At 39.1% G+C, this 60948-nt stretch overlaps 1 protein-coding gene across 8 annotated transcripts; it reads right to left on the bottom strand.

Moving 5' to 3' along the window:
- Nucleotides 1-375: 375 nt before the first annotated feature.
- LOC148398133 (multivesicular body subunit 12B-like) lies at nucleotides 376-27819 on the bottom strand. 8 transcript variants are annotated; one of them, XR_015858575.1, is made up of 12 exons: nucleotides 27702-27819; nucleotides 26477-26572; nucleotides 23353-23448; nucleotides 21905-21995; nucleotides 20849-20978; nucleotides 20062-20172; nucleotides 16317-16358; nucleotides 15115-15176; nucleotides 5370-5425; nucleotides 4755-4980; nucleotides 4566-4625; nucleotides 376-964 (listed from the first exon to the last, which is right to left on the bottom strand). XR_015858575.1 is itself a non-coding variant. In XM_088375958.1 (11 exons), exons 2-11 carry the CDS (start codon nucleotides 26561-26563, stop codon nucleotides 923-925), a joined length of 777 nt encoding a protein of 258 aa, XP_088232084.1. In that variant the 5' UTR covers nucleotides 26564-26572; nucleotides 27702-27819; the 3' UTR covers nucleotides 376-922. The 8 variants fall into 8 exon arrangements, 4 of the variants coding, with proteins under 4 accessions (XP_088232084.1, XP_088232085.1, XP_088232086.1 ...); XR_015858576.1 differs by having other exon boundaries at nucleotides 15115-15173; XR_015858577.1 differs by lacking the exon at nucleotides 16317-16358.
- Nucleotides 27820-60948: the final 33129 nt, after the last annotated feature.

Below are 60948 nucleotides of genomic sequence, written 5' to 3'. Positions count from 1 at the left end.
AGAGGTTTTTTAGAGTCAAAGTTGCAGTACTGTAACAAAAAATCATCAAAAGTATTTCCACAATACCCCCCTGACCATTTGTTTTGTGTGAACCTTTTGCTTTGCTCTTGAATGTCATTCTGTGACGCTTGTGCAGCTTCAGGTAGAAGCTCCAAAATATTTTAGCCACATAAAATTAAACCAGAGAGAGGTATTACTGTACATATAATATACTCAGTTTACAGTAATAACATGGATGAGACACAGTGAGCTGGTTAAAAAAAAATCAAAACTATGTTATTCCCATTTGTTTGTGAAACAAAGCTTTTTACATGGCACTGGATGTCTCAGTGTCAGTGTACTGTAGCCCGTAAATTACTGAATATTTGGTCACTGTTACTGCTAGTCTTTTTATTCACAATTTTGTCTGTGAGACTGTAGGAAAAGGCATGCCGTGCATCAGAGCTGACATGTTATAATATTTGAATGATTTTCTTTAAGAGCTGACTCAGTTGATGTGTCACTGCATTGAAGTATGGGCGTCTGGGGTAAAGGCTCAGCGCCTCAGAGCTCTGCTTGCTCGTTCTGCACACTGCATGATGAACTTTGTGATGGAAATATATTTCTGCTAGAACATGCAGACCCCTGAGAGCTGTCTGTTTGTTGTGCGCTTTGGTCCCTCGGAGGCAACCAAATGTCAAAATCTCAGCCAACTTAAAAATACCCACATTAATTAAATATTAATTGGATTCATATTTTTTTTAACATTTCACTATATTCACGTTTTACAAAAAGGCGTTATTGTCAAATACATTTGAATCTAAACATTGTACATGGCCAGCTTTTAAAACAGTAATGCATCTTATGTTTTCTCTTTTATCACTTAATGACGATCCTTTTGTCCACAGTATGGTCCCATCATGTTGAAGGAAACCAGAGGATGTTATAGCACAATGCTTCGCTCTGTGCTGAAGTTGTAGTGGAACTGCATGAGGAGGAAATATACGATATTAGTGAACACATATTGCTCCAGAGAACAAGTGGTTCAATGCACTTTGACACTCAAATCCGATTAGCAGACAATTATTTCGACTATTTTGAGTTAATAGCATGAGCATTTCATTCAGATGAAACACGACAGTAAGGAGTGTGCATATATACACATGTTTTTGTTCATTTCAACAGTACAATATTCAGAAGCGAGAACGGGAGGGGGAAAAAAGTTTTACTGCCCTCTTCTGGTATATATATATATATATATATATATATATATATATATATATATATATATATATATATATATATATATATATATATATATATATAAAATCATTTAATTTAATTATTTTTTTAGTGGGTAGATCTTTGTGACTTGGTCATTTTCAAAAGTAGCTCGCGAGCTGAAAATGTTTGGGCACCTCTGCTCTACTACATGTCTCCCAACATTTTACTGAGCCATGCTGTATTTCCACTACAGACAACCTAATAAAAATGTCACAAAAATAGGCCTATACAACATGAATGATCTCGATTCCTACAAATTTACCTATAAAATGGGCCTGAAAGTTGATGATACACTTGCCGGGGGAGTCATTCAAATGTATGTAATTGAATAGTAAAAGTAATACAATTGTAAGTGCATTTACATGTTCTGCCTTTATGTATATGTCAATGTCAATAAATGATCAATTTCAGGCCAGTTAAGTAAAATTGGATATTTTCCCGCGGCACAGTAGAATTTATCTCATGCTACAGCACAGTGATTGAGAATCACTGCCCTTTAAAGGTCATGATATTAAGTACTATAGCTCTTTAGGTCAGAGTGGGGCTTTGCATTGAATGTCAAAATGATTCTATACTTTATTGCCCAACTCTAAACGACTGATTAAAAAAATACACATAACACAAAACACACAAACTCCTATTTAATATGTAAAATATAAAAACTAAAATGTCAATCTGAAACATGCTGCAAGGTGTTTGAACGTGTCTCTGAACAATGTGACCTTTCCCCAAATTGTTGTACTACTGTAACAAAACACAAGAGAGCGCTGTAAGATCACTAGACTAAATGCTCCAAGCCTAACAAAAGCAAACGCACGCATTTTATCAATTGAATTGCAGGTTCTCCCTGTCTAAATACCTCCGATTTTGATTTTCATCCACTTGACGGATCCCCCAAAACCTGTCACATATCACAACCCGGTTAGCGGCGTCATTCAGGCCTCCACCGCGCGAGAATTCAGTTTCAACTGCTGGCACATCAAATAAATAATTCCAGTAGAAATGTATGTAGGCTATGTATGTATCCCATGTATTCAGATGTGGGTGAGTCTGTGTGGATGATGGATGGGGGAATGGGGTGTTATCGGGGCGAGCATGTATCAATGTCTGCCAGTTTTACACATGGGCTGACAGGACAGTGACACACTAGAACATGGGCGGCAGTCGCCCAGACGAGCCCAGCTTCATTTCCTGTTCCTGCTCCACTGCCAAAAATATGTGACATGTTGTCTTCATTAATTCCACCTCTATTTGGAGCGCACCCTCTCACACCACGCGCACACTGTCTACCTCAGTGCTTTTGCACTCTTCTATGCTAGCACACATAGGAAGAAACTACACGTTCCCAAAGCAACGCTGAAAGGCCATCATGCATAGGTGCTAATGAAAATCCTGTCATGTGTGCACACACATTTCTGCATCTTCACACACTCCCTCCCTAAACTAAAATCATTAAGCCGGCCACCGCCGACATTTTTCAGTGGAGCATACTACATAAAGACGTCACTTTAAATTGTGTACTAATTAACACTTAAAAAGACACAAATTAGATATGCGTGGCTAAGAGCAATTATAATATCCGCAAGTTTTGCCAGTTAATTGGGAACCGAAAAGAACGCCTAATTGCTGGAACCAACATCATTTTAGACGTATAGCTTGAGTGATGCCTGTTAGGAAATGGACCTATCTACATTTGCGGCTGCAGCATTCCAAAGTAAGAGAGCACATTACTCTCGAGCATCAATATTTTCGTAGGGGTTACAATCAGAGGCAATTAGAGGCAAAGTGCCACTTGTTTCAAAGGATGTCATACGTACAAGGAGTAACAACTTTTGGATGAGAAAAGAAGACAGTTGCAGTGTTTTTTTTCTTTCCAATCAAATACCGTATAATCTTCTCAAAAGCCTAAGAACACGCCAACAGTTAAATGAGCCAACTTCTCTGATGCCAGAAAACAAGTGCAGAGTTTAAGTTGGTTGAAATGAAGCAAATGCACATTAATGTTTGATAATCATCACAACTACCTATTCGGGCATTAAAAATATTAATTAATTTTATGGCGCATAATGGATTTTAGTAAAACATTAAGAGTGAAAACGGTTTGGATTTTTAAGGCAATGATTCAAAGAAGTATTGTTTGGCCTTGTTGAAGGTCTGTGTTCCTCTGATGCTATTCTAGTTTCCTATGAAAAGCACAGCTTGTGTTATGTTTTGTAAAAAGTCTCGCTAATTATATTTCTCTCCTGCTTCTGTAGATATCATCCTGGGATAATAACAAGGGGAAGCTAGAAGTAAAAATAACACAATTGTGAGGGATGCTTCCACTTGCAAACTAATTATCAAGCTAAGCTGCGACTTCATCCTCATCAGCTAGGCCACGCCATTAATCTTGTGCTGTCGTCCACTTCACTAAATCCAGCGTGTTACACTATCTCACATTTACTTCATCAGCTCCAGTGCGGCTGTAATTAATGATTTCTCATGCCCTTCCCTTCCCCAGCTCAGCTCACCATGTGTCCGCCTGCTAATCACACCCGCTGAACAGAAAAGAAGGAGGCGAGGGAGCGACGAGTAGTGGAAGAAGAGGAGAAAACGGATAGGATGAGCAACCTGGTTGGGCTCACACGCTCACAGCGCGCATACATACGCACGCACACGCTTAATGCCTACTTTGACAGTGAGCTTCAATCAGATGACCGTATGACAGCATGGCGACTGTGATTTGGATAGTTTGTGACAGAAGACAGAGGCAGAGTGCAGAACAGACACCTGGTTTGATGAGGGAGTGTTTGCTCCGTATCACATCTCAAACCCAACAGCACCTGTTCTTTTACAGTGGTCTGTCACTTCCTGGCACTTCACATACCACAGCACCGTGCTAATGAGAGAGAAGGGAGTGGGGGGGCTCTCCCTCCATTTAAAGCACACCCATGTACTGCACTATACAACACACACAGGCTACAGTGTGGAGAGGAAATGGAGCATGTTCTCCACACAAGCTCATGTTTTCCGGAGCCCTGCAAGAAGATCAAAACCTCAAGAACCTACAGCTTTCCGAGAGAAGCTTGATTGAACTGTTTGGGAGAAGAATTGGGGAATAAAAGTCAAGGGCTTTGGAACAGTAGACAAAGCTTTTAAGAGGGAATGGCTGCCTAGCCAGGGCATGCTTTTATTCAATTGGGGCTTAGTGGAGCCAACAGGGTCTCGCTGTCTCAGACACTTAATTACAAGCCCAAGACTGTTTGCTTTGCATTCTGGGCCAGCGGCGGCAGCTGCAGCCGAGCGTTGCAGCCTCTACTCACTTCCTCCTCGATCTCTGCCAGGGATTTGATCGTAATGCCCATTAAATTGACTTGCTGCATCTGAAATCAAAAGCATGGAGAGGAGGGAGAAGAGAAGAGGGGGGGAACACAAGGAACATGGCGGTTAGGCTCATGGCTAAGTAAGCATGCTTAAAATCTTTAATCCTCTCCCTCTGTGTCAATACGAACCGGCTATGGTGACAACCGCCGCCAGCCAGCCAAATGGACTGCATTGAGCCAGCGCTGCCTGAGTGCATGCATTCATCACTCAGGGTAAGGGGAAGGTAAGCAGATGAAGCAGATGAAGGGATAAGAGAAGAAAGAAACAGGAAAGAGAGCGGTATGGATTAAAAGAATTGAAAAGACAGTGGTAGAATGGCGGGAGAGTAGAAATAAGAGAAAAATAAAAGATAATCTAGAAATTAAGAAAGTAGGAGGTTGCAGGAATGGAAATTGCAGAGGAGAGGGATGATGGGGAGAGGAGAAAGAGAGGGAATGAGTCAGAAAATCAGATGAAACAAATGTTTGCATTTGCGTGTATATGTCTGTATGAATTGAAAGAGAGTTGCTTGATGCAAAAACAAATTTAGTCATGTGAAGAATAAGTTCAGCCTGTGTCAATGTGACCGACATGGCAAGGGTTACACCAAATGAATGGATGGATTTGAAGGTAAAATTGTAATAAAATGGGTGGTTACAAAATAAAACTGTCACGACGGTAGTCTTCCTCTGGACTTCAAACTGTGCCTTGGCTATGGCTGTGGTTACAATGATTTTTACGAGAAAAAATTAGCATGATATTACCTCTTTTGATGTTTCATAGAATCGCTGAGCAACCCCAAAGGGCACACCGTCCATGGCTGTAAAAAAGTAAAGAAAAAAGTACTTTTAAAATGTGACTTTATAGACCAAAATTGACCATTTTTTTCCCTTTATTTTGAAAGTTTGAACAAAAGTACATGTGGCATAATGAAGCAACAAAGCTATCAACATCTCCAGGCCCCCCGACACCTCCCCTCCTACCCATCTATGGAGACAAGATGAAAGCCTTTTCTTATTCTTTGCTTCTCTCCTCCAACCCAGCCCTTCCCAACCCTCTTCCACTTTAATTACTCTTGATTATTCCTGATTTTGTCTTGTCAGAGAGATGTTCACCTCACAAACAAAGACACACTTACACCCGGCACAGAAAATTTGAAAGAAGAAAGACAAAACGCTGGATATGAAATTTGCATGAAAATGAGCCTCAGCGTTCAGCCCACAAAAAAAGGTAGATTGAAATGAGGACTTGCCAAAAGCACGGTGGTATAATTAGCATTTGACCAAACAAACGAGCTTCAACAGAGCTATAATTAAGCAGGCCTGTAATTAAGTGTATGCCCTTTATCATAATGATCGTGGTTAAAATGGTGTGATGGCTGCCAGTTGATTATTAATGGTGTAACCCAATACTGCCTGTATCCTGCACTGGAATCAAGGTGTCACCACTGTCAGGCTAGAGTGCAGGTCTTTGTTTATAAGAAAAACATTAGGGCACAAATTAACACGAGGTGACAAGAGATACAAAGCCTCTCGGTTCAGACTGAAGAAAAAACTGCAGCTGCTTGGCCTCATTAAAATGAATAAATAAATAAAATAAAAATAAGACAACTAAAAATCTAGAGCTACGACACTTGATGCAAAGTGCTTTGACAGGGGCCCCAAATATCAGCAGGCGAAGTGTCCAACTGGTGTTTTAAAGGCGCTCGGCACAGATTAATTAATTTTCAAGTGTAAAGTGAAGCTGCTCCTGATTAAGGGTTTTGCGGTTCTTTATAGGAAATTCCAAAATGTTGCCTCCCTTTGGCGGGCTCGACTGGGGAAATTTCAATCCTTCTTGGAGCAAAATAAAAAAACTCACAATTTAGGACTAGCAAAATAAAATATATTGAGAAAAAGCAAGCGCATTGGATAAGAATAGTGTACAAAAAGAAAAAAGTAAATAAACAAAATAAAATAATATAAGCACATACCTCAAAAACTGAACCGTGACATAACGGAGGTTTGCTGTAATAGCTGTAGTCTGCTACGTAATGGTTTTAGCAACGTTTAGTGAATATTTTGCAAGTCGAGTCAAATCTATTTATATAGCCCTTCATCACAGAAACATTTCAGAGGGCTTCAAATAATTTATTTTTTGTTTGTTTTGTCTTATTACAATATTTAAAGTATTTGGAATTATTGGCCAGAAATTTTTTACAGTAAAAAAATACCATTACTAATATCAGTATTGGTGTAGATGAAATTGCAAGAAAAAGTGTCGATACTGTATGGGATACAAAAAGTGCGTTATCACCAACCCCTTGTAGATATGATTACTTGTTTAAGTTAATAAAAAGAAAGATAAAAAAACAGAGAAAACACATTCACTACTGCTGTCACTGAGAGAGGAGAGAGGGAGGGAATACATTTGAATCAATAGGCGGCCATGGAGTACTGAGATTGCAGCGGCTGATGGATCTGTGTGGCGTGGACAGATGGCTGCACGGCACTGAAGGCCAGGGACTTTCCTTATTACATTTAAACTGGGTCTCACTTTGTATTCCACCACCATCCATACTAGTAGGGCTATCTTACATCCAGATGAATGAAAAGGTGCTGAAGATGACTTGGTGTTAAGAAATGGATATCTGCGCCACGGCAGAATCCAACACAAAGGGCAAAAGTAATGTAAATACAATCTTCTGGTCAGGAACTCCATTATAAAGCATGTTGGAGCTGCTCAAAATGCTATGGTCCATTACCTTATGCGTGTCACAGTATGGAGGGATTGGGTAGTTACTTGGCATGTGGAGTATGTGAGAGCAGTCAATAGGAAAATGTCACCTCAGATTTTTGGTGCGGTGACTGTGATGATGGTGATGATCATGGCAGTGAGCAGAGAGGTGGCGTTAAGTAAGGAGGACCCCATGGCTTGAGTGATTGTAGTGTAAAGAACGGAGTCAGCACAGGCCCCGTGTGGATCATTGCCTTATTAATGGCTCCGTCAGGTGCGATGAGCAATGGCTGCATTGTCATCTCCAATCCCTGGGCACAGATGAATGGCTGTTTCAGGGCGGGAAGGGCTCCCTCCAACGCCAGGTTGAGCACTAATCCCTCACCCCTCCGTTGTAGGATGCACTGTCGCCCAGGACTTTCGCAACGCACCATTGGCTTTCCAGGGCTCCGGTAGACACATATACGCACACACACTTTGTAGTGTTGCACCCAGAGACTGACTGATGGGAAAATATGCGTGCTTGATTGTGCATGACCCATATTACCCTGACCACATCTTACGGGTAAAGCTCCAGGAATGTTGATGAACTTTTATTTTACACTTCACTAATCCAACACAACTGCATTGATCTCTGTCTCGTAGCGTTTCCAGGGGGATTCTGATTTGACCCTGAATTGGATGAAAAAGGATCTGTTTTTTTGGGTGGGGGGTTGATTTTTGTTCTTATGATCCAAGACCAGAATAAAAAAAGACTCAAAATGTTACGGTAGGGGTTTCATATGTTCTGCGACCACCCTTAAAACTCAAAACATTTGTATCTCAAATCATCTTTCCCCATTGATATGTATAGAAAAGCCATTAATCAGTTCCAGCTCTTCAAAAAGCAACCCAGAAATTTGGCGTTTTAGTCAGAAAAAAAGACATTATATTATGCTGGCTAAAGACATACAATCATGACATTGAATAGAATTACAAATATTTCGTCACATTTTCTTCTTCATTGTGCTACTCCTTCTGGTGTGCACACCTTGGCCACCTGGAGGACATATGGCTTTACCACGATGCAGAGTTTCTTAAATAGGAAATGTACATATAACATTGTCCTAGTTGTACCAAAGTACTGTGAGCAGCCTATAGGCTGCATATAAGTTTTGGCGAAAGTAAAAAAAAAACCTTTCAATGTAATACAATGAGTGTCCTATGAAGTGTTAGCTTGACATGCGTGTTATATGAGACAAATTTACAAGTAAAGCTGCTCAGAAATTCTATATTTATTTTATTCAAACAATGTGACGCACCCTGCTTTCCATGTGTAGCCTGGCTAGACAATGCACTACCTCTCATGTCACTGTGACTCTCAAATTGAGGGGGATTCTTTATGCAGACCACAGAAATGCTATTCTAGTTGCAGAGTATACGGCTCTCTGTCACCTCTGCAGATAATGGTGAGTAGAAGCCAAGTAAGCTGGAGGAGGACCCCCCTATGCCCACTCACAGCCCTTAGCCGCATTCTGACATGAGAAATAGTGCCCAGGCCTGACAGCATCTCGGAGACATATTGTAGTTTATTTTGTCGCCCGGGCATGCCATCTGTGCCATTCCAATGGAGGGTGTGGGCTCAGGCTGCTGAGAGAGCGAGAGGGTGCCAGGCTGCGGGTCCCTCAGTAGCTCCGTAGCCACGGCAGGTCATTAGTCAAATTGCCTAATGAGAGAGAATACAAATGGCCTTCTACCCTGACAGGAGGAATTTTGGAGGTGTCAGAGCTCCTGACCCATGCTACGAGAACAGATGATAGCTAGTTGCTATTTTCAGATTCTTTTAATGACTCCATGGCTCAATCAAATCCATTATTTTTATTGTATCGCTCCACTGTTTTCCTCTTGTCAGTATAGAAGGGCATTTTAGAGGCGGAAAAGTCTCTAAAATGGGAACTATATCTTCTGAGTGAATTATTCATTTCATTTAATATTATTTATATGTTCACTGGGGCATCAGCTCACATATGAGAATGCATATGGTTACTGTCTAATTAATCAATTCCTTTCTTTTCTTTTGTTTTTAAGTTTGTGGGGCTTTTCGGACATATTTTAAAGAATAGTAATCGACAAAAGCCTTTTGTCTATTAGGATGATTACACACAATGTTGCACTTTAAGGTTTAATAAAGAGAAAACTTTTTTGGCAATTATTTTGAACATTTTATTATTGTAATTATAATAAAATACCTCAGTAAATATGCAGTCATCCTCAGCACTTTAGTTACAAATTCAATATGCTATATTAGAAATCAATTTTCTACTTGAGAGGTGTAAGAAACTTAGTGTAGAATGGCCCACTTACCGCTCCATCTTAGACACACATTTCTAAAAAACGGGATGTAGGAAGGGAGCCAGGAGGCAGTCCCAGATGGACTCTGGCCCATCAATCTTCCAGAAAGTGGGCAGAGCCTATGTTGAGTTTAATGCTCAGAGGATGAGGTAAGTTTGGAAACTCGAAAACCGCAGCACTAATGGTGTTTGAATTTAAAAAGAGTGAAATACGCTAATTTTCATGGAACAAAAGTAGAACAAAACCCTTTTAATCATTTTTCAATCTGGGTGATCTCTTGTCCCTGGCTCGCTGTTGTGAAACTAAACGGACTACCAGACTTTAATCAGCAATCAGCAACACTGTGTCTTTTCCGACACTGCCAAGGCACCGCACCGATCCCCAGCTGTGGCCGCTGGTAAATGTGCAGCTGAATGTCTGTATAAATGGGCAGCGCCTCTCTGGACAAGTGTTAAAGCTGGCAGAGGGCTGACACTAAATTGCATGTGCCGGATGGGACACAGCAGACGGCACAATTACACAAATCCCCTCTTAATTAGCACTTCTGCGGGCAAACTAACCAGTAATGATGCAAGGAATGTGTCGGGCTCCAGAAAGCCTAACAAGAAAGGCCTACCTTTGGTGAACACTCATGTGGTTATGGTTCCCCTGAATGAGTGACTGATGTGTGAGTCCTTTTGATCAGTGCAGCTACTTGGGTTAGCCTGCTCTCCACAACCCTGAGCCCTCAGTGAGCAACTTGCCCTCTGTACTGTGGAACAGCGGGACCCACATGCTTGTGGTTGGCGTTATTAAGTTCTCCATGCTCACAGTACCAGGCAATGTAAAGTGGCATCTCATGCAGTGAGTAATGAACGGTGCCAGAGTGGAAGCAGGAGGGATGACAGCCAAAGAGGCCTCCTTGGCAGCCACTAACCTGGGCACGCACCAATTTATCATTTCTCAACGCCGATCCACAAATGTAGTTCTGCCATTTGTCATTAATTATGCTAATAACAACAGGATTTTTCTCCAGTATAAAACGGCAACACAAATTATTAATATCGAAACACAATTGGGTTTACTTATTGCTCTGTTCACTGAAAATGGTAAAACCGAGAACAGAAAACTCCGACAGGTATTGCCGTGCCTTTACGGTACGAATAAAATTGTAAAATTGTTTGAACTTCTTAACAGCAAACTTTTACACCTGCCGGAGAGGTTTTCAGCATAACTTCTGAGATTCTCAGTTGCCTTTTTTCCAGAGCGATTTCATCCCTATGTTCTCGTTGTGCTTCCAAAATCGCATCAATGTATTAGAAAATCATTCATTACAAACTTAACAAGTCAGCAGAGCCATTAAAAGATTTAATGGCATATTTGATCATAAATCTTCTTAAACTATATTTAATGACTGGACTTTGTGAAATATTTTTATCAAGTTCTAATTAGATGTGTGATAACAAACCCCGCTGTACATGAGGCAAATGAGGCAGCCATGACAGGCCCATCCATTGAGGCTGTCCACGTCTGGACACCGGAACTAATGGAGCTCTGCTTCTATCTCAGGCATAGATAGAAAGCAATGAGGGATGAGCCTCGGGACTCCAGTAAGGTCCGCAAACCTTACAGGCATTTAACAGTTAAAGGGGACCAAAATGTTTGAGCCCCTGGTCCCTTACTCATAAATGAGCAACTTAAAAAAAAAAATAATAATAATAAGATTCACACATGATTGGTGCACAAATTCTTATTGGTGAGATCAGATTAAAATCATTTGGGTTTTTTTGTCATTAAATGTAGTTAGCCTAAATGTTCATAATTTTTCAAGATTAAAATGGGGATGGATTAATTAAAAAAAAATACTGAACTACGATTTTACATTTTACAATACATTTTAAACATTAAAAAACATTAAACAGACAAACAGAGAGCAAAGTACTGTGTCTTTTTTTCTTCTGACGACTGTCGTAAGGTACTTAAAAAATCACGTATATTAGACCTCACAAAACGAGATGCTTAGTGATGACAATATGAAGAATATATAAAGTAAATTAGATGCTAAACTCCATTTTAACAAAAGCTTCGGACAACACATTATCATTTTATTGTGTAAAATCTCATCCATGATTTTAACTATAGTGTTGTGCGCAAATAATTATTAGATGCAAGTGCTATTGTCCTACAGAATGACTCTCTGCTTTGCCTTTTGCTGACCAGGAAAATTAAGAGGCAAAACTTGGATTTTAAGAGCACTCTTTTCATGTCTTGATGTAAGCTCTGGCATTACTTCAAACACCAAGATTGATTTCATAGAAATCCTATTCCATCGAAACGAAAAGCGCAGCAGTAAATCTGCCCATACCTCCCCCATAACACTTCCATAAATGATTCATTCAGTTCAGTTTAACTGACGCAAAACAGAATGTCAGTGAGCTGTGGCTGCCCGTGTCGTGTTGCAAGTGGAATACAATCCCGTGCAGAAAAAAAGGCGACAAAAGACACAGAAGAGAATGACATTCACTAATAAGAGCTTTTCTGGCACGAGCTAGAGGTTGTATTTTATTTAATTCCTCAATTTAGATAACTGTGTTATTCTAAAATATTGGCCCGGCAGTATATGCAATCTATCGCCGTGTGAGAGAAGGACTCAAATGATCGCCTCCCCCTCACAGCCTGGCTCAGACCCACACAGCAAAAATAAGATGGAACTTTTGTTTGAAACCTGATGAGAAACCTCTTAGTGAAAGAGCTACGCCAAAATAATCTTTTTTCTCCAAGTTAGTCAATCAAGCAATGGTGTAGTTTGGGGGGGAAAGAAAAGAAAGGAAGTAATTTTGCTTAATCAGTGAGCACCATCTGGAACAATTAACCAAATTCCACAGAACTCAGAGGATCAGTCATATTGACTTATTAAAGATCCAGAATTATACAAGTTATAAATCCTTGGAAAAACGAAGCCTACGCCTGCCTGTCATGACTATTTTAACTTCAAATACAGTGGAATATTTGATAAAGCTGAAAAGAGGAGATTAATATATGCAAATTATGTTGAGCATTTAAAAGCCCCCACCACCACCACCCCAACAACTGTCTTGCTTTTTTCCTGTCTCTTATTACAGGCCTTTATGTTTTATTCATACACCAACTTACCTGTCATTCCATAAGCTGTAATATTACGAGGGTATTATTAAACAGCATAAAGTGGAGCTTTAATTGGAAAGCGCCATTGCATTTTTCCAATTATTTGCGGCAAATTAAATGAAGATGCGCACACTTTAATAAGAATTCTAATATTGTTTCCTGAGACTCAGAAATCACTGACACGCTGTCAAGATATTTTGCAAACCCAAGTTAATTTTGAGCTTTCTATTTTTTCTCTTCCTCTTCCTCTGAAGGATGAATTGTCTTATGTCTGTTAATTGAACTTCCTCTAATGGATCGGGAAATAATTGCACTCCATATTACTCTAGATGAGGGCCAATGTCAGGATTTATTTTTGATTAATAAGACAGATATGCAAATTTATGACTTTCCATGAGATTCACTTTTTTTTGTAAACGCGGTGGATGTTTGCTGAACACTGCAGCAGACGTACTTTCTCTACGTTGTCTAAGTTTTATACACTTCATTTTTGGTTGAATTTATTATTCTTTGACAGTTGGATTGTTTCGTTACATACAATTTTCCATCATAACAGACCTAATTGGGAAGGTAAGGATCAAAGTGATGTGAGCACAGGAAAGCACACAGTTGCTATGAAAACTTGATAACTCCTCAAATTAACTTGATCTGTCAAGTGAAAGGGGGTAAAGAAGTGAATGCGAAGAGGTTTTAATATTCTGGTAATAAATGTCAAGGCACCTGCACATCACATCTGTACATAATGTGACTGCTGATGACACATTTCCCAGACATGTTACCTCTCCTCCCCTCAACTTGCTTTTCTTTCGTGTGTTGGGGTTTTTGTTTAGTTGGGAAGTGACGGAGGGTTTAATCAAGAAAGCAGGCAATTCATCAATCCTAAAGAAGGCGCCTGTACGAGGCTGACAGAGCGCACATGGTTTTAGAGCAACTCGAACCTGGCCAGCTGTCAGCCTGCACATACAGACTCCCACGCGCCTACACACACACGCACACACGCACGCACGCACACACACATAGAAGAGCTACCATCACACTAACAGTTAAGAATTAAATAGGTTGTTGTCTAGAAGGTCACACAAGGTCTGAAGGCAATCTCATTGTTAATGAAGCTAATTTTTTTTAGTCACATTTTGATGCTGTGAGACAAACAAAAGATGTGCTGCTTCTTTTTGTCCAAAGATAAATGACGGTTGTGGTGAAGCGTATGCACAGTTTGTGCTAGTTCTTCACTGTCATTCACATCCATTTGAAACTTGCTCTATTTCTTCTCATTCTGAAGCCACACAATTTAGAGCTTATTCGGCTTAACTTGCATTCACATCATGACTTATTCCAATATTCATTTTATGATCAATTAAACTGGATTGTAGGTTTGCTTTGTCACCTGGGATGGGTGCATAGCTTCCCCATGAACCATGATGATCGAAATAATTTGGGTCAAAAATTGACAGATGATTTATTTTGAATTTATGAGAATAAATATTTCTTGTTGCAATTTATATTTTATGAAAATATCCGAATGAGGTTTGGTAAAAGTAACAAAAGCTCGGGTGTGCCTGTGCATGAATAGCAGGAGGAATCCTCACCACATGGTGTCTCTCTCCAGCTAGATAAAAACCTGCCTGCTTCATTCACCTCGTCTTCACACACTTTTCAGGCTGGAGCGCAGATTCCAGTCGGAGGTTCCTGTATCGCTTCGACTCTGCCTCTAAAATGTAATAGTCTCACCCGGGTTGAATTCCTAATGTCTCTTTGTCAAATATTGGAATGCAGGGTAAATAATATTTATGTAATGGATTTTTTTTTATATAATAATTATTTTTTTCAATTGAATCATTATTATTTTTTACATATGTTAAAGTTTCTTAGTTGCAGATCAACAATGTAAAAAAGAAGACAGCCTTATCGCGTAAATGCAGCGTTGTTTTTATGCCATTGGTGTTGCTGACTTAACAATAATGGGTTTCTGGTTTGGTTTATCTTAATAAATCCTAAATGACACAGCTACTGTACAAAGAAACTGGGAACGGGGGCAGGAGTGGGCTTATTGTTATAGTGGTACTCTCCGTTACTCCACATTCAATTATTGCTACTACGACTGTAGTTGTGCATTGACCTTATGAAAATATTAGAAAGTTTGCACATAGCATTTGTGCAAAAATATTTTCACACAGTACATATGTATAACAACGTTCCTTTTTCACTTTATATATCACTATATTTTTTTATAAATTGATTCTCTTGTTAGCTGCTGGTCTGAGTTTCCATATCAAAGTGTCTTTGTGGCGGGGACTACAGTGACAGTAGAATGGTTTATGTAAGTTTGAGAGGCTTTACCTGTCATGGTGACGCTGCCACAGTTTTGGGGCTCATAGGTTGGCCTGCTGATGGTCGTCCTGCTGTCAGAGAGAAAGAAAGAATACCATTCTTCAGCTTTGGCGAATGCCATAATAAAATATATTCCTATAGCCTTTATTGGTTTGTAGGTTTATATGGAGCAGAAATATTAAAGTGTCTCAGTCTAAAAGACAGACCCAAGCTGCAAAATCAAAGTTTGAGTCTAAATGGGGAAACTAAGGCAAAAGTTTAACCCACATCAGTTGCCTGCGGGCTTGCACAGACCTTCAATAGGGCTTTAGAGCAGGATCTTGTTAAGTCTGGAGGAGCCAGGGGATTCCATTATTCAAGGGAAGTCTGCTTTTACCGTTTCATGGCCTTGTATTACAGAAAACAGCACTGAATGCACTTTGTGGGCAGTTGAAGTTAACAAACCATATAAGATTGAAATCCTCATCAATCAAGCTATCACAAATTACACCCCCTGCTTCACCCCTACGGATCAATAAATCCACAGCTAGTGAGGAGGAGAAAAAAAAAACTGCTTCAAGAGAGCTGCAAAACATGACGTGCCTCCGAGGTAGCTAAAGAATACGGCAGCTATAAAACAAACAATCTCATAATGATGACGCAAAGTAGTCAGTTATATCATTAAAGTGGGAATTGCTATGATTAGAATGCACACACATTGGACGTGATGCAAGATCAGGTTAGTAAGATTCTGTAGAAGTCACTGTTGTGCTATAAAAATAAGGAGAATGTGGAGACATATGATACAGAGTTGTTTGTTTGTTAATTTACTTTATACATTCTTTGTACATAAAACACATGATCTATTTGTGGATAGCAGCATTCTTATGCTAGTTGGGTGGGGTATCACATTTAAATTCTTCAGGTGAAAGGCGGAGCTGTACACATATTGCTCCTCTGGAAGACTTATCTTCACCAAAGAGAAAAATAAATTGAATAATTTCTATCAAGGGCAATAAAACAAGACTTCTGACTGCCTTTAAGTGGCATTCATGAGTTGAAACTCACAACTCAGATTTCTTTGCAATGAAGGGGTCAACCACCCCTCCACCACCACCACCTTCATTTACATTAGCATTTGGCCATGTTGAATGCAGAGCAATGGTGAATTTTTAAAAGGTTGGCATCAATCTTGTGGGGACAATTGCCATATTCGTTGCAGATGTCTTTACCTTGCAAAGGTTGATTCCGTTGCTGAAAGGAAAGCTGCACATCTGTCAAATCACACAGAGATTCAGCACACCGATGAGGTGGTGGTGAAAGGTTTAAATGTGTTTTTTTTTTTGTTTAGGAGTCGGTGTTTGATTTAGTCAGTCAATACCCAGCGACATCATGAGAAACTAAAAGAGAAGTGGGAAATGGGGGCAGTTAGCTTTACATTTGAAAATGAAGACATTGCACTCGCCATGGAAAAATTCACGTGTTCACACGGAGATTTTCTAAAACAAATCTCGAGGGTTGCCTTTGCCATCTGCTTGCATCGCAAGGCCGTCTCAATCCAAATTGGAATATTCTAAATACAATTTTAGGTGCACTGGAGAGACCGGCATATGGCAAATCAATTAGACAACTAATGGCCAAAACAAAAACATGGCAAGTACATTTAGTAATCAACAACAGAGTCGGGACTTGTATTATGGTAGCCACTAGAGTTTTGACAACGATTAATCCTCATTTCAGTCAAAGAGAGCCATATTGACATATATTCCTAATTAATTAGAAAATTCAATTATAGTGTAGTTCCTCATCAAATTATAGTAAAACCGGGAACACAGCCTGGAAGATTTACCCAATTACAACACCGATCGGGAGACTTCTGCTCCCACGAAATATGTCCGAGCGAGAATCATTTTAGCGCTACCGCAGCTGTTAAGTGCACTTCAGTATTTTTGCAGTTGCCATTTAAATATTTTGTACAATGTTCTTCATGTTGCTGTATTGTCAATGTCAGATAAATAAGGGAGGAGAAAAGAGTGGCCACAGAGGTGGTGTAGTCGGCAGAAAGGCAAGATGATGAAGGAAGTGGCATCAGACACAAAGCAGAAAGCGCTTGTTTTGACACACATCCAGCCTCTCCTGTGAAAACATTTCCACACCTTCCTCTATGACGTGACAGTGCTGCTTCATAGGTGCTGCTGTCTCAGCCGTCATTATCCTCCTTTAAGCTCAGTGTTAGAGGCTGCAAAGAGGCGCTCTCAAAATCTGGTGGCTGAGCGATCTTCACCAATCATTCAATCAATTATCCCTGGCACTGTTCAGAAACCATTGCATTGATCTGAGTCACTTCTCTCAACTTTTCAGAAAGTAACAAAGTAATGCCAAAAATTAAATGGGAATGAATTTCAACAGCTTTGATACATTTCGGTCAAGAAACACAGACACACAGTCATGGTGTCGTTTTCTCTCAACGGTATGGTGTATTAGGTAGTCTTGACTAATCAGCATGCAACACAAGCTGATAGAATATCCTGCTGAAGTGCTACAATGTGAGTGTCACAGGCAGAAGGCAGCCAGATCCAGATGTATTGAGATGCCAATTCTGACAGGGATGGTTCTTAAAGTGTCATGTTTTGCTATGGAAAGAAAGGGGATATTCTGCCTTGACATTTATATCACACTAGAATTTGATTTAAAAGGTGTCTGTGTACACAGGGCTAAAATTGTAACAGAAACGTCCAAAAATGTAATCCAAGTGAAATAGAATCAATTGTAATATCCGGACAAGGCTAATTTGCGCAATCAGTGACTACCGGGGTCAGATATAAGCCTTACCAATGGCAGTTTTATCAGGAGAACAAATGGAAATGTGATCATAAGAATGATGAGTGAAAGAGGATGGAGGGCATCTTTACTGGGTACATTTCAAGGTTGCTTGCATAGTGAGGCCAGTGGCTGGCACTTGTGATTTTCACACAAACTGCAAAATTTGTGGGAAGGAAAAAAAATACAAGTGGTAGAGGATATTTCAAATGCTCATCGTATTACCGTCACACTTAAGGTGGATAATGGGGCAATATGAGAATCATTATTAGTCTAATAAAAAGGCAAAAAAGGACTGGATTTCTTTTTCTGCTCTCTGTTCAAACAATTCTTATTTAGGTATTTACTTTTTTAATAAAATGAGTCAAATGATTTTCTTATTGTATGAATTAGTTTTCATATTAGAGAGCTTATATCCACAAAATGTTCAGGGGAAACAAATATATATTTTTTTATTTTTTACTAACTTGATCCAAACTTCCAAAAAGTGCAATGTATCCAGATTATCAGTACTAGCGCTACTCATGAAAAAAATGCCTTTTGAAATGTAGCCACAGTTGTGAATACATTACTCGCAATAAACAAATTGCTCCTGCATTTGTACAGCGGTAAGCTCAACAGCTTTGCATCCTAAACATTTTAGTGGCTCAATATGGTGTAACAGCCTGAGCCAATAAGAACTAACTGTTGCAGTTCATCCTTCATTTCACTTCAGCTTCCTGTACTAATTGGTGAGATATAAAATATCAGTAAAAAATGGAACAACCCAGCATTGATGCATATAAAGGCCTGGCGAAGCTTAACACCATTAAAACATAATTGATAGCTTGAGGCTGATTAACATTTGAGAGGAATGATCACAAGCCTACAAAATGATCCTGAAAATAAAAAATGATGGTTCACCATTTAAAAGGTTTTGTGCTCATTGTTGAGAGCCCTAATTGAAGAGGCACTATGAAATTTTGTAAGCAGGCAGTAAACCTGTTGCTGAATATCAATAAAGTAGAGAATACTTTATGGAACAATGCTGTCGAGTCACACTGTCTTCGACAATCAATGACTCGAGTAGTAGTTATGAATAAATCTCTGTCAGTACTCATAATCTGTGATTTTCAAATGACTGCAAACATATTTGTAATTGCATGTTAGGATGTTTTCTCTACATGCTATTGCACATATGCCTGATAAATAGTCAAAGGAGTTTGGCGACAGTCCTGTTCTCATGTGTCAGTGAATTATGGATGGAATTACTCACAAAAGAAAACTGAGCGTGCAGAATGAATTTGAATGTTAATCCAAAAGCGGCAGCCTCTGATCTCAGCAGGCATCGGAGGGGGTGTGAGTTGCTTGAAGGGGCAATTCATCCCAACCTCTGATCCTCACCAATTTGAAAGTGGGCTTCAAAAGAGCAGAGAATGACAAGGTAAGCGTTGTAAAGGCACACAGACGCCTGCTCAGTGACTCTGAATTTGTGGCCTTTTATTCACTTTACTTATTTCTTCTCATTTAAATATATGGCCATGTGAACAGTCTCTGACACTGTGAAGCTTTTATGTGGCTTTTACTCAGCTCGGCAAATGATAGCAAAGCAAAAAGCCTCATGCTCTGGCAAACATACCAGAATTCTCTGCCAAGCTCACTGTGACAGGGTCTCAGCTGTTTATTTAAAATTTGCAGTGGAAATCCCCAGGTCTTCATTGCGATAAATAATTGAGCTTATCTGCCTTGGAGCTCACTGTGAAGCCTGAGGCAGAGGATGCTCCAGCAGCATGAGCAGAGAGCCGACACGCACACTCCAGCATGCCAAAGATCTTGGCGTGCTCCTCCCTTCCTCTGCAGCTGTTGCTCCTTCTTCAGGCTACTTCTCCTGCTGTTTGTGTGCACAACACTGCTGTTGCCCAAGTCAGAGAGTGGCCTGTTACTCTGCCTTCTGGGAACTCCACAACTAGTAGATGCTTAGCCCTCAATCAAGGCATGTTGCCCTTCATCAAGTGGACTCTCACTAATATTGTGTTCAGCTACCTTTCTTTGGAACTGTTCATGTGTACCGCAGAATATATGACAAAATGATGACAAAAAAAACAACAATGACCATGAAATAATAATTCAACAAGAAGGCAAAAAAATCACATGGACACTAATTGCACAAAATATTACCTCTCAGTGTCAGAAGGGGCACCACTCTTAACTTTGCTGGATCTCTGTTGAGATGATTGCAGATGAGGAACCTCTCCCATTCGATACCATAACCCCATGTTATTGATCTCACTGCAAAATAATGGGGACATTATGTGCAGAGCAAATTCTCAAATCTTGCTGCAGATGTAGCATCATTACATCATTATTACGTATCATTTTGACGGTGAGCTGAAATTTCAAACTTGGCCATTGCCACTCCTGTAAATTTATGAGCCAACTCCAGCCACTGGCCAGAGTACAGTAGGCATTTCCTTACACCTTTCTGATCGTTTTCTACTGGCCAGTTTACTCCAACAGTAATGACAGCGATGTGGTGGAACTGGTGGGAATTTCAGGAATATGTATAGGACCATGGTCAAAGTTGCATAAAATACTTCATGATTTTCCAACTCAATTTCATCTACTGCACACAATGCATGCAGAAGCATAGGCAGCTCAAGTAGTGATGAACAACCAATAGTTTACAGTTAAAATTCATTTCAAGATAGCTTCAGCCAAAACAGGAGATTATACATGATCATTCTACAGTAATAATAACTAATAATTCTAATTACTTAATTAATAATAATTGCACAATTAATGAATTCAGTAATAATTAATAACTCTAATTACTGCATAAAAATAAAGTAAATCTACTCCTTGTACACAATTTCATTTTCACGCAAGTTATGATGCTTTCAGCTGCATGCCATTTCATTTTCGCATTTTTATTTTTTTTACCGATTTACATTGGTCAGCAACGTACCCCATGCTGGTGTAGTGGACAAGATGCTGTTTGGATTTGGCAATGATCTGGAAGTCAAATACAGCCGTATCCGCAGCTGCACGTGGGCTCACTTTCACGCAAAGTCTCCTTTTCTTCATGGCAGGCTCCTCTGATCAGGGCGACAAAGCATCAGGCAGAAATTATTATCATATAGGCATTCAGTTTTTCAACCCCAAAACAACTCAAGGTGGTTCCCTTCTCCTCAAACTCCTTTCGAACTAAATAGTTGACTCACTTTTGGCCTGTAGTTGTTGAGAGACATTGGCTTCAATCAAATTAACAATTTCACATTGGCACATAATCCATGTGAACACAATTAAACAAAACACTACTATGATCATTTATATTATTTCAGAGCTAAGAAGCAACAGAATACTCTTCCACGACAGGTATTTAAACTGGTTCCGTCTGAAAAGAAACGCATAGGTTATCCCACATGTACAGTACATTAAACATAGATCCACACAAAGTAATTAAATATTAAATTACATCATAGACAAACAGAACTTAATGTCTTTTCTTCTTTCTCACAAAAATGCCATCCTGTATATTGCTTCTGTGTTCGTCTCATTTATTTCCCCAGCAACACCGTGAGTGCAGCATAAATGGAGCGATAATAAAAATAATAAACAAGCTGTCCTTGCTCCGCTCACCAAAATATTATTACATTTCCAAGGCATGGATGGTGAAGGGGAAATACATAGCACTCAAAAAGCACTAAAGCATTGGGGAATGCATTTCATTAATATTAGATAACCCCCATGCACTCGTCCTCTTCCCAAATAAATACATAAATAAATAAGGCCCTCATAAAGAAAAGCACAGCTCCAGCTTAGATAAACAATGACTCGTGATTCTCTTGTGTTGTACCTCTGGGGCAAAATGTTTATTTTATTCCCACAGTCTACCATAAACTAAGGTAACCTGCACCCATAAAACATTCACAATCTCAAGCAAAGCGACCCCCTCTATTTGAGCTGGTCAGAGAGTAAGAAGGGGAAACTAGGCTGGGGTCTGCATTGTCTATTTGCTTACTTGTGTCCAATGTTTCTTGTATTGCAATGAAGCCCTCTGGCAATGCGTCCTTAATGTCGATCAACTTTACATCCACAACAACATCAGGGCCCTGTAAGAGACAGAATCAAAAGTCAGTGATGCAAAAGTCAGCCTTCATAATGATGCAGGGCCAGGAATTGAAAAGGTTGGTTTATTTTGGGGAGAAAATGTCACAGTCAGCGGTATCCTTTCCCCCCCCCAAATGTTTGTTTGTGTTTTATTTATGTTTTAGCCATTAGCTGTGCAATATATGGGTCGAAAAGAGAAAGTGGATGCTGGTCTGAGAGCATTCGGGCACTGTGTCATCTGACATTTTCAAGCATGACTCTTCCATGACTCCTTAACATTTTCATTTTTGGGCATAATAAATTGCAATAATACACCACTGCAGAAGAAAGTAGGCTGAACCAAGCGTGACTTGATGGCTGGATTCCTCTGCTGTAGTTGCCTGACAGTCATTGCCATTAGAGATATTTTTATTCATAGTTTTTACACTGACTTAAGGAGGAATATGGATGAACGTTATTACTATGCATGGGAGCCTTTTTTGTATTTGCCTCTTTTGCTGAGGATTTTTTCCTCCCATCAGGACGTGACAAACGGGGTTTGTCTAGTTTCAACCAGAGTATGATAAATCACAAACTATTTACTTCCCACCCATATAATTCAAGGGATAATTTTACAGAATCTGTTTTTGTCATAGACAATTATAGTGGGGGCTCCTTTGACTGGCAGACAAAATAGCCTTGGTTGATAGCTCTGTCGTGTTTTATTTGTGTCAAAGTCTTTAAAACAACACGGACACACATTTTAAGATAATAAAACAGGAACAAGGGCAGGGCTATTTGTATGCTATACACTAGCCAGCAGTCCAGATTGAACTTGGGTATGAGGCAGCTGCTGCCACGTTGTCTGGATGTTAGAGGACATTCTGCAAATAAAAGAATCCTGTCAAAACAGTAAATATGTAGATTTTGTAGAAAATCTTTCATACTTTACAAATCCAATGAGCACTAAACTTGTCCAACCTACCAAATATACGTATGATTTTTGGTTGTGATTAGCAAAAACATTAATTCCTGTTCAGTAATCATATCATCATTATTTTCTTTACAGATACACTTTTGAATGAATAATGATGAATAGTTAACGAGCAATACTTTAGCTCATTGTTATGTCCTCAATAAGAAAACAAGACCAAGGGGACCAATGACACGAAACACAATTGCAATGCGGTAGTGTACATTTTGAATATGCATGCAAATAAATGATATGGAAAAAAATAAATAAGAGTTGAAATAAGAGTAATCAGAGTGCAAAGCATGTTAAAACATTCTTGCTATACAACTCTCCTAAAGTAACATACAGACAAACAAACAAAATTCTGATTGCACAAAGAAAGTGATACTTTACATTTCACCACTTACAGGTTTTCTGGTGAAACAGAGGTAGCGCGTGACCTTGGATTTGAATAAGCCGTCCTTCCACAGGTCGGCATCTGAGCCATCTGTTGTTTGTGCTACCTACATTGGAAAAAAAAAAAAAACAAGGAGAGAGAAAAAAAAATCAGGAGGTGGGATAAAGTTAATGTATGTATGCCATGAGCATGTTGCTATTGTCTCTGCCTTGCATACTGTCCTTAATTAATGCTTGCCTGCACTAGGGCTCCATCTCATTAGAGCCCTGCATGGGTAAAGGAGTCTTAGCCTCCAAAAAGCTGGCTAAAAATATCATCCCTTGGGAGTAGGCTGATTAAAGATGCCCTGACAACAATCCGCTCTAATAAGGAAACCATACTTCTGTGTGCTTCCATAGCAAAATAAGGATTATATATGTCTATCTTTTAAAATGTAGTAACCCCTTAGTGAGGTACAGGTAAGATAAGAAAACAGCGCCTTCAAATTTGCCTGCTCTAAACCTTTTTGTGGATGCGTCCTAGTATTTAATGAGACAAATATTCTGACAGTAAACTGCTGAGGATAGAATGCAGTTTTACGAGTGTGCAGAAATGAGGCTACACCCCAATAAAGGAGCATCTTGTCCTTGTATAATAGGCTCATTCATAGTTATAAAAGATTGACGCATGCAGTAAGAATAATAGATTGCATCATATTGACAGCGTTTGGGCGCCACAAGTCAAGCTCAAGGTCCTAAACAACATCGCCGTGTGTTGTGCAGAATAAAATATAACCTGCAGACTCCTCTATCGTTGAAGCAAATATGCTTGGTTGAGGCGTCATGTTCCATTGGCTACAATGTGAGAATCACCTAAATAACTGCCAGGGTTATTTTTTAAAGGGATCCTTTACAAAGAAGAGTCAATCTAATGAGGTTCATTCAAATGAAGAAGTCATAGATCTCTGCACCCACCCACACGCATTACCCCCCTTGACAATAATGATGAATGACCCCGGTGACTGGGTGGGGGAATCGTGGCACAGGGAGATTCATGCAAAACCACCGCAGAGAAGATGGGATGAGAGGGGGGCGACTTGATGCAGGGAGCAGAAATAGTGAGGTGAGAAAGACAGAGCGAGCATTAGATGAGCAGCGAGCTCTTTCCTGGCTGGGCGTCACCAACAGCACTTCAACTAAAAGTCCCAGAAGGAGCCTATACATCACAGACCCTTCCTCTTTTTTACAAGACAAGCCGTCTTGGCCACTTTTTCCAGGTCAGTAGTCACAGCATTCTGTCAGCATAACCAAAGGTCTAGTTTTGTGAAACCCAAAGTCAAGTTGAAGAGTAATGAGGGCACGGTCCTCTTAGGAGGCACCTCAGGCATCATCCTGCCAACAGGCGGGGGCAGCTCGAGAACGACACAGCTTGAATGTGAAAGGCCAACTGCTTAGCCATGACAGAAACAATGCGTAGTGGTTCTCCAATACTTTCTTATAGCTGCTCTTTGTACCTACAAAGTGCTCAGTCAATAAAGTATCATTTGTGATGTCAAAGGTGTCACTGAAGTCTCTTGATTTTGAAAAGCAATAACTGTATCAACTGCAAAATCCCTAAATTTCAAGAACACAGATGAGACATGTAAACATGCTGAATTTTTTAATGAACAATCCCAGGAGACTGACATAAACAGCATTGAGACGCACAGCTAGACATAAAAGTGCACTTAGTATCACACTTCTTTTTCTCAGTAATGTATGTCATGATGCGGGGGTCACCCAGTCGTCAGACTCAGACGCCACAGTTGAATAAAGTGGTGACCCACTTGTGTTACTAAAACTCTGGTTAAATGGTAAGCTCATTGGTATGCAATGGTAAGCAAATGGTTTGATTTCATTTATTTGAATTCATACTGTTGTGTGTTTTATACAAAATGTGTATTTTATGAGCAAATCTAAAAATAAAGATGTTATGCTTAACTGGGATATATGATGTTGATCTTTAATGTATTAGGAGAACTCGTGACATCGGTACTTAGTATCAATATCAGTATCGGCGACTACTCAAGAGTTGGGAACTCGCATTGGTATCGGTCTGAAAAATAAGTTGTATCGATCATGCCTACATAAGATGGTTGCCATTATGCAGTTGCCACCAGAAGTTTAAGGAAGAAATTGCAGCTCATTTTTTCAAAAGCTGCAATTACAGTTGTACAGTAATGTTTATGGAGGCTTTTTGTATGACATGTCCTGAAATGAGCGATTGAATATATTGATATGGAAAACAGATGGATATCATTCAAGGACAATTCATAGAGAGGATTAAACCGAGTGTATGTTGTGCTGACGCTCTTGAGAAGAGATGAAATAGGATATACTGATTCTCAAAACTATTTATCATAGTTGCATATTCTTCATTAAATACTGACATGAAGTTTGTCTTTCTTAGCCCTGATGTCCCGGCAAATGCAAAATCAATGTTTACGCCTCTTGAAATAAATGCAAATTTTAGTAATGAGTTCATGAGAGTAACAAGTCAAATACTTGCAAATTTGAAATGCACCCCTATCCCCTTTGGAACCCTTGCAGAGAGTCAAAGTACGACTGAGTGTGCGAATGGTCTTTGATGTTGGGTGGCTGCTCATACTTGAGCAACGCTGCGGATCCCAGCGGAACAGTGTTTGATCTCGGCTTGTGCTCTCTTGTGTTGGAGCGATCTGCTGAAGTTCAGAGATGAGAACACACAGCGCACCAAAGAATCAGAGTGCAAAAGAGTTAATCAGCTCTTTGATTTTCTGCATAAAGAGTAAACTGGTAACAGTGGTACGCAGTGGGGTTTACAAAAGGAGGCTTGCATGGAGAGCTAAAAGAATATGCACAAATCATACAATATAAGAAAAAACATGTAAAATCCATAGATACGCTGCACTGGACTATACGCTTATTAAGCTTGTGCAAAAAGTAACGGTTCATAGTCCGGAAAATACAGTAAATGTTATTTCCCCCTGGATTTTATGTCTTCATCAATTGCTTTCAGCATTGTACATTGGAAGAAAACCACTTGGGTAAGGTGCAGTTCTGTTCATAAAGCAAGGTCAATTAAAATATGCTTGGATTAGTTTGCGAACTTTACTTGACCAGAGGTCAGTTACTTACAACAAAGTAGTCATCTGGAACATTGCTGCGCGAAGAAAGGACTCCGACTGCAGTGATAGGGTCTGTTGGCATCTGGTCATTTTCCATGATAATGTTCTGATGGAAACAGGAGGAAATCAGACACTTTCTATATTTTCTCTTCACATATAGAGACTTGGGATTAAATATTTGCTTCATACAAAAAAATTGGCACAACAACAAAAGCACAAGTAGACTGACAGTTGCACAAATTGAGGTTTGCATCATTAAGCTTCATTAGGCCGTGAATGGACAATGCTCCTCCTGGCTGAAAGGTCCAGAAAGCCACAGTATCGACTTCTGAATGAGGCTTATTGGGATGTAAAAGAAAACGCATCCTTCTAACAGAGGATCAAACGACAACTTAGACCAAAACAGCGTTTGGAGACTACCCAATTACTTCAACAAGTCACAAATTAGACCGAGCAATCACATATTTTCAAGGAAGTCCCATCAATTGCTATCTATCCCTGTCTAAGGGAATTTTGGCCTAATGGGTATGCAAGCCTTTTACAGGGTAAGTGGCTTTGCAAAGGTTTCTGATGCAACTTTATTCAATTAGGTTTAAAGCATTGTTGTACTAACTGACAAAGTTAGTGCATTCAATCTTGATGTTTACAAAATCTATCCCAATTACCTTGATCAAATTAAATGATTCACTCCAGAAACAGCTGTCCCCTAACAAATGTTAGATTGCTGCCGTTATTCAAATGAAACAGGTTGGCGAATTGACTAATTGAAAGACAGATCTCTTTGTAACATGAATTTGAGTCTGAGACTCAGAACCTTGACTCTTTAGATGTGCTTCTGAAGGGCTAACCGAGCTTCCCAGAAGAGAAGCATATTGGCAATAGCATGAAATTAATTTGAAACAAACTTGTAAGTTATTGTACAGTGAGACAAAGTATGTGCAACTAAAAATATTGACTGACTGACATTGTAACTGATTGGACGATTTCTGCAATGGATTGTTGGTTAACTGTGAGGCGAAATGGAGGCAAAATGTAATGCATTTAAACTGCCCTTTCAAGGCTGTGTCTAACCAGACCAGTTGACCGTTTGTGTCCAAAAAGAAGACATTGTATTGATGTTACACTCTCCTAAATGATTTAAGCTGCTGTTCTTGAAGATTTCATTTCATTTTATTCTACATATATAATTCTATGTGGAATATTCAGATACAGTACTTATATAAGGTCGCTCTTACTGTATGAAGTGTCGAAGCTCAGTAAAAGGGCCGTTAAAATATGCTCCGGAATTGTGTTCTTCGTCCCCTCAGTGCTGTCTCTTTGGACTTTGTACCTTCAACCTGCAGGAACTCAACTAACAAATCATTAACTAATAAAAGGCAGATTATGTTTTTGTGCAGTTGCTCTGAGTTTCTTGAGTGTTAAAGAATAGTAATTACAAATAAATAAATAAATAAATAAATAAATAAATAAATAAATAAATAAATAAATAAATAAACAGATGCAGGTATTTGGGGCAACAACAAAACATTTTTTGTTTTAAATTGAACAGGAGTTGTTTTCTTGGTGGGGGGTATTATTTGTTTCTGTGACAGTTATACAGCTGTACCAAAAATCTTGGAGATTGTGTCTTATGTTACACAAATCTGGACCGTCCGCCTTCATGCATGATGTCATTCAAGAGAAGATATGACAAATGTAGTACAAGTATGAGACATTTTATGAAGTAAGGGAAGTCATCTTACAAGTTATTTCGTTTATCCAGAGGCAGTTTGCGTCAGCTGAAACTCATAACCCCATGTAGGCAAGAGGGAGAAGATAGATCAGTCCGGAAATCGAGAGCTTTGCCTTTTCAATCCGTTCCTTCGTTACTATGAAAGAGCGATCCAAGTGCACATTGATTAAGCCACTGCCCCAGTCCAGGTGGAAAAAATTCTCTTTTGTGTGTCTGTTCAGTAAATAAAGAAAACATTGATGTTATTTAAATTAAGTTTGCTCTTTAGGTTCATTAGCAGGGTGTACTCACCCACCCTCCTTGGCAATTTTGCAGCTCATTCTTTCACATCAAGGTGTTGCCATCCTTCTGAAATAGGTGTGCTCAATTAGAACCTCTCGTGACAATGCTCAAATTGCGATCATGAAATGTCAGGTGTCAAGAAAGGCGGACAAAACACGCTGAGAATTTGTACACCTGGCAGAGTATTTGTTTAATTATAGGAAAGGTGATAAAACAGTCTTGAGATGCCAGCAAAACTACTTTGTATTATGGTTACTATCATCTATAATTGAAGACTGTCAGGTTTTTTGGAATTCTAACAGTAAGACACTGGTTCACATTTTATTTCTGAGTGCAAAAGCCTAAATATGGTTGTATGCTAAGTAAGAGGTAGTGGGTGACCCTGCACTGCAGCAAATGACTCTGCACCTAAATGATTTTAAAACAGGGCTGGTTTCCTTTTCCTGTTTAAAGGTCATTGGCTGTGTTTTGTAATTTGCTGACACTCATCTTGGAACTAAAGATGGAGATTTCTGCGTTGCCACCTCGAGAGTACCAGTAATAATATCCTTATATCAACTTGGGAAATCTACTGTGCCTCCAATGTCCCTGTCACCTGTATGAACCCATTATGGACTGTGTGTGCAGGGCTCATTTCAGAGCCGACCCTCACTTCCCCTCCTCCTCTCTTTTCTGTCTACGCATATAAACCCCGTGTCTCCCGAATAGCTTATAATAACATGTTTTAAGAAGCCTGCCCTTAGTGCCCCCATAGGATAGAACCTTGCAAGGCTTTATAATATCATGCTTTTCTCTAATTAAAGGTCACTTTGGTCCCATTTTTGCCTTTGCTGAGAAATCAGTGGCAAAAAATGTTGGCTTTGCCCAATGGGATTTAATTTTCATTGACATCTGATTTTCTGGCTAATATGGTTAATTATTTATAGCAAAAATGATTATGTTTTATATTAATTTTATATTAAAGTGTATTCATATTACATTGTAATATTTTATAATATTTTATATTAAGTTTTATATTTTAAATACAATTTATATTATGAGAAAAAAATCCAGTCATAATATTAGAAACACAATGCAAAGACATAATAGTAGTGAAATATTCTTCATTATGGTATAATTCAAGCAACAATTACCAAATAATCCTCATATTAAATTTCATGTAATGTATCTGAATCTACAGTGTTTTATTTTGTGTAACCACTTGGAAAAACAAATTAGGGTAAATTCAACACCATGTGGAGCCATACTGAACAAACTTTCTATGGTACACGAGCATCATATGTTAAATAAAATTTAATTTAAGCATTTTGGTTGTTATGCATTAGACTATGTGGATCTTTCATCACCTTTTCAACATTTGTAGTTACCTCTATGAATGTATGATTTTCACTCAGCTCTTGTAGTGAACCTAATATTGTGGCCTGTGATAAAAAATATTTCCTTGTTGGAGCCTTCACATGCAATTGGAGTATTTATTTTTGTCTAATCATACACACTTTTTATATCTCATCTTCTCATCCCACAACACACCCACACATGCAAGTACACAACGCTTATTCTCCGACACATGCATACTTCTCTCCGTCTGGTGGGGAGTCTGGACTGCTCCGACTGACTGCGCCTCACTGCCCTTGTGCAGTGGTGTGCCAGTTGTGCCTTCCCCCATTGCTGTGAATGCCACCATCTGGCGTGCCACGTGGACATCATAATCTCCCCTTAATTACATTAGCAGTGCAATCAGTTACTGCATTACAAGGCCGGGCAAAGAGCTTTTAAATCTTGGAGGAAATCATAAATAATTGCACTAACTACCCAGCGCCAGATGTGCGTGCCAACTTGGCTTCTATGAGATCAATAGTAAACTCAACCAAATGGACAAAAACGTCCAATATTTTTGGACATGGTAGGTCATACTGCTCATTTTTGTCCCTATGCTTTATGTTTGCATTCCCTAATTTTGTATGTTCCCTCACACCGAGATGTTACAGCGTATTAGCTGTACAGTCACCTACCTGTTGCTGCTGCTTTTTTTACACAAATGCAAACCTTAACATCAAGGAAATAGTGTGTAAATCGTGTTTCTTATCATTCAGTCCGTTACTGCACCTCTCAGTCATATTGCTGGAACGTAATAAGATGTCAAAAACTGAAATCCAACTCTTTTACGTAGTTGGACTGAAGTGTGTAAATGCATGTGCGCGCTGTTACAAGACATTGCACATTATGAGATACTATCACTGCCTCTCCTTGGAGGGGATGTCGTCTTGTATTGCTTGCTACTTTTCACTCATCTTCCTGTCATGTTCTCAGCTCCCAGGGCTGCTCGCATTGACACACATCTCAGTCAGCTCCTTGCCAGCTTGGAGCACTTGTTGGTAACACTATGAAGTGGTGTAGTAGTTCTGTTTTCACTGCCAGTCAACACGTCTGTAGATACCGATAGTTGCTGTATGTGTTACTGTAGTTTAAGTATGCATAATAAAAAACTATTTTAGAAATAGCTAAATTAATGCAGCATTGTGTTTGAACATCATATTGAAAGAAACACTTCCCTAAGTGGCATCCATTTATTTTTCTCACACCGTGTACATGAATAAGATATGAATTTACAAAACAGCACTTTGACATTTCATCTCAGAGAGGGAGATATTGATATTAACATGTGCAATGCCCATTTCAATTTGATCACAATCTGGCCTTCCAAGTGCTATTTAAATGAGTAGATGTCATGTCGGCGCCACTTTGTGAGGCAACAAACAGCAAAGTGATGAAAGAGAACTGCGATATTGACTAAATATGTCTTATCATTCATCATAATTTATCTATCCACTTTGTCACAGCTTCAACATTTAAGGGAGATAAATGATACAAGATGTTGCCCTCACTTTCATACTTCCGTGCTCTGGGAAGTGTGTCCAATATGGACTCACTTTCTTCTTTCCAACCAATGTAGGCGTACGCATGTCATGTTTGTCTCCTGGCGTGTCCCCACCACCACCACACACACACAATAATATGAGACATTTGGCATTTAGCAAACAGTTGGCCTGTGTGATAAAATGCCGGTATGAATTTAGTGAGCTGCAATATAGCTTACAAATAACACATATCTGGAGGACAGAATGTGGAAAATCTTCAGTTGATTCACAACTTGTTAGTTGTTTTCCAGGTGGCTTTGAAGGGGCCAGAGCGTCACTTTATTAAGATATTGAAATGTTATATTTCCTTTTTGTTTCTCGCCATGTGCATTAGGCAGTGGTGCCTTAGCAAGGGCCATTCTTACCTAAGAACGAATATTCCCATCGCAAGGTGACTGGGTAGAAGAGGTCTCGCTCCAGTTCTGACACCTACGACACTAAAGTTTAAAATAAAAAGTGCTGACTTGCTCACAAGCTTTCTACTCGCCATCTGCTCCCTTGCCCACTAATGCAAAATAACAAGACTGAACAAATCTCCTGGAGGGATGTGATCTACTGTCCAATTTTTATATCCAAAATTAATCTAATCACACATATGCGTCAGAAATGTGCAAATAAAACAGGGACTTACAAAGAGTTATTAGTTTAATACGATCCAGTGATCGGCCTAACCTATAACAATATGTCTCCAGTTTTTTTTTTTTTCTTTACATCTATTACTCACACAGGACTTTGTCACTCAACTCTCTCATTGCGGTGTGTGAATATGCTGTTTGTCTGCTTTGGTGATTTACTAGCAGCATTTTATCAATGCTAGCCAAGCAAGTCTGGTGTACCAGGGAGACAGGCATTTTATAAGGGTATAAATAATCAATGACACGGCATCCGTAATGGCCTGTAATGCAGTTTGGTAACATCATCCGCTCCCACCCGCTATTGTGTATTGGTTGGTCAGACAATGGAAAAAGAAATCTTTGGCTAATTAACACATCAGGGGAATCGCTCAAACACCATTTCTATTTATTTATGGTCATACAGACCAAAAAAACATTATGCTGTATGACATTAACTATTATCCCAAATTTGAACAAATATACACTTTTAAAGGGTAAGTTGTAACGTTTAGAGAATTATAGAATTTATTACAAGGTAAATATTGAATGTAGCAATACAAATTTAACTTTTATTGGAAAAACAATTGTCTATTCCAGGTATGGTGCTACACCAGGGCCAGGACATGCTACAGCCCCATCAGTAATCTGTTAAGACCCTCCAGTATTTTATTTCATATTTTAAAATGTATTTTTAAATCATTTACAGACAATTCAAATCCCACCCAATGTTACCCTACCCCGGCAAGCAAGACCAAATCTGCCAGCAACTTGGGTCTGGTAGGGTGGGCCATTCATCGCGGCTCAGCTCGGCTCTATATGAACCGACAAATCAAATTCATTTACTTGCTGTGACGTATTCTTCATGCCCAACATCACAAAATTGCGTGGAAGAGAGATGCTAGTTTATTTAAATCGGAATTAAACTCCATCTTACATGATTAGAAGTGCACAGAATCAATAAAACCCCAGCAGCCAATGGCAGTGGAAGCATTTATTTCCAAAGAAGCCATGGAATTTTTCCTCGACGACATGTCTGCTCTTTGCATGTTTGCCTCACCTCTGAAATGTCTATCAATGCGATTCCGCACCAAACCAATCACTAGTATAACATTGGTCTGACTTCCAAGGCTAATGTTACCCCCTTTAAACCCCAGGGAAAAAAATAATACAACACAATCCAGCAACCTTTGAGGAATATGATTTTGCACATCTAGGTCCGGCTCTACCAATCAAACAAATTTGTACTCTGACTACCGACTGAACTTCCGTTCTAGCTATGAACCAAACAACTCAAAAAGCCACAGTATCTATCGAAGACACACTGACTTGGCTCAGCTATCGCACAACAGTTCCTCAAACCTTACTAAAAGCCAGACAAGGGAAACTCCTGTCCAGATGACACAAAGCTCACAGTTAGCAACAGTCATGTGAAAATTGTTATAAGTGCAGCAAAACCATATTGCAGATCTTTTTTTTTAAGTATTCCATAATTAGAACCCTTTTCTGTTTGGGACGCAAGGCAATTGCCTGATCGACTTATGTGCCCTGTTGCACGCTTCTGTAAACAGCAAACGTATTTTAAGTTTTACCTCTCCCTCATTCTCAGCCGTGAGTCCGTACTTCCATTATTATTAATATCTGCCCGTTTAATTTTCAGCTCTGTTATAATGTGTCGTCCTAAACTGCAAGAGACAATCTCTTATTGATTACTTTCCCAGCAGCCCCGGTGCATGCCCCAGCTGATCACGCCTCTCATGCACAGACATCTCATGCATTTCAGATAATAAGCCTCTGCTCTAGAGTTGAAACAAATTGGATGTGCAGTCAGTCACTGTCCAAGTGAATCATGTTGCAGCCTGTCACTGAACTAGACTTGGATTATCTACCCAAATAAAGTCAAATAAAATGCCATGAGCCCATGCCAGGACTGTACGGTATGTGACAGTTATGATTACAGCTGGGCATTGTATCACCCTGTACCATGTAATTTATTTTTTTTTTTTACAAAATCTAACATTTTCATAAAATTATACGAGTCAACAAATTTTGACTTTTTTTTTTTTTTTATCAGAAATGCAAGTATTTTCTATAGGTGAATATTGCGTGTGTGTGTGTGTGTGTGTTTTTAATTAGCACATTTGTTTTTTTTTTATAATAATCATAATGTATAATGATGTATTATATATCACCGGGCAATATGTATGAATTAAGGTCTAGGTTAGGGTTAGGTTATTTATGAATTCATTTTAGAGTTAGGTGGATTTTTTTTTGTATGAATAATATATATTCAATATTTAGACATATACTAATTAAAAGAATGCCAACCTATCAGTACTAAATTGCCATGAAGTTGTTAGTCGTCGGTGCAAACCTTGTTGGCATAATTACTTCAATACACCACACAACTGACATTATGCACAATATTTTTGGAGCTGTGGGTATCTCTCTCTACAGAATGGCATGCAGCTCTTGTCAACGTACAAGAGTGGATGCCGAAACTCCACGCACGTGCCATACCATACGTTGACAAGGCAGACACAGAGCCATAACGACCGAATGTCCGACAACGAACAATACACCCATTGTTGTTTACCCACTTGGGAATGTGTAACAGGAAGAAAAATAAAGCATCCTGTCATGCTGGACTAGGCTGAGTTTCAAATTGTGAGCATTCTCACAAATCTAAAATGGACATTTTTCGGAGTTGCATGGGAGGACATGATTAATAATACATCAGGATTATAGAGCGCAGACTCTGCTGCACAGACTTTAATGAGTCCACGGAGGGAAAACAAACACAGACTCAAAACAACTGCACACATTCTTAAAAACATCTGCATTTAAACCCTACTAAATCTGCCCCCTCCTGCCCAACAGATTTAAGTATTATGTTAGTGGTTTATATATGGGCAAGCCACAGCAAAATCCAATTTGATGATCTAATATTGATGCAAATTGTATGAAATATGCAATTGTTCTTTTTGGAAAGTACACCTGAGGTGGTTTGCGGCAAATTCTGAGAAGTACAATAATTGGTACCCTCATGTAAGCCTCCCCCTGTTTGGTGCCAGCTGTTTAAAATATGGATGGTATTGTTTTCATTGGCTTTTATTGAGTTTCTTGAACCTGTGGTATAATCCTTAGACTCTGACCTTTTCTGCCATGTGAAATAAGAACATAAACAAGGTGGTGATGTATTCCCTTGTTTACTCTTTCAGATGAGCAGCAGGTTTGGATTTGAACATATTCAGGTTTCTGAAATAAGGCAAGGAGAAAAGCCTTTGTGGAGTTAGGTAGAAGAAATGTTCTTGTTCTAGTCATTATTGTGAGGCTATGGATTTGAATTATTCTTATTCTTATTCTTATTCTTATTCTTATTCTTATTCTTATTCTTATTCTTATTCTTATTCTTATTCTTATTCTTATTCTTATTAGTATAGTATAGTAAAATGACAATAAAAAGAAAATGGTCAAAAAGCATCACATCCCAAAATGGCCAATAGTATTACTTTTTCAATTAATCCAGAATTATGAAATTTCCACTGTTGGTTTTCTGGGAATTCAAGTATCATGTATCTATCAGTCGTTGTAGATGGACACTATTTTATCCATTTATGGCCACCCACTGTTAACGCTTGCATAGATACACAAATAAGAAAATGATTAAATTTTAGTTAAGTCTTTCTCAGCGTTGACTGTCATCTTAAATCATGCAGAAATGTGATAATTACCCACGCAAGGCCAAAAGGGCCCATCACTGCCACTTTAAATCCAATAAACGCCATGACCTGATCACTATAATTGACCATCTATCAGGGTCATTGAGGAGTCCAGTGCTGCTAACCGCCGCTTATAATTCCTCTTGATCATTGCTAATTACAGAAAGTGGGAGAAACCAATATCGCAGATACGCAGAGACAGCTGCTGCCTGCATGTTCACTGAGGTAGGATAGTATCTTTTATTAATGATGAGCTGTGAGGCTACATACATTCACTGCAAGTGATATTATCATAATGAGATCACCTGTGCTCCTGTCTAACGTAGCTGATTTAAATGTATGTAACTCATCTTTTTTTTTTTTTAATTAGGTTGATATGAACATTTAATAGTGAAAATGTCCAATTACAAGTGGCTATAACATTAGGTTACATCGGCTAAATCGAATGAGATTGAGAACAAGAACTGTCGTGATCCCACATTTATTGCAAGAGATACATTCCAGACCCATCCACAATAGATAAAAATTTCCTCTTGGGCGAGATCAGGTAAACCAGGTAAAAAAACAAGTTTTTATGTCGTTTTACCCCTCCACGTTCACACATTTAAACATATTAAAGTACACGTGAACTTATTAAAAGTCATTTTCAAGTATTCTTTGCTAGTTCTCCCTCGCTTGCTGTCAAGAGATGGTAAACTATCGTATAATCACAAGCCCTCTGTAGTTCTTCAAATAAGCATGCTTCCCTCAAGATATGTGTTAATTCCAGTTGAAGTTTTCTGTCAATCTGACACATTAAAGATATAATAGCAATTTTTATTTTTTTACCTGACATATTCAACTTTTATTGTTGTCATGGCAAATGTTAACATTTGATGTAAAATGTAAAATGGACCTCCTCTGAAATGCATATTGTGCTGAATGCAATCCATGTTTTTTTTTAATTTGACAGTCTATTTGGGGGCTATAAAACAATGTCGACAGCACAGTGGGCAATAAATGTTAATATTTTTGTGTTTAGCTGACATACACTGAACGTAGGAATGATTTCCTGCTTGCAAATGTGACTTTCTTTCCTTTGTTTTTTGGGTGGTATATGGACATGAGTTGTCATTGGGCTGAAAATGTGACATGGCTCGTATTTGATGTCACTCCCCAGATGTGAATGAATTCAGTTGAAGGCACCCACAGTGCCTCCACTAGTTCAAGCTGTGAATACCAGAGGTGTCCTTTCTTCCGTGTTCTACAGTACAGTTGTTGAGTGCCTTTAGTTGGTCCTCCTGGTGTTAAGAATCATCCTGTATTTTATTATTTGTTAACCTACTAGTTTTGTTGCATGCACAACACTTGCTTGATTGATCACTGTGGCTAAAACGTGCGCTCTTTATTCAAATCTTCTCGCTGATGCAACCCAGACACAGTTAACTGTAACTATTCTTAATGGTGATAGATGTTTTTCACTGAATGTTCTGTAGCGGTGTAAGGTACTAAGGTGCTCCTCTTTTAAATCCTGGTACGCCTTTCCTGTTAAATTACAGTAAAATAATAACAATTACATTTTGTGATGAATAACTGCATTCTGATTATTTGACTGGGAAAAGTAACATTATTAGATTTGTTATTTCTAGAAAACCTTTAAAATTTTTAAAGTAAGACTACCAGCTTTTTTTTTTTTAATGAAATGGTTGTTGGCGGCCATGCCAACATGGTAAACTCTACCCATCCATTATTGTTTTTATTATATTATATTATATTATTATATGATGCTCACAAGGTTCGCGGGTGTGCTGGAGCCTATCCCAGCAGTCATTGGGCAGTGTCCGGGGAATGTTGTAATCATTTGAAAATAGAACTTGATCATAGTCTTTACATAGACCAATATCATTAAATGTTAATAAAAATGAAAATGGTAAGCTAGAAGGTACAAAATGAGCAAGTGGAGTTGAATTGAAAAGTGAAATTGATCAAAGAAAGATGATTACTTTTACAATAATTGGCACTTCATTTCTTCGGATTTGGTCATTGAGAAAATGTCTAGTTTATTGAACTTTTATGGTAAGACGTCTCCCCCTTTTCACCACTGTGCAATTTCATAAAAGCCATCCAGCCCCAGAGTAACCCTTTTTATAGGTAATTCATTTAGGACTCCAGTCACAGAGGGGCTGCATCAGCTGCCACAAACACTTCGACATGTGTGTATGGCAAGAGGATGAAATCCACAATCCACTGAAGAGCGCCGCTTTCTCCAAGACCTCCTCTTTTCCTTCATAAGCACGTCGTAAAATATTCCACCCGACTTTTACAGTCAACTTCTTTCGCTTCAGTGTTGCACATTTATATTTGCAGAAAATAAGAATGACATAACCGTGGATCATGGGGAGATTTCCAAATGATTCTGCTTGATAAAAAACATACCATTCAGATGGATTGTTTTAGTGAGAGGAAGTGTGTGAGGATGGGCAGGAGACGAAAGGGAAGCATGACAATGACGCCCCAGATGAACAAATAATAAGACAATGAGATGGAGTGACCGGTAAAGAGTCTTTTTTGAGATGACCGATAATTGCAACCACATTCTAAAAGCAAATCTTAAAACACTTGAAAGCCTTCGGAATGTGAAAGAATACTTTTCTGTTTTCATAGTACAAAACTAGAGTACCATTTTTTCCCCCACCCTGAACATTGCTCACATCGGCGTTCCCCGAAGCTTGAAAGCATAACATTTCTCAGCTGGCTACTCCCACTGGGACGAGAGCTCAGTAGATGGAAATGCAAAGATAGCTTTATTGTGTGGTTGCAGACAAATAAATCTTAATATGTATTTTTGGCATTTTTGGCGTGCCAACCCAACAACAACCCAAGGGAATGGAAGTGGTTGTGATGTCATATGTAAGATTGGGTGACATGTTGTGAGATCACATGGAAACAAACGGTATTTTATTCACTGGAAGTTAGAGAAAAAATAATCAGAAATAGAAATGTATATTATTTGGAGTATGTCCTTACATGTTGCTTGGACTAGGACTTGAGTTGTGGTTACGCTCAGGGCAGGCAGGAAGGCACAAATCAACTTCTCTTGAGGTTGGGGGGGTGATGGTCACCCTGTATGAAATGGTTTAGGCTCACTGATGTGTGTGAAGGAAAGTCAATGCGAGGTGTCAATACGAGGGTGAAAGGTCTGTGATTGACATGCTGCAACCTGAGGGCTTGGGTGGGATATCAACACTGTGCAGCCGCTTAATAGGTCCTCATTGGAACACTGTGAATTATGCCTAACAACTGATTGTGAACCCACCCACCCACAATTTTCTGTCACTGTGTACAACTTCAGTTTAGAAGATGTTGTTGCACCATTAATCAGTGCACCATATTACATTAAGATTTCTTAAATTCAAAGTCATTTATATATTTTTTTCTCTCCTTGTGCTTATTTTGTTTCTTCAATTTCATCGGCAAATGGTTTCATGTAAGGACTTTGTCTGAAAACAAACAGGAAGCTTTGTATTCTTTGTAATATTTGAATATTTGGAATAAAAACAAAACAAACAAATTTATGTTACCACATTATATTGTTATGTTTAAATATTTTTTTATATGTTTTCTCCATTAATTGCTAGGTTTTGAACTCTGAAATTACCTTTCACCAAACATGTTATCCATTTAGGTACTGCAGCCGCTAAATAAACATCATGCATATATGCAAGCTCACTAAAGTTTCCTTAAGTCAAATTTAATACTGATGTCAAAGGAATCATAAGTAGAAGACACATTTTTAACTCAAGTTGCCAATGTTGCACTGTGCACAAACTTGGGAAATAAAAAGTGGCAGCTCATGGCAAACTGCACTTCAGAGAACCATACCTGTTTTTTCTTTCTTTCTTTCTGCCACATGTGACAAGTGAGCTGAGCATATTTGCAGAATAATAAATCTGTGTCTCTAATTATTTCTTTTTGAGCACATACAAAGACAATACTGGCGGGACAGCAAGGAGAGTGCCCTCCAAAATATTCCTTCATAAGCCTCTGACATGCATCTGGCTGCCTGTCAACATTGCAACTTTGTAGACATATTTTGTGTTAATAAAAGCGTTCCGGAAACTAAGCAAAAGGTATTGTGATGAAACATTTCAATGCCACACTGCACAAACACTCTCTCAAACTTTTATTTAACTCAAAAAATATGTTTTAATTATTCCCTCCTAAACAACTGAAATTGCTGTAACATTGGATCACATGCACTAAAATACATAATTGGTAATACAACATGCATTCATTCATTCATTTATATATGCGCATGCATGCGTGCACTCACGCACACACACGCACACACCCACACGCGCACACATGCACACGCGCACACGCACACACGCACACACACACACACACACACACACACACACACACACACACACACACATACATATGCTATATTCCATTATGTGAGTCGAGCCTTGTCTTCTGAGCAAAAAGCCTTTTTTCTATGTTGAAATTCTTCTGCTGCACTGCGGTCACAAGGGGGTAGCATTGACACAGTTGTCTGAGGCCTTCTGCAGGCAGCTCACCAGCAGGACAAACTGCCTTTGATATAATTGAGGTCTTGGACCTTTTAGAAATAGCACAGTATTGGTTTGTATGTGGAAATGCTCAAGGAACAATGGATTTCCATAAGTGGATGTAAAATCGTATTTGGAGCATCCCCGGCATGTTAACCGCTCTCTAAACATCAGGGAAGGAGCTTTTTCAAGATGGGACAGGTAATTTTAGGCACTTGGCTTGAAATAATGGAATGCAGTGATAGGATTAAATGTGTGACGATAACATTCAAACTCGACTAGTTTATGTCAGTGCAATTTTAGCTATTTCCAGCTTCGTGCAGGAATACAAAACATATCCTCATACAAGGCAGCAAATACCATAAAAGCACATCGTAAACATTTTTTATCATCATTTAGAATAACAAATAGATACATGATGTATGCACCTGGGAAAAAAAAGCTGTCTAAAAAAAGATAATTATGACCTTCCGCCAGCATATATTGAGCCGCTAATTATCAATCATTCCAGTGCCACCCAAGTATTCCCCTAACTAACATTTTTGTCAATCCATCTTATCAACGAAATAAATACTTAAGAGTAGGACTCTGGCAGGGCCCCATAAATAAAGGTTACCTATTTACATATTCAGTTTATCATGAATATTGCATACTCCGTACATAAAAATTCAAATGCAGCATTTATGAAATATGATCGTGCTGCAAATGTGAGAAGACATAGAGCACAACCCATTCATGTGGGGGGGGGGGGGTTTAGAGCTTCCCTGGGTGATTAATAACAAAAAAAATTAAATATAGATATCAGACCTAGCGAGAGAAACTCTTATTTGAAGACGTTTTTGTTTCCCTGTCAGCTCAAGGAAATTTACGTCAACGTTTGCTTTATATTTAATAAAAAACATTTCCAAAGATGACATTTGATTTGATATCATTTAGTAGTCCCCAAATGGTCAGTTATTCTTAGATTGGTCAAGTATGACCATATCAGAAAAACAATTCACTCTATGCTTCTTTATGTTTTACATTGCGGCAGTAAATGTATGCATGAGCGACAACAACATCAAATGACTACCGCAACATCTATGCAGACACCTGCATGGCTGAAGATGGCTTTTTGGTGCCTATTTCAAGTAGCGGAGAGGAATAACACTATAAAAGGTGCAAACACCGCAGCAAGTGTCTCATCTCCTCTTGTGAACTAGTTAACCTGAAAGAATAGCGCCGACAAATGTGCTTCAGCAAAAGCAAATTACCTGGGTTTTGTGGAGGGGAACTAATCTCTCCAAGCATGACAGTGGACAGGAAAGGCCTCTTACTGTTATTATGATGTGTCGGCTTGTGTTAGATAGAGAGTCTTGATGGCCGCATCAGGAAGGAGCATCGAAGCCCTTCCACCATGACAGAACTCTGATGGATGTATGGGTGGCGGATGGAGGGTGGAAGACCAGAGATGAGGAGGAGGAAGATGATATGAGGTGCAGTCGGGGTTAAATGCAATAGCAAATACATGCTGGACTTTGTAGCGGGCTCAAAATGCATGAATGGATTAATCTATAGAGTTTGCGGTTTTAATTGCTAAACGTTGTACACATTTTTAAAGTATATTCCGAAAATTATATTTGGAAAAATGCATCATTAAATTGTACCGCGTAACAGGCATTTGTCGGTGTGTCATGCGTCTCTCCCTCATCTGAGAATTGTCATAGCTGAGGGATGTTACACAGTCTTCATACTAAAATATTAATAGCCAGTATTCTCTCCATGTCAGCAGATTGTAATTTGGTTTCCGGTGAAGAAATGCAGTTTTAGATGGCAGAATTCCCTGCGAACACCAACCCTGAACATTGCTTCCCATCTTGCTCCTTAGTCCCAGGAGACAATCAGTTGGGGGAGAGAGATGGTGCTCCTCCTTGGCCTGGTAAAGATTGGGCGCGAGGTGGAGTGGGGGCGGGGGACGGCGCACGCTAGGACAGGTGTTGTGAGCTTAACACAAGGGAGTCTCACCAGGCTGCAGTGGCTGGCCTACATCCATCTCTGTACCAGGGGAGAGAAATAGAAAAATGTGACCCAAACAGTCTAACATCCTGACTAGGGCAGGAATGTGTTCCAACAACGGCGGGGTGAGGAGGGCTCCCCATATCATTACTAAAAACGAGGCCCACTGCAATTAATTCCGACTCCAAATTAATGTCTTGTGCATGCAGAATAGCTCTCTGTGGCCACAGGAATACATTACTGTAATAGTGCAGAATAGAGAAAGTAATGGAATTCACTACATGCGGCTGATAAAATGGACTTCAGTGTGGGCTCATTTTCAGATCAACATTTTTTTGTCATTTTGCAAACCTTAATTTTTCAGCCTTTATTGTATAAAATGGTGTGATCTTTCGACTGCCCTTTGTCTTGGAAGAAAAATTAATTCTCATTTGCATTACCACGTCTAAATGTCACCCACCGATATTTTGTTAGACATTAGTAAAGCTGGCAGCCAGAGTCACAGGATAATTGCACTCAGCCTAGCAGAGGGATTTACATAATTTCAGATAGCAATTAAAGAATCCTTGGGAATTTTCTTCCCAACCGCTCTCTCTCGCTCTCTCTCTGTGGCTCACTTCAACAAAAGAAGCATTCGTTTACATTAAGCGCCCTGCTCCTGGCTGTTCATTTGCATGAAATTAAAGGTTTTCATGATCTTGAACAGTGGGGTAACATTTAAAATGCTGTTTTAAAGCCCCCACCTTGGAATAATGATCCATTTCTATTTTTTAAAAGTCAGTGGGAGTGTATTGACTTCCTGTCCACGGCAAAAGTTTCTTTTCTGTTAATTCTGTCAGAGTCTACAGAGCTTAATTGCTTGGAATAAATGAAGAATTACACTTTTGCATCTTTTAACCTTGTTGTTTGATTCCAGACTACATATTAGACTGGTCAGACAACAACTAAAAACTATTTTTCCAGGATAAACCATTGAGCAGACATTTGCCAGTGCTGTGGAGATAAACCTCCTATGTACTGTATCTTTAATTAGGTCCCTGTGGGTCCCAGTGTTATCTGCCATGCTGATTAAAATAAACATTAACTTGCCTAAGCCCTGACTGTGATAATATTCATTGGTGTGTGGTAAAAGACAACATATATTTTTGCACTCTAAAAAAAGTGGGGGATTTACAGTTATCAGAAATGCTATTTTCAAAGCAGAAAGCAAATCCGTATTGGTTTAAATCCTTTATGCCTATGGTGTGGTCTGTCTGACACATTTGATATGAGTCTGGATCATCGGGATTAGTTAAACCAAACCCTTCTCATGGGAGGTTTGTTAAGCTCAGCAGTCCAGTGTGAATAACATATCTACTGTACGTTGAAGTTTATGTCTCGCTCTCTCTCTTATATCATGTTAGTTCCTTCTTTTGTATTTAATCAGTCTACTTTGCACAAACCAATCAGACAGAAATGCCAGTACAATTATTGGGGGGGGTGATTAATAGTGCGGCTTTGTGATGAGACAATAAAGATTTGTCACAAAGCTGAGAAACAACTAAAAAGCCTCAGCAGAGCAATACCCTTCACACTTCTTCCTTGATTCCCTCTCCTTTCTTAACGGCATCACAGAACATTTTCACACTAGTCGTCCCACCGCTGTAAAATAAATTGTGACAGTAACTCAATATGAAGTGAAATAGCTGAGAAAGCCTTGAGTTCACTTGCGCTGACAGTGCTGTTTAATTCCATCTTGTGCCAGCCTGACATTTCTGCTGCCACTAAATATTAAACATGTGTACCCGTTTCATTTGCATCTGGTAATGAGGTGGGAGACAGCGCCCAACTGGTCAAGCCTCTCCGTCTCTCCCTCTCTCCCATGCCTTTTCGCTGCATCCGACGCAGTCCCACAGATGAATGTAAACAACCACATTGGTCTGTGCTTATAGTCAAAATGGAAGCAAATGGTGGAGGGAGGAGGGAGGCGGCTTCACTTCTATTCTACCTGGGGTGACTTGCCTTCTAAGGAGTAATTAGGATGAAGTCGGCTTGTGTATAAGCTACTGTAGATGTTGGGAGAGTTCACAAGAGCAGACTGAAAGGATTTTGGCTCACAAAGTAATGTCTGCTTAGGCTGACATTTCTCACGGAATCTTTTAAGATGCATTCCTTGCTGCAAAATGCATTAGTGGAAAGAGCAGAAACACAGGCACAAAAAGGAGGGCTAAATGTGATCGCTCTAAATGTCATCACATCTTCATAATGCAATATATATTCATGATGTCGCAGTCCAAGAGGGCAGACACCACAGTTGCGTTCTGTAATTCAAATGTTTTATCCCTATTTTGATTTCACATCGACTCCTGGATAAACATTTCAGAACGTTAGACTTATGCCTTTTTAGACATTTTAGTGTGGGGAATGGAATGTCCAATAAGAAAAACCTGCTGTTCAAGAAGTCAGAGACCATAGAAAATGGAAAATAATTATAATTACACTCACTTGATGCTTTATTAGGTGTAGGAACTGGTTTCTTAATGATATGCAGTGCATTTAGACACATTCATTTTACGCCAGTGGGAAACCATACTATGTACATCATCTTAGAAAATTATAAACACAGCATGCTTTCGGCAGTTTTTTTTTCTTTTTTCTAACAGGAAAAGCTCACTCAACCTGACAGTATATTTCAGCATCTCTTGCCATTTTAATTTATCCGAAGAAATCAAACCCTGTTTGAAATGGATTGTTGTGTCAAAATAGCAACAGAAAGCAGCCCGATATTATATGGTGCTGCTGCTCGCAAGGCTTCTGCCTTCTTTTTAATTCCATTCATAAAAGCTGTTAAGCTCATTCTTCCGTCATTAACAATTGTGTCCACTCCTTTGCCTCCGGTGGGATTGCGTGTCCTGAGGTTTACTGTTGCTGGCTTGTCATGTCCACGTCAACAGCACTTATCGCCTTCTGTCTGAGAGCTGAGACATTTCCCAAGCATTTAGCTGCTTGTTTGTCTTCTCTTGATTTCCCCTCCAAATCTGTCACATATAGTCTTCACCTGACACCTCACAGACTGTTCTTCTCTCAAACACTGTCAAAACACAAAGATCCAAGAGCAAAAGATAGCAGCAGGGAACTGCAGATTGCCACATGTTATATTCACCACAAGCACCAGGACAGACAAAGCAGTCTCAGATTGTTGGCTACTTTCATCAACATGCTGACTGCTATCCAAATGAGAGAAGATGAACTGTTTGTGTTCACACATTTTGGTTTTGCGGTTCATTTGGACTCAGGTGCCGCTTTTTGTTGCTCGCTATGTACCAGCGTTTTCACATCACTCAGATGTTCATTGTCCCTTTTTTGGAGCTCTGGCATGAAAACAATGCATTTCTCACAAGACGCCTGGCACAGAATCGCACACTTTTGTCTGTGCATTTTTCTTTGTTTGACTTTCTTCCGCCATGCAAGCTCTTCTATTATTTCAATAAGCTCTTGAGTTTAATACATTATTGATCTCAAGGTTGAACTACAGGCCACTTGCATTACCAAGGATGCTAAAGCCCATCATGGCATGACACTTATGTACATGTGAAAAATTATACCAATTAGGAAGTTAACCAACAGCAACCTCAAAAAGCAATCACTTGACACTTTGGAAAGCATTTTGTCCCGCAACACTATTGGTTTTGTGGTTACACCCAAGAAGTGGGCGTTGGATGTTAAATAACCTGCAAAAGATGATTTCTGTCTGGTTTTTCTTCATGCTTGTTACAGAGATGGCTTTGCATAAAAGTGCTTTATGATCCCTGAAGTGAATGGATGCCACAAATAATGTTTTTTCTCTGCTTTATTCGACTAAGTATTACATATATAAATTAGAATGCCATTCATTTGAAGGCCAACCTGTGAACAAAATAGTTATGGTATGTCATATTCAATGGTTCGATTTGTTATGTGCTCAGGCTTTCACTTGTTTGCGCTTTTCTACCTTCAAGGTATTCAAAGCACTTGCACACTGTCTTCTCATTCACCTGCTGATGGCATCAGGAATTCAGTGTCTTGCTCAAGTGCACTTGAATATGGTCACAGGGGCTCAAGTTCACAACCACGAGCACGCTACCACTTGAGTCATGACACTGTTAACACAGTTAGCTATCAAGTTGCTTCTGAGTTTATAACACATTACGTGACAACTTGTGAATGGTTCACACCTAACAATCACCCCACATAAGCAGTTTTTTTTCTCTCCATACTCATGTATTAAACGCTACCAGAATTATGACAATGGAACTAGAAATAACCTTTTAATGTCAGGTGAAAATATTGTCGGATCTTTTTTTATATGTTATGCATTGATAGCACACACTCTGGCATTGACAAAAAATTAAACCTCAAAAGTCTTTTGAGAAATGAGCAGGTTATGACTAAATTTCAATGTCCATGCATTGCCATTGATTGAAACATGTATGTGTTTTTGAATGAATTTTCCAATGAAACAGGAACTTTTTTTCCGGTATTTTGTTTGCCCCTTAATTGGCTACCCAACCGCTGAACCAAAGTCAAAATGCTGTTGGGCTTAAGAGCAAATGTACATGCATTTACTTATAGACGGAAAACAGCGTTCCGTGCACTCTCTTGCCCAAAGTCACATGCTCCATTTACCAACGACCCTAACGCTTTGAGCATCATGAGTCATGTTTGTTCACACGCAAACATTTTTCTTATTTAATCCCTACACTGTAATACAGTCAAGAAATTATAGAACAGTAAGAAAGGGTACAACCTAAATTTTCTGGGAATCAAAATACCCTCAATTTTTAAACAACAGCAATGTGTATAAAACCATTTGTTCATTTCATTATGTTCCAAAGATTACAATTATTCCATTCATAATTTTTTCCCTTGAGTAAGAAATCATAGTAACCCTGTAAAGATTTTACGAATTTAACCAGCTTTCTGCTGTGTCTCACGAAAAAGTACAATTAAGGTCACCTTTATTGTTTCCAAACTAAATCAACTGAGTGACATATAAATGACATTTTAATGAAAAATCTTGACACGTTATTTTGAATAGTTCTGTAAAAGATGCAGGAGGTTGAGCAGTGGTGAATTGCAAATGTCTTTTGGGGACAGGTGGCGCGTGATGGGTGTAAGGAATCCAAGTCAAATAAATGAAGTGGGGATGCTAATACAGTGTGTTCCAGTGAAGAGTGACAAGCCTGTTCCTCCCATGAAGCAGCTGAGCTGGCTTTAAACAGACAAGACATCCCGTTCAGTCAGTTATCGGCCCAGGAATAATGAAGGAGGAGGCCGGCAGACCAGGACCAGTCACCCGAGCCAGCCAAGTGGAGAATTTAATTTCTTGCAGGTATCTCCGCAGTCAAGCATTTCCCCATTGGAGGTCCACTGGTGCTTGGGTGGAAATGGACACCTCAGTCTGCCTGAATCTGTTTTTTGCCACTGACACATTGTAAATGTGTGGTGATGAATTTCACAGTGGATGGGAGAGGGAAAGCGTTTCAGTTTGGTACTGATCTTGACGGAAATATGGAATCTGTGGCTTACCGGTCTAGGCGTATATTAAATTATTGAAACCGAGGCAGTGAAGTTATGAGTGGGTTTCACAAGGCAAAGAAAATACTATTTATTTTCTTTATACCTTCAATTGGCTGGTGACCAGTTCAGGGCGTACGTCGCCTACTACCCAAAGACTGCTGAGATAATCTCCAGCGCCCCTCATGAGGATAAGTGGTTCAGACGATGAAAGAATGAATGATTTGTTTATTTATATATGTATATACAGTATATGTTTTTTACATTAGGACAGATTATAAAGCTCGCGTGGATTGTGCACATGTGCGTGTAGGAGGGTTTTAACCTAGAGAAACCTACCACCTCAGTGCCACATACAGTATGTTGTAATTTTAAAACCCTGGTCCAGGACACATGTCCGTAAAAATCCAACACATCAACTATTGAGAGCGTCCTCACCAGTTGCATCGCTGTCTGGGGTGGTAACTGCACTGAACAGAACTTGAAGGCCCTGCAGCGCATAGTGAATACGGCTGATAAGATTATTGGTGCTTCGCTCCCCTCCCTGAAGGACATTTACACCTCCCATCTCGCCCGCAAGGCAACCTCGATTGCGAGAGATGTGAGTCACCCGGCTCACTCTTTGTTTGACCTTCTGCCCTCTGGGAAGAGTTACAGGAGCCTGCGCTCCCGCATCACCAGACTCGCCAACAGCTTCTTTCACCAGGCTGTTAGGACCCTGAACTCGCTACCCCCTTCTGCGCAGCGTGCGGCACTGTTGTGCTATTTTCTGGAATGTCTGCTGTACGCTCACTTGCTCCTTTTTTTGCTCCTCTTATTTATTTATTTGTTGTGTTATTTATTCATTATTTATTCAGCACGCTGTTGTTATACTTGTTTACTTGTTTGTCTGTTGTGGGCCATGTCTTGTCACCGTGGGATAGGGCGGAACGAAATTTCGGTTTCTTTGTGTGTCTTTGGCATGTGGAGAAATTGACAATAAAGCTGACTTTTGACTTTGATGATCACTAAGCGTGTTTGCATTTGCAGACTCACCTGCATTACTAAGATTTCTGATGAATAATTCAGATCAGGTGAATTCTAGCAACTTTTATTTCTTGTTCTTATTCGAGAGTCTGAATTAAGCTTCCAGGATCATGTGGGCTCCATCAAATACCAGAGAAAATATGATGTGAGACACCAGCCCTATCACTCATAAACGATTCTATATTCTGTAATCATGCTTGGCTTTAGGAAAGAATTAGGCTATCATCATCACTGTTCTGCTTAAATATGCTCATTATTTGATATGTTTGAATAAGGAGATTGCTGTGGAAAATATTGATCCTATCACGGGAAGAACCGCCAAGGATCAAGGAAATAAGTCCGATTTGTTCAATTGTAATTTCGGTCTCTACTTCCTGTAGCTATATTTGAGTCAAAGGAAAATCCACCATGTTTTTTGCAGTTTATATTTTTAGAACCAAGTCATAGATGAACATTTTAAGACTGACCAGTTTGCTTGGTTGTGTTAAGAATCTTTACAATTGGTTTTATTTCATAGATCATACCATGCGCTGATCTGACACTGGTAGACATCAAACTCGTGACGATGACCACTCATTTGGAAGTAATTCAAATGCCTGTGGCTCTAAAGACCTGCCCAGGGTTCAGGTTCCTAAAGCAGAAATAATTGCAGGAGTGCACGCTCCATTAAAGCAACTATTTAATACAATAATCATTCAATTAAAAAAACCCTTGTAGCAGCTGCCGTACAGGATTTAGATCATTACTATATATATATATATATATATATATATATATATATATATATATATATATATATATATATATATATATATATATATATAGTCAATCATTATTCCCACATCTATCATTACAGCTGCCCTCTGATGTTTATCCCCCAACACTATGTCAGGTTGGTTGGTTTCAGATTTTGTTTTCAGAATAAAAGTAAAGTACTGAAGTATGTTATTTGCCTCTCGACAGTTTTTAGTTCTTACTATGTGCGGATACAGAGGCTGCAAGCTGTGTGAAATGGTCAATGACGTATTATGATGCACATTAGAGGCGGAGTGAAAGTTTGGAAATGTCAAGGAAATATGACATTTCTGTATTCGCAAAAGAAGATAAAATTGTCATTGTCAGTCGAAGTGCCTGTGATATTGTTTATGTATGATCTGTAGGTCTCGCACAAGACACTGTTCAAGCGAGGACTGTCTAAATTAAAATGTGAAACAAAACGGCTCTCGAAAAATTGCAGTCTACAGATGAATTGAACAGTTGAATCATCAATTATACTTAATACTTAACCTGAATGCATTCTTTTGTAATTCAAGTCACACTTGGATTGTACTTGGACTTAGACTCTAAGTCTTAGAGGGTAAATGAACATTTAAACAAGGTGATAAACAAAATGATTAAAATAAATAAATACAGGGAGGAATACAGCACTTTGCCATTCGAAAGCAAATTGCCTTTCAAATTGAAAACGTCAGACTTTTTGTCGCTTGTTTGCATGCGAGACCATTCTTCATTGCATGAGAGATGGCTTTGTATTTTTATCTTGTTGGCTGCTTTTTGAGCCAAGGAGCACATTACGACGAGTCTTTGTTTTATTGTGTTCGGCAAATTAATAAATGGGAATCACAGGCGGGGGGGGAACAGATATGAAAATGTGTAGTTTGCATTATTGAAAAGCCCATCCACTAAAGGTTACCAGCAGCTATTGTAGCACAATCTGTGAAATGTAATTAGAGTCTCTGTAAGAGAGCAGCACAGATAAAGCTGCCTCTGCCATTATGGACTCCCTCATAACATTTGGCTTCCCCCTGAAACTTATTCTCTCTGAACTAATTTTGCATGACATATTGCATTTCTGCTTCAGCTATCATGAGGCTACCTGTGAAATAAACTGGGGATGCAATACAGCAAATTTCCAGATTACATTTTGGACATGCAGCAATCTCATATTCAGATTTATTAATTCATAGAATATAACATGTATAATGTTGATGAAAATTGTGTTGCACTCACTGTACATGTTCTGTATATTGGCAGAAATATTAATATTTAGATAGCGATGGATATCTAGGTGTCTGCTCTGAACCACCAGCATCTTGTAGAAAATGGGCACTGTGTGCTCTAAATCTGTATACTGGTGCTGCTTTTGTTTTTGCGATTATTCACTAACAAACTCTTTACGTTCATACTCTTAAGATTGTGCCTATTCCCCAAACAAATGTATTTTACTATTATCCAATAGCAATTTGTAATTATTGTGGTAAGGTGTATACATATATGTTTTGTAGTATGTACGTAGTCTTAATTTTCTTCCCTCAACTGCCTGACTTGACTCGTAAGGAGAGGAAGAGAGTATAGCAACTTAGATTGATGGAATTTGAAAAAAGAGGCATTCTGTCAAATCTTGAGTCATTGTGTTCTATCTGTTTAGCTTTTAACTTTACATTTTATTTGATAGCACATTTATTTAGTTAGTTATACATGAAACCAATGAAGGGCGCAATGAGAATCTGTTATTGAAGCATCCAGTGTAGGGTGTCTAATAACACTCTGTTCACAGACAAAAATGTATAAACTCCAGGGACCCTATTTTTGTGCCCAGCATAAATCTTGTGCAAAGCGCAGTCAAACTGTGTGCATGGGCGGAGTTCCATTTCTTTTGATGTTTTCCAAGAGGAGCATGGGTATAAGGGGGCGTTTGCGCCATTGTGGGAGGTAACACAGCCAACTTGTTTGCCATGCAAAAGAAGTGTTGCCCCTCATTTCTTATAAATTCAGCGCAGAGAGCCATGTGATCTTCATGGCATCTAGATACAGGAGATCAGCGCGTCCAAAGTACGTTGAAAATGAACTGCAAGATCTCCATTTGCGGATGATGTAAAGATGGCCGCTGTAGAAGGGCATTTGGAGACCACCTTCCACACTCATGGATGAACCAACTCTATCCACCGATCGGAAGGGTGCTATAATATTTTTTAGATAATAATGATAATAATTCTTTCAGAGAATCAATTTCTAGAACGATTTGGTGGGATTGTCCCACGTTGTTGTCAAATTTATGAATGAAATTTAATGCACCATCTACGTCTGCGGAGCTCTGAATCTGTCTGCCTGCATCTCAATCAAACCCACCGAAATCGCATTGCATCACTTGTCAGTCTAGACCTGCTAAAGTATAGTATCTAAAGTATAGTCTACGTTTGTCACCAAATTAGACCAGGGGATGTATGAAAACATAGATAAAAAATTAATAAAAAAAAACAAATACAGTCGGCCAAGTGAGGTCAAGGACAAGGGGGTCTGTCAAATTTCCAAATACAGTAAACTGGACTTTTCCCTGCACAAAAATACAGATGTGCCAGTTTTTAGCACAGACATTTGTGTACCTGTCGACAAAACTAGGGCATTTTAGAAAGTATGCTCACGTGTTAACAGCATAAAACACATTGGCTCTCTTAACATGTCATACCTGCTCCTCACTCTCTTGGCCTGACCTATTGACTCACACTTAATCCAACTGTTACTCCACCAACATGTTGACATTGATACTACCCTAGACAGATAGACCCAAAGTGTTTTTTATGCTGTAGGCCAGAAATCAACAGGCAATGTCATAATGTAATGATTATTGTCTGCCACTGCATCTAATGCACAATCATTCATGTCTGCATAGCACTACATCAATTATATTATTGCATCAACGCTGGGCATCCCAGCATGCATGCGGCATTTGTTGTCGTGACTCATTATGCATTTTTTATCAGCATTTTCTGAAGAATTTGGAAGATTTGTAAAAAATATTAACAATAAAAACAAATCATTTAAAATTATATATTTTTTGGGGGGGGCTTCATGAGTTAACCTTGGGCCACCCAAGGATAAAAGTGTTGCTCCGCCACAGGGCAAATGACCTGTACATCTGCTAGTCCACCTCTGATAGTAATGACTGAATATATATAAATTTACTTCCACCCATCCATTTTCTGTACCGCTTCGTCCCCATAAGGGTCGCGGGCGTGCCGGAGCCTAACCCAGCGGTCATCGGGCAGTAGGCGGGGGACACCCTGAACCGGTTGCCAGCCAATCACAGTTTCCGGTTGTAAATCTGTTTAATAACAAGTTTCTTTTGTTAATTATTCAAATTAGCTTTTCAGTGGACTGGTGATTTATATTGCTGTGCTCGCTTAGTATACTGTTTCAAAAAGTCTAATGAGCAGAACGTGGTTTTACTATGACTCATGTAAGTTTTGTTTGTCTATTGTCTTGAATACATTTACAAGGTTGTCATTGACATGAATTGAAAGTTAAATAAAATGAACGTACCATCATATTTATAAATAGAAGAGAATGTTTAATTTATCTAGCATAGCGACAAAATAGACGTCTTTGTTCATGCTTCATGTATCGTACGAGGCTGCTTCCATTTTAACGATACCTCCTCATGAAAGCAATGATAATAGAAGGCAGCCAGGCCAAAAGTTGAACAAAAAGGAGAAATGATTAAGGAACCTTATTAAAAGCAACCTTGTAGATTCAGACGCATGATGGAGAGCACATTATGAGGCCCGATCCTTTTCAAATGACACCACAGTTTCCCGTACCCCCCGAAAAATCTGATTAGGGTGACAAGCACTGAGTGATACTGCAAACCTGTTAATAACATGAAAATTAGAAGGGGCTCATGCAAAGAAAGGAGATTAATTTAGCTGGAGTCCATCTTCTGCAAATTGCGAAGTTGTGAATATGTTTTCAGATAATGAGCCTTCCTACTTGTCAGCTCACTTGTCATTTTCTGTAATTAATGTTAAGGAAGACTCCTTCCTGATGGTTTATATTACTCATGTACCATGAAAATTTCTGCCCAGAAATAATTTACATTTATTATCATCAGACTGTTTGTGTGGTTTATTTCACACTGGAGTAATTTATTGCAGCAGCATTTTACTCGCTTTGATTAGTCAGACTGAGATGTAATTTTTTTTCTTGCGCCATGGAAATTGAATGTTGGTTTTTTTTGCACAGTGAGGTATCATCCGAGCCTAATCCTGTCCTATTTTTTTCTTTTGTGTCTGTAAATTTGCAAACGATTTACAGTCATTTATTATGCAGCATGAATGAATACATAAAGTAGACAATAATGAAATTACACATTTATTTGGGTTTACACAGAGTGTTTTATTCCCACGAGTAGCTGCAGATATCACTGAAACAGATTTGGTCCACAACGGTGTGACCATAGCTCAAAGGAATTTTCATTTAAGACATATTTTTAAATAAGCCTTTCTGAGCATCTGAGCTTTGCTTTTCTTTGTGCCAGCAGATTTATAAGCCCACCTCTTAAATGTATTATTCATCCAAGCATGTAAATAATGCATGCCTGGGATCCAATGTAAATTAACCCTTTACCTTACTGAGGATACCAGAGTCATTGTTTTGAAAGGCAATTATGTCATTTAATTAATGTTGTAATTAATACTGTAATTAGCTTAAACACCTTGCAACTGGGTGCTACTAAGCTGTCTTAATTAAATAGATTGAAGACTTTCATATTTTTTTGCAGTGTCATGGCTCAGGATGCAGCAAAATATACCAATACATTTGCGCATATGAATGTTTTAACAAGGCATATAACTGAATCACAGAAAAGGAAACGCTTGATGTCATAATAAAGGATGTCTTTTATTTTTATGAAAATATGTCAGAACTTTAACATACTAGCTCTATTTACTTGTCAAGTGAAAAGAAATTAAAAATGGATACAAGCATTTGATTGCTCGATCGTTTATTTATCTGATAAATTGACATTGTCTCAAATTGATGTAATCTGACACCGTGGATACTTAGAAAAATGAACTCAATGGGAGTAAATGTGTGATTCAACATTTAAATTGAATGTAATAGCGCACAAGAAGGAGGAAGGATATCCTTTCTCTGTGGAGTTTGCATGTTCTCCCTGTGCCTGCGTGGGTTTCAAATTGTCCCTAGGTGTGTGTGTGTGTGTGTGTGTGTATGGGTGTTTGTCTGTGTGCCCTGCAATAGGCTGGCGACCAGTTCATGGTGTACAGTGCCTACCGCCCCGAGATAACTTCAAGCGTGACCCTTGTGAGGATAAAGCGGTTCGGAAAATGAATGAGTGTGTGTGTGTGTGTGTGTGTGTATATAGGGGTTGTTTAGATTGTTTTCTTCCAAGATTTAAATAGTGTTTGCATGTGGGTTGCATGAAAATTTGTTAATAGCCTTAGCAAAATTGTTTTCAGTGTTATGTTCATGTGTCTATGGAATACTCCTGCTTTCTATTTAGTTGCATGTGATTCTATCATTGTCATTAGACCATTCATTGAACTAAGTGAGGAATCCATCAAAAACTGACAGCGAGCCATAGACTAATGGCTGTTGGGCTGTAATATTCTTTAATATGATTTTTATTTGCCTTAATTTCATCTTCTTTTGCACCAGTCCCAAATCGGCAGAGAGCTGCTGAGCATAGGACCATTTGTAAAGCTTATCGAGATCAGTTTTCTATGAGCTTTGGTCACCTTGTGGCTCAGGGTTCCAGAAAAGTTAAATAAAAGTAATTATTCTTTGTCTCATTTACAAAAAAAATAATCTGCACATGGCCACAGACGCAAGTGGTGCAACAATGGCGCACACCCTAATTTCATGTCCTCCATCAGCAAGCACTTCAACAATCTGAATTGAAAATAGCCCAACGGGTTTCAATTTTGTACTGACACCTAACTAATTTTACACGTCCTTTCAGTGGATTCCCCTGTCCTTACACTTTACGTCCTCCGAAACAATCAACTGGGGTTGAATTGCCGGAAACAACAAAACAAGTCAAATGGAAATTAATTTATCGCAACGAGACTGTCCGGCTGTGTGACTATTATCTTTTCCCGCTGTTTATCTGAAGTAAAGGGAGAAGATGATTTTACAATTAATTGTACTCTATTGCAATCACGAGTTGACACATCCTGAAGAAATGGTCCTTCACATTGCCTTAGCCAGAGCTTCAATAATCTTGACCCTGGGTATTAATGGATGAGTTAATGGCCTGCAGAAATCCTTTAATTTATGCCAGGGTGAATTAAGAATAAGTAATGGATTTGGCTTTTCAAAATGCCCAGACAAGGCATTTCCTTTCAGCCTATCTGAAAAATCAAATTATCACATTATCTCTCTGAATGGGTCCTCTGAACTCATATTTCACAATATCTGATGGAAATAGTTTTGACATTCATTACAAGGCGCTTTCTTGATTGTGGCCATCTAGTGTATACATGCTATGACAAAAGGAGCAAATGATTTTTCAAGTCGTAAAGAACATAAAAGAAATACACTGAAATAATGGGGGTAAAAAAAAAAATTAACAATTTGACAAAGGCCACTTTTGAGGTCCTTCACTAATTTGTTCAAAATAACTTCACAGAACATTTTATGCATGATAAAATAAAGCAGCAGAAAAGTCTTTATTGTTATTGCACCATATACAATAAAATTGCTGAAATCCTTGATTTAGGGTGCAGGACATGGTATTATCAAACTTGTTTTATATTCATCAGAGATCTCAGTTTTGAAAACACTTATGACATTAAAATGTTATTTCTTGTTATAGACATGCTTCATTGGGCAGCTGGTTGGAAGAGACCAGAACAAAGCCATGCAGATACTATATGATCTAAATAAGGCCATTTTTGTTGTCTGTCTACTGTAGTTTTAGTTAAAGAAGCAGAAGCAATAGAACAGCAAATCAATAAAGCAATATTTTTAGGTAAAAAGGATGAAACAATTGGAAGGGTTCACAGATGAGGGGATACCCCTTTCAAGCAACATCTCACTTTGATCGTCACCACCTAGGACTCTTTCTGAGCAGGTGTGTGTGTACGTCAGTAAGACAGGTGAAAACAGACTTCAGGTTGTAAGGCAAGGCAAAGGGTAATTTGCATACAAGAAGAGTATGAAAGGTACATGCACATGTGAACATACTATTGATGAGTACCATGTTTGTTGAGAGAAGTCATTGTAATTTGAAAAATGTACAGAAGAATAGATAACTGTTTCCTTATGTGTCTATAAATGAGCACAAAGTATATTGCCCTCTACAAAAAACATTCAGCTTAAAATATATTTTACAATAATTACAATACTGTCATAAAATCACATAAAATGGTTTTATATCACTCTATAAGGTATAACCAAATTGCAATCTCATTTTTTCAGGTTGTATTGTCATCCAACCATGTTGCCGTATATAGACCCTCATAAATCTTCACATTGGATTGTCCCAATGAAGGCAGAGTTCAGTCCACATTAATATGCTCTAACTTTTATAGTCAATGACACCAGTGTCTGCACACAGCTCTCCTGACTGTGGCACATTGAATTGAAGACCCTCGTGGGGCTCCCTCTGCACTTGTTTAAGGCCAGGACTGCATTTTTATCAGATGATGTCATGCATGTGTCACAGCGAGGGCATTTGATGCAAGCTATTTCACTTTAAGGGAGTTGTAATGATGAAGTCATCCTTTTCATTCACATATCACTTCTCAGGTTGTTGAACATCCTGAAAGCCAACCGGGGCCCTCTCGATCCCCAAACTCGCGCATCCTCTCCTGTCAAGCACCAGCACAACACTGGCAGTTATTTGGGGTTTGTTTGTAATCTTTTTGGGCGCTTTGTCAGGCGGGCACTGTGATATTAGTGTGAGTGCACCAAAGCCCCCAAGTCGTGTCACGCACAATTAATGTCCCCAGGTAGCAACTCCATTAGTCTTATGAACTCAAGTCGCAGTGGGGAATGCTAATGGTGGAGGTGCCGCAGGGCATTACGAATGAGTGCAGCCATAGCTAGCACTTTATCCTTCGATTTGACCAGTCTGTACCTTCATCTCACTTTAGAGACCTACAACACCCCCCACCTTGCTACTTATGTCAAACATAGTCAAATAGCAGGAAGCCTCTGAGAATCGGAATGTGCGCCGTTTGCTCGCTCATTCGCTCATTCGCTCACTCGCTCACTCGCTCGCTCACTCACTCACTCACTCACTCACTCACTCACTCACTCACTCACTCACTCACTCACTCACTCACTCACTCACTCACTCACTCACTCACTCACTCACTCACTCACTCAAATTATCAAAGCATAATCTTCTAAAGGTGCACAAACTCCAAAATTTGAACCTCTGCCAAAGGTGATTGTGCTTTTGCTGTAAACGTTTTGTGGCTTTTTGTGACACTTATAATTCAGCCACAACAAGGTGAGAAAAATAAAGAGGTATCTCTGTAGGGTATTGCCTATGAGCAATTAACAAGAACACAAAAAAATCACTTTTTGGCTGCAACCAGCTGTTACAGATGAGATAAAGGTTCACCCTTCCAAACTAAGGCGAGCTGAGCTGAAATGTAGCACTTGAAAGTTTTGCTTTGTCGTGGCATTGTCAGCTTTCAAAAAGTGACTTCTATCTCAACAGATTCAAATCCCACTTGGTTATGTGACCTCAAACACTACGGATTCCCAGCCTGACCTTGCTGGTGCAGAAGAATGAACGTGGTTCATTTCTCCTAACAGGCCTGCAGCTAAGCTAAAAACCTAACAGTGAGGCCTGCCTGCACCCCTGCATCTATGCCAATTCTCGCATGGACGCAGTTAGGAACCCTGGTAGCGACCTTTACTTCACAGCTCAATACCATCACAGTGTCTTCAAACCTACATGTCAATTGTATGTCACATGGTCCGCGAAGCAAAAAAAGAGATCAAGGTGGTCCGTGATAAAGAGCGAGCTGACAGCAAGCAGAGCAATAGAGGAAGTAATGCTGGTAATTTTGGTAGAATGACCCCACATCACCAAGTAACCTCCATCCAGGCATGGAAAATACAAGTTACAGATTATAAAGCTACTCCACCAGGTCTGGTTCTCCATGCATTGCTCAATCATGTTGGACCATCATCACTCAAACTGAAGCCCATGAGGCGAGGTGAGGAGAGCTCTCAAGTAATGTTTTGCAAAACAATGGTCTTGCATACTCTCAGTAAGGGGCAATTTCTAAAAATAATTTCATTTCCTATGAACATGAGAAGTGTGTTTGATTTTGTGAACAATTGTTCATATTGATTTGCAGATTAAATATATTAACAATAAAACAATGTCTTCTAGTAATCCAATTGTAAAATCAATAGTAATTGGAATCAAACTATTACGAGTTTTTGGATTGTAGCATTATTGTCTGACCAGTGAAACCTTGAACATGTGTGATAAATGTGATAAATATTGATGTGAATGTCAAATGGAACATAAGGCTACATTTAAATTGCATCAACTCTGGATGGTCTGATCCCAAGTGAAACTGAGCAAATTCATACAGAATATAGATTTGCACAATATTTGACCATTTGAAGTTGCTGTCGAGTTTTCAAGTTTTTTTTCCCGTGATTAGCACAAAATACATTATTATCATTTGTATTTGAATTTTCTCCCGACGAGTTGTTGTTGGATCGTGACAAAAAATACATGTTAGACAAGTTGCAAATTATCCTGTCAGAAGCTGTATTCAAAGCATCAAAGCAATATTCCTGTAATTTTCTCCATGTAAATTATTTTACACAACTAGATACAGAAGTGTCTTCGATACACAGGCCTTACCTAGGTGGGGGAGCCACCAAGGATCAAGAAAACAAAGCATGAGGTGTGTCTTATTCTCAGCACTGTGCCCCAGGGCCGAGGAGTGAGCTTGCTGCCATCCTGGAGGCTTTGAGTGCTTTATAACGGCACACACAAAGGAGTAGCTTCCCACAGCCAGGTCATTAACAAGTGGGCAGCAGTGCCGGAGAGGCGCCTTCCACAGTCCTGCCAACACACCTGCTTCCACATCCTCAAAGCCAGACTGGTCTAGCATGAAGGATGGTTTGTAGTGTGCTGAACTCTTGGGAAAGCCTGCTACCACTCTTGTCTTTTTTCTTTCAGAATTCAAGAGTGTTAGACAAGAATGTCCAGTCGAATAGCCCACTACAAAGCTGCTACCGTCCCTCCAGTTCGGGCTTGTATATCTTCATTATTTATATAGCACACAGATGCTTTTAGGCAGAAACCTCGTATCTCTAAGGAAACCCCAAAATAAAAAATATACAAAAATAATTGCATGTTTGTTGAGCCATTAACATTAAGAGTAAGAGAGTATTGTAATAGTATTGTATTTGATACTATGAAAAAATAGGGGAATGACCGAATCTTATAAAAAAAAACTATCAGCCCAATACCAAAGGACGTAGTACACCCCTGGAGGGGCACATTGTAAAAATTGATTCCAGGTGGAATCTGTTAAAGAACATGAGAGGAAACGTTAACTTGATCATTTTGGCTCACATATCAAAGCTGTTATATACTGAATGAACAATGTCAACACATCCCTGGCTGGACACGAGCAAATTTTGATGGATGTCAGTTGGGACTGCTCGACTTGAGGACAAGACAAGCGAGAGCTGATATGTGACATTTATTTACAGCGACTGCTCTCAGGCAGTCAAGTCACAGTGTTATGTAAATAACACACCTGTCCTCCCATTGACGTGACAATTTTTTTATGGGAAAAGCTTTCTAGTAGTGTGACAAGTTAGTGCATTGAGCATTTCTGGAAAAATAAACTATAAAGTAAATCTCATCATTTCTAAAGGAGGGATTTGTAATACATCCCCATATGGTTTGTTAAAACATTGTGAGAGTAAATGCATAGAATCGGTATGAGTGCATATCTGCAGTCTCCTTAAAACTTTGCATTCAGTCAGAGTTTACTGTAATGGTCTTCTCCATGTTATTCTTGCTTTTGTGCAACAAGAAAAGAAAAGAAAAGAAAAAAAAGAGAAAAAAACACACTGACATGATGATGATGATAGATTGCAACACCATCCATTTCACAAGTTCTTTCACAAGCACACCAGCCAGTGCATTGTACATTGTTAATATCTTGTAATAATCTACAGCACAAGCCACACCTATACACAGGGAGATGTAGCAGCCTTGCTCCGTGAACAAAGAAGTCTCTCTGCTGTAATGACTTTGAGGTGATCCACTTGTGTCTCTCAAATTACTTTCATCAGCTTCAACAGAAATCTGGT

The sequence above is a fragment of the Syngnathus floridae genome, chromosome 5, assembly GCF_059516105.1.
Source record: "Syngnathus floridae isolate MCC-2025c chromosome 5, RoL_Sflo_1.0, whole genome shotgun sequence".
Classification (NCBI taxonomy): Eukaryota; Metazoa; Chordata; class Actinopteri; order Syngnathiformes; family Syngnathidae; genus Syngnathus; species Syngnathus floridae.
Note: the sequence above shows the minus strand (reverse complement) of the source record. Positions and strands in the feature narration are given on the sequence as shown.

Excerpts from the sequence above, each read along its gene's own strand:
- LOC148398133 (XM_088375958.1), bottom strand. The coding sequence starts at position 26,563 with ATGGAAAATGACCAGATGCCAACAGACCCTATCACTGCAGTCGGAGTC. Across the intron at positions 23,449-26,476 it reads TTCCAGATGACTACTTTGTT|GTAGCACAAACAACAGATGG; the intron begins GTAAGTAACTGA and ends TTTCCAATGTAG. Across the intron at positions 20,173-20,848 it reads GTCCACTACACCAGCATGGG|TGAGATCAATAACATGGGGT; the intron begins GTACGTTGCTGA and ends ATTATTTTGCAG.